At 45.8% G+C, this 69,831-nt stretch overlaps 7 protein-coding genes across 8 annotated transcripts; 4 read left to right on the top strand and 3 right to left on the bottom strand.

Annotated features, from left to right (window-relative positions):
* The first annotated feature begins 15,992 nt into the window (after positions 1-15,992).
* On the top strand, positions 15,993-19,901 carry LOC125552389 (protein NRT1/ PTR FAMILY 8.3). Its single transcript, XM_087518703.1, has 5 exons — positions 15,993-16,113; positions 16,604-16,706; positions 17,252-17,469; positions 17,734-18,290; positions 18,783-19,901. Exons 1-5 carry the CDS (start codon positions 16,066-16,068, stop codon positions 19,600-19,602), a joined length of 1,746 nt encoding a protein of 581 aa, XP_087374829.1. The 5' UTR covers positions 15,993-16,065; the 3' UTR covers positions 19,603-19,901.
* Positions 19,902-20,483: 582 nt separating this feature from the next.
* LOC125552391 (protein NRT1/ PTR FAMILY 8.3) lies at positions 20,484-23,990 on the top strand. Of its 2 annotated transcripts, none has more exons than XM_048715925.2 (5): positions 20,484-20,686; positions 20,998-21,100; positions 21,587-21,804; positions 22,035-22,591; positions 23,032-23,990. In XM_048715925.2, the coding sequence occupies exons 1-5, from the start codon at positions 20,612-20,614 to the stop codon at positions 23,846-23,848; spliced, it is 1,770 nt and encodes a 589-aa protein (XP_048571882.1). In that variant the 5' UTR covers positions 20,484-20,611; the 3' UTR covers positions 23,849-23,990. The 2 variants fall into 2 exon arrangements, with proteins under 2 accessions (XP_048571882.1, XP_048571884.1); XM_048715927.2 differs by having other exon boundaries at positions 21,001-21,100.
* A 154-nt stretch (positions 23,991-24,144) lies between these two features.
* On the bottom strand, positions 24,145-27,054 carry LOC125552382 (Pentatricopeptide repeat (PPR) superfamily protein). The gene has a single exon (XM_048715912.2). The coding sequence runs from the start codon at positions 26,562-26,564 to the stop codon at positions 24,678-24,680; it is 1,887 nt and encodes a 628-aa protein (XP_048571869.2). The 5' UTR covers positions 26,565-27,054; the 3' UTR covers positions 24,145-24,677.
* A 136-nt stretch (positions 27,055-27,190) lies between these two features.
* Positions 27,191-34,235, bottom strand: LOC125552393 (protein GID8 homolog). Its single transcript, XM_048715930.2, has 5 exons — positions 33,797-34,235; positions 33,600-33,706; positions 29,720-29,851; positions 29,417-29,573; positions 27,191-27,583 (listed from the first exon to the last, which is right to left on the bottom strand). Exons 1-5 carry the CDS (start codon positions 34,014-34,016, stop codon positions 27,462-27,464), a joined length of 738 nt encoding a protein of 245 aa, XP_048571887.1. The 5' UTR covers positions 34,017-34,235; the 3' UTR covers positions 27,191-27,461.
* A 3,172-nt stretch (positions 34,236-37,407) lies between these two features.
* LOC125552392 (putative F-box protein At3g49980) lies at positions 37,408-39,184 on the bottom strand. The gene is made up of 2 exons (XM_048715929.2): positions 39,028-39,184; positions 37,408-38,917 (listed from the first exon to the last, which is right to left on the bottom strand). The coding sequence occupies exon 2, from the start codon at positions 38,873-38,875 to the stop codon at positions 37,658-37,660; it is 1,218 nt and encodes a 405-aa protein (XP_048571886.2). The 5' UTR covers positions 38,876-38,917; positions 39,028-39,184; the 3' UTR covers positions 37,408-37,657.
* Positions 39,185-50,381: 11,197 nt separating this feature from the next.
* Positions 50,382-52,261, top strand: LOC125554041 (peroxidase N-like). The gene is made up of 4 exons (XM_048717666.2): positions 50,382-50,705; positions 50,806-50,988; positions 51,172-51,337; positions 51,437-52,261. The coding sequence occupies exons 1-4, from the start codon at positions 50,481-50,483 to the stop codon at positions 51,850-51,852; spliced, it is 990 nt and encodes a 329-aa protein (XP_048573623.2). The 5' UTR covers positions 50,382-50,480; the 3' UTR covers positions 51,853-52,261.
* Positions 52,262-54,192: 1,931 nt separating this feature from the next.
* On the top strand, positions 54,193-56,212 carry LOC125554037 (peroxidase A2-like). Its single transcript, XM_048717661.2, has 4 exons — positions 54,193-54,555; positions 54,669-54,860; positions 55,393-55,558; positions 55,645-56,212. The coding sequence occupies exons 1-4, from the start codon at positions 54,325-54,327 to the stop codon at positions 56,064-56,066; spliced, it is 1,011 nt and encodes a 336-aa protein (XP_048573618.2). The 5' UTR covers positions 54,193-54,324; the 3' UTR covers positions 56,067-56,212.
* Positions 56,213-69,831: the final 13,619 nt, after the last annotated feature.

Genomic DNA, 69,831 nt, shown 5'->3' on the forward strand with positions numbered 1-69,831 from the left:
ATTGGGCTATTAAAGAGCTCAACTATGATTTTAAACTTGCCGGTGAGAAGAGGTTATTTGATATTGGCTCACTCGATGAATGGAGAACCCAAGCATATGAAAATGCCAAGTTGTTTAAAGAAAAAGTTAAAAGATGGCATGACAAAAGGATACAAAAGCGTGAGTTTAATGTAGGTGATTATGTATTGCTATACAACTCTCATTTAAGATTTTTTGCAAGGAAACTTCTCTCTAAATAGGAAGGCCCTTATGTTATCGAAGAGGTCTATCGTTCCGGTGCCATAAAAATCAACAACTTCGAGGGCACAAATCCGAAGGTGGTAAATGGTCAAAGAATTAAACATTATATCTCAGGTAATCCCATAAATGTTGAAACCAATATTATTGAAACCGTAACCCCGGAGGAATACATAAAGGACACTTTCCGGAACGTTTCAGACTCCGAAAAGGAATAGGTATGTGGTACGGTATGTAAACCGACTCCAAAACAATTTTTAAGGCAATATTTCTCCATTTTGGAATATTTAGAAAAATAAAAAAATAAGTAGCAGTCCAGGAAGGACACGAGGGCCCCACGAGGGTGGTGGGCGCGCCCTACCCCCTGGGCGCGCCCCCTACCTCGTGAGCACCTCGTGTGCCTTCCGGACTCCGTTTTCTTACACGATACGTATTTTGGTCGGTAAAAATTCATTATATATTCTCCCGAAGGTTTTGACTCCCGTATCACACAAGTCTCCTCTGTTTTTGTTTTCGAGCTATTGCTGCTACAGATTAGAGCAAGATGTCTTCTCAAGAATCAATCGGGGAGAGCCGAGTATCTAATCCGGCACCGGAACCAAGGGCAAACAGCGACGCTGACCACTTTGGGCCAGCAACGGAGGAAGAGATGGAGGCTGACTTGATGAGAGTAGATGCCATGGAGGATCAAAAAGTCACATCTCGCCTCCGAGCTGGGTTCACGATGGGGGAACTATAGAGCTCAGCTATTCCAAACTCGGTTATCCCTTCTAATGTTAGATTTCTTTCTTATGAAAATATGAAGAGGAGTGTCACTTGTTCTCCCGCAGCTATGCAACACCCTTGGGTGCAAGGAGCTTTAGCTGTCACAGGAAAGCTTCGTAAGGAAATAATGGACCTCAAACAGCAAATCGATAAGCTCGAGGAGGAGAACCGCATCCTGAGGGGAATCATCGCCAAGAATATTACACCGACAACAAAGAAGGAGATATAATCACATGGGTATGGGCACTCCCCTTGGCAACTGCCAAGCTTGGGGGAGGTGCCCCGGTATCGTATCACAATCACAACTCCTATCTTTACCGTTTTTCTTAGTTCGATCCTATTAGTAGTATCTTGATCTAGTAGAATAAAGTTTATGGCATGATCTAGTTTTGAGTTTAGCTTTATGATCTCTCTTTGTACTCAAGTCCGTGAGCTATATATAATAAAGATTAGTGTTGAGTCAAGGGCTTGATTATTTTGCCATGATCTTGGATGAATAAAAGAAAGAAGAAAAGAATAAAAAGAAACAAAAAGTTCATATTGATCTTATTGAGAGTAATGACTTCACATAGGAAGAGTATGATGATTAAAAGTTGTTGGGAGTTGGCAGACATAGCTTTGGTCATTGTTGCAATTAATAGGAAGTAATAAGGGAAGAGAGGTTTTCACATATAGATATATTATCATTGACATCTTTTATGATTGGGAGCACTCATTAAAATATGACATGCCAAAGAGTTGATGTTGGACAAGGAAGACAACGTAATGAGTTATGTCTTTCTTATATCTGAGATAAAGTATGTTGTCATGGATCCTCTAACTTGTTGAGCTTGCCTTTCCCCCTCATGCTAGCCAAATTCTCAGCACCAAGTAGAAATACTACTTGTGCTTCCAAATACCCTTAAACCAGTTTTGCCATGAGAGTCCACCATATCTACCTATGGATTGAGTAAGATCCTTCAAGTAAGTTGTCATCGGTGCAAAGCAATAAAAATGCTCTAAATATGTATGATTGATTGGTGTGGGAGAAATAAGCTTTATACGATCTTGTGATGTGGAAGTAATAAAAGTGACGGACTGCATAATAAACGTTCATATCACAAGGGGCAATATAAAGTGACGTTCTTTCGCATTGAGATTTTATGCATCCAACCATAAAAGCGCATGGCAACCTCTGCTTCCCTCTGCGAAGGGCCTATCCTTTATTATTATCTTCTACCTTATGCAAGAGTCATGGTGATCTTCACCTTTTCTTTTTCATTTTATCCTTTGGCAAGCTCAGCATGTTGGAAAGAACATGATATATATATATATAATTGGATGTAGGGGAGCATGAACCATTATTGTTGACATTACCCTTGAGGTAAAAGGTTGTGGGGCAAAACTATAAGCCCCTATCTTTCTCTATGTCTGATTAAAACTCTGTAACCACAAGTATTGCGTGTGTGTTAGCAATTATGGAGGACTAAATGATAGTTGAGTATGTGGACTTGCTTTTTAGCTCTGACATAGACTCTTTCGGATGTTATGATAAATTGCAATTGCTTCAATGACTGAGATTATAGTTTGTTGGAGCCCAATAAGGTTTATGATTTATACTTTTGCATTGTGAATAGATCATCACTTGAACATAAGTAATCATATGACAAAATCTATATATGTTGCTGTTATGAGAATAATCATGATGCCTTCATGTCCGTATTTTATTTTTATCGACGCCTCTACCTCTAAACATGAGGACATATTTATTGTTATCGGCTTTTCGCTTGAGGACAAGCGAGGTCTAAGCTTGGGGGAGTTGATACGTCCATTTTGCATCATGCTTTTATATCGATATTTATTGCATTATGGACTATTATTTCACTTTATGTCACAATACTTATGGCTATTCTCTCTTATTTTACAAGGTTTACATAAGGAGGGAGAATGCCGGCAGCTGGAATTCTGGGCTGGAAAAGGAGCAAATATTAGAGACCTATTCTGTGCAACTCCAAAAGTCCTGAAACTCCATGGAACATCTTAAAATAAATAAAGAAAAATCCTCGCCAAAGATGAAGGCCAGGGGGCCCACACCCTGCTCACGAGGGTGGGGGCGCCCCCCCTAGGTCGCGCCCCCCTACCTCGTGGGCTGTAACACCCCGGATGTAACTTTCCCAATTTGTACTCCAACTCTTGCCGTTTCTGGCGTTAAGTTATTTTATTTTCTCGGGTTCGGGTTTTTGTCTCCGTGTGTTGTTGTCATTGTCATGCATCTCATATCATGTCATCATGTGCATTGCATTTGCATACGTGTTCATCTCATGCATTCGAGCATTTTCCCTGTTGTCCGTTTTGCATTCCGGTGCTTCGTTCTCCTCCGGTGGTCTTTTCTACCTTTCTTTCGTGTGTGGGGATTAAACATTTCCGGATTGGACCGAGACTTGCCAAGCGGCCTTGGTTTACTACCGGTAGACCGCCTGTCAAGTTTCGTACCATTTGGACTTCGTTTGATACTCCAACGGTTAACCGAGGGACCGAAAAGGCCTCATGTGTGTCGCAGCCCAACACCCCTCCAATTTGGCCCAAAACCCACCTAACTCTGCTCCATCACCTAGAGCGTTGGATCACGATCGCGTGGCCGAAAACCGCACCTCATTTGGACTCTTCTAGCTCTCTCTACCTATAAATATGTGCAACCCTCCGAAATCCCGCAGTCCAAACCCTAAAATTCCTCCCCGCGTGCCGCCGGACGCGTCCACGCCGCGCCGGACGTGTCCATCTCGCCGGCCACCTCACTCCCCCCAATAGGAGCCCGCCACCTCAGCTCCACCGCTCCGCTCGACCAACCGTGGCTCGCCACCTCAGCGCCATCCTCCCTCTCTCTCCTCCGCACCCCGCCGCCGGCCCACGGGGCCCGCAGCCGGCCCGCGCGGCCCGCGCGTCGCCCGCCGCCGCCCGCGTGCTCGGCCGCCACCGGACGCCGCCTCCCCGCCTCTTCTCCGCCCCGCCGCCTCGAGCCGCCTCCACGCCGGTGCCGCCACCTCGCCGGCGACCGAAGCCGGCCACCGCATGCCTCCCCGCCGCCTCGCGCCTAGCTGGCCGGAGCCGAGCTCCGCCGAGGCCGGCCAGCTCCTCCGCCTCCTCCCGGCCTCGCCTCTCGTACGGATCCGGCCACCCCCGGCCGTCTTCTCCCTCTCCGACGAGCTTCGGCGAAGTTTCTGGCGTTCCTCGATTTCCGTGCCCCGATCCAGATCTGGCGTGAACAGTAAACCCTAATCCGGAGGTTGCATTTTTCACTAAGTCCCGAAGATTTTTCAGTTCAAGTGCTCATGTTCGCAGCTCCGTAACTTTGCATCCGTAGCTCCAATTCATGCATATAGCATATCAAAAGGTTCATCTGAGAGAGTTCATCATTTCGTTCCATTGCATCATTTTCATTTGAGCTCATCTTGATGCCCGAAATGCTGTTAGAAGAGGGCTACTTGAGTTAATTGTCAGATCTGCTACTCCGTTTAGCTTTTTGTCATTTTTGCCATGATTAATGTGTGCATGATATGCCCTGATGCTCTACATGTGTTTTGTTAAGGGTTTTGTCATCTCTCCAGAGGTGCAACCCATGTATTTTTAGGATGTGTGTGGTGACTAGTGCAAGCTTGCAAAGTGGTGCACTTGCTAATTCTGTTTTCAGGGACTTAGTAATTTCACGAAGTCATGGAGCTGTTTATCTCATGATGCCATATGTTCATGTTGTTTCCTAGTGATCCGTGCCTCTTTTGAGGATGATCAGTAAGGGAGTTTTGTTAATATTGTAGTGCTCTATCCATCCATGTATTTGTTTGCATTTATGGAGCACCCTAGCTTGAGTTAATCAATCTCTACTTTTGCTACTTTGTGAATCTGGGCAGATTGTCAACTTGTTTGCAATTTTGCCGGTGATGTTGTAGTTGATCCGTGCATGCTATGCTATTGTTCTTGCCATGTCTAGCTTGCATTTTGTGCCTTATTGATGGGTGTATGCTTGTCTTGCCATGACTTGCACCGTAGTGAGTGCATCGAGCTCGTAAACATGCCTACTTGAGTTATATTTCAGCATGTGTCAGTTTTCACTAAGTCTGAAAACTGATTATGTTTTTGCTATGTTCACATGATTGCAATTGTATTTCCCGATCCCTTTTGGCTCAAGGTCACTAAGGGACTTTTGTTAAGCTCTTTGAGTAGCTCCATGCCATGCTTTACTTTGCCTTGTTCAGATCCTGTAGCATGTAGTTTTGTTGCTCCGAAGAGGGCTACCTGATCTGAAATTCCACACAAGTGTTGATTTCACTAAGTCTGAGATCTATTTGTCATATGCATTTTTGCCATGCTTGTTTGAATCTGTTAATGGATGAATTGGCCATAGCCCAGTGCTAGACTTTTGTTAAGCATCTTGTGAGCATCCCTGCCATGTAATTTTTTGTCTTGTTTGGGTGCTGTAGCATGTTCATCTCATTGCATTTAGATGCCTACTTGCTGTAAATCGCAGACCGGTGTCATTTTTGAATCGCTTGCCATTTCCAAACCGTAACTCCGATTCCGGCGTTCTTTATATCGTTTTCAAGCGAATTCATCTCATCTTTCTAGTGGAACACTTGGATAAGATGTATGTTGTCTAGCCTCTAGTGGTGTTATGTGAACGTCGACTACATAACACTTCACTATTATTTGGGCCTAGAGGAAGGCATTGGGAAGTAATAAGTAGATGATGGGTTGCTAGAGTGACAGAAGCTTAAACCCTAGTTTATGCGTTGCTTTGTAAGGGGCTGATTTGGATCCATATGTTTCATGCTATGGTTAGGTTTACCTTAATACTTTTGTTGTAGTTGCGGATGCTTGCAATAGAGGTTAATCATAAGTGAGATGCTTGTTCAAGTAAGAACAGCACCCAAGCACCGGTCCACCCACATATCAAATTATTAAAGTATCGAACGCGAATCATATGAACGTGATGGAAACTAGCTTAACGATATTCCCATGTGTCCTTGGGAGCACTTTTCCTATTATAAGAGTTTGTTCCGGCTTGTCCTTTGCTACAAAAAGGATTGGGCCACCTTGCTGCACCTTATTTACTTTTGTTACTTGTTGCTCGTTACAATTTATCCCATCACAAAACTATCTGTTACCACTTATTTCAGTACTTGCAGAGAATACCTTGTTGAAAACCGCTTATCATTTCCTTCTGCTCCTCGTTGGGTTCGACACTCTTACTTATCGAAAGGACTACGATAGATCCCCTATACTTGTGGGTCATCAGCACCTCCCGAGTAGTAGTAGTCGTCATCGACAGTGGCGTCTGGCTCCTAGGCTCTAATGTTTGGTCGCAGCAATCGGGTATAGAAAGGGGGAAAAGAGGGAGCAAAGCAACCGTGAGTACTCATCCAAAGTACTCACAAGCAAGGAGCTACACTACATATGTATGCATTGGTATCAAATGGAATAAGGGTATCATATGTGGACTGAACTGCAGAATGCCGGAATAAGGGGGATAGCTAATCCTTTCGATGACTACGCTTCTGGTAACCTCCATCTTGCAGCAGGAGAAAAGAGTAAATGGTAAGTTCACCAAGTAACATCGTGTAGCATAATCCTAACTGATGATCCTCCCCTCGTTGCCCTGTGAGAGAGCGATCACCGGTTGTATCTGGCACTTGTAAGGGTGTATTTTATTAAGTATCTGGTTCTAGTTGTCATAAGGTCAAGGTACAACTCCAAGTCGTCTTGTTATCGAAAATCACGGCTATTCGAATAGATTAACTTCCCTGCAGGGGTGCACCACATAACCCAACACGCTCGATCCCATTTGGCCGGACACACTTTTCTGGATCATGCCCGGCCTCGGAAGATCAACACGTCGCAGCCCTACCTAGGCACAACAGAGAGGTCAGCACGCCGGTCTAAATCCTATGGCACAGGGGTCTGGGCCCATCGCCCTTTGCACACCTGCATGTTGCGAACGCGGCCGGAAGTAGACCTAGCCTAGCAGGCGTTCCAGTCCAATCTGGCGCGCGCCGCTCAGTTGCTGAGGTCACGAAGGCTTCGGCTGATACCACAACGTCGAGTGCCCATAACTGTCCCCGCGTAGATGGTTAGTGCATATAGGCCAATGGCCAGACTCAGATCAAATACCAAGATCTCGTTAAATGTGTTATCTTGAAATAACCGCGAACGCCGACCAGGGCCAGGCCCACCTCTCTCCTAGGTGGTATCAACCTGCCCTGTCGCTTCGCCACAAAGATCCACATAGAGGGCTATCGGGAAAGTATGTCCTTCCAGCCCCCAATTCGTGAATCAACCACGGGTACTCCTCGAGCCAACCCGGCTTTAGTCATCACAGTGTCATAATGAACGGAACGGTGGAAAGTTGCATGGAAATATATCTCGGAATGGCTATGGAAATGCCATGATAGGTAGGTATGGTGGCTGTTTTTAGGAAGGTATTTGGTGGGTGTATAATACCGACGAAAAGTGTGCGGTATTAGAGAGGCTAGCAATGGTGGAAGGAAGGAAAGTGTGTATAATCCATGGACTCAACATTAGTCATAAAGAACTCATATACTTATTGCAAAAATCTAGAAGTTATCAAAGCAAAGTATTACGCGCATGCTCCTAGGGGGATAGATTGATAGGAAAAGACCATCGCTCATCCCCGACCGCCACTCATAAGGAAGACAATCAATAAATAAATCATGCTCCGACTTCATCACATAACGGTTCACCATACATGCATGCTACGGGAATCACAAACTTTAACACAAGCATTTCTCAAATTCACAACTACTCAACTAGCATGACTCTAATATCACCATCCTCATATCTCAAAACAATTATCAAGCATCAATTTCTTCTTAGTATTCAACACACTCATACGAAAATTTTATTATTAATCTGGCATACCAAGCATATTAGGATTTTAAGCAAATTACCATGTTATTAAGACTCTCAAAATAATATAAGTGAAGCATGAGAGATCAATAGTTTCTATAAAACAAATCCACCACCATGCTCTAAAAGATATAAGTGAAGCACTAGAGCAAAACTATAAAGCTGAAAAGATATAAGTGAAGTACATAGAGTATTCTATCAAATTCCAAATCATGTATGGCTCTCTCAAAAGGTGTGTACAGCAAGGATTATTGTGGTAAACTAATAAGCAAAGACTCAAATCATAAAAGACGCTCCAAGCAAAACACATATCATGTGGTGAATAAAAATATAGCTCCAAGTAAAGTTACCGATAGAAGTAGACAAAAGAGGGGATGCCTTCCGGGGCATCCCCAAGCTTTGGCTTTTAGGTGTCCTTAGATTATCTTGGGGGTGCCATGGTCATCCCCAATCTTAGGCTCTTGCCACTCCTTGTTCCATAATCCATCAAATCTTTACCCAAAACTTGAAAACTTCACAACACAAAACTTAAGGTAGAAAACTCATGAGCTCTGTTAGCGAAAGAAAACAAAAGACCACTTCAAGGTACTATAATGTACTCATTCTTTATTTATATGGGTGTTAAACCTACTGTATTCCAACTTCTCTATGGATTATAAACTATTTTACTAGCCATAGATTCATCAAAATAAGCAAACAACACACGAAAAAACAGAATCTGTCAAAAACAGAACAGTCTGTAGTAATCTGTAGCTAGAGCAAGATCTGGAACCCTTAAAATTCTAAAATAATTTGCTGGACGTGAGGAATTTATATGTTAATCATATGAAAAATGAATTAAATAAATAGCACTTTCCAAATAAAAATGACAGCAGTTCTCATGAGCGCTAAAGTTTCTATTTTTTACAGCAAGTTCAACAAGACTTTCCCCAAGTCTTCCCAACGGTTCTACTTGGCACAAACACTAATTAAACACAAAAAACACAACCAAAACAGAGGCTAGATAATTTATTTATTACTAAACAGGAGCAAAAAGCAAGGAATAAAAATAAAATTGGGTTGCCTCCCAACAAGCGCTATCGTTTAACGCCCCTAGCTAGGCATAACAAGCAAGAATAGATCTAGGTATTGCCATCTTTGGTAGGCAATCCATAAGTGGCTCTCATGATAGATTCATATGGTAATTTTATTTTCTTTCTAGGGAAGTTTTCCATGACCTTTTTTAATGGAAATTGAAATCTAATATTCCCTTCCTTCATATCAATAATTGCACCAACCGTTCTAAGGAAAGGTCTACCAAGAATAATAGGGCAAGAAGGATTGCAATCTATATCAAGAACGATAAAATCTACGGGCACATAATTCCTATTTGCAACAATAAGAACATCATTAATTATTCCAATAGGTTTCTTAATAGTTGAATCCGCAAGATGCAAGTTTAGAGAGCAATCATCAAAATTACGAAAATCTAGTAAATCACACAAAGTTTTGGGAATAGTAGAGACACTAGCACCCAAATCACACAAAGCATAAAACTTATAATTTTTAATTTTAATTTTAATAGTTGGTTCCCACTCACCAAGAAGTTTTCTAGGGATAGAAACTTCCAATTCAAGTTTTTCTTCATAAGATTGCATCAAGGCATCAACGATATGTTTAGTAAACGTTTTATTTTGACTATAAGCGTGAGGAGATTTTAGCACGGATTGCAACAAGGAAATATAATCAATCAAAGAGCAATTTTCATAGTTAAATTCCTTGAAATCCATAATAGTGGGTTTAGCAACATCTAGGGTTTTAATTTCTTCAATCCCACTTTTATCAAATTTAGCATCAAGATCAATAAATTCCGAATTCTTAGAACGCCTTCTAGGTAAAGGTGGATCATATTCAGTCCCATCATTATCAAGATTCATATTGCAAAACAAAGATTTAATAGGGGACACATTAATAACTTTTAGATCTTCACCATTATTTTCATAGGAACTAGAAGAACACGCTTTTATAAAGGCATCTTTCTTAGCACGCATCCTAGCGGTTCTTTCTTTGCACTCAATGGAAATTTTCATGGCTTTGAGAGACTCATTGATATCATGGTTAGGTGGAATAGATCTAAGTTTCAAAGAATCAACATCAAGAGCAATTCTATCAACGTTCCTAGCCAAATCATCAATCTTAAGTATTTTTTCTTCAATCATAGTATTAAAATTCTTTTGCGAAGAAATAAATTCTTTAATATTAGATTCAAAATCAGAGGGCATCTTATTATAATTTCCATAAGAATTGTTGTAGGAATTACCATAATTATTAGAGGGGTTACTAGGGTAAGGCCTAGGATTGAAATTTCCTCTATACGCGTTGTTACCAAAATTGTTCCTACCAACAAAATTCACATCCATAGATTCATTATTATTATCAATCAAAGTAGACAAGGGCACATCATTAGGATCAGAAGAAACACTCTTATTAGCAAATAATTTCATAAGTTCATCCATCTTTCCACTCAAAACATTAATTTCTTCTATCGCATGCACCTTTTTAGTAGATCTTTCAGTATGCCATTGAGAATAATTAACCATAATATTATCTAGAAGTTTAGTAGATTCTCCTAAAGTGATTTCCATAAAAGCGCCTCCCGCGGCCGAATCTAAAAGATTTCTAGAAGCAAAATTCAATCCGGCATAAAAAATTTGTATAATCATCCACAAATTCAAACCATGAGTAGGGAAATTACGTATCATTAATTTCATTCTCTCCCAAACATGTGCAACATGTTCATGATCAAGTTGTTTAAAATTCATAATATCGTTTCTAAGAGAGATGATCTTAGCGGGAGGAAAATACTTAGGGATTGTGATGGGTACTTGCGCCAGAAATTCTTCTTGCTACCTCTTGAGCACTGCGTTGGATTTCCCCGAAGAGGAAGGGGTGATGCAGCAAAGTAGAGTAAGTATTTCCCTCAGTTTTTGAGAACCAAGGTATCAATCCAGTAGGATGCTACGCTCGAGTCCCTCGTACCTACAGAAAAACAATAGCTCAACGCAACCAACGCTCTTAGGGGTTGTCAATCCCCTCACGGTCACTTATGGAAGTGAGATCTGATAGAGATGATAAATATATTTTTTTGGTATTTTTGGTATAGAGATGCAAAGTAAATAAAGTAAAAGCAAAGTAAAAGCAAAGCAATATTAAAGTGATGGAGATTGATATGATGCGAAAGAGACCCAGGGGCCATAGGTTTCACTAGTGGCTTCTCTCAAGAGCATAAGTATTCTACGGTGGGTGAACAAATTACTGTTGAGCAATTGACAAAATTAAGCATAGTTATGAGAATATCTAGGTATGATCATGTATATAGGCATCACGTCCGAGGCAAGTAGACCGAAACGATTCTGCATCTACTACTATTACTCCTCTCATCGACCGCTATCCAGCATGCATCTAGAGTATTAAGTTAAAAACAGAGTAACGCCTTAAGCAAGATGACATGATGTAGAGGGATAGTTTCATGCAATATGATAAAAAAAAACCATCTTGTTATCCTCGATGGCAACAATACAATATGTGCCTTGCTGCCCCTTCTGTCACTGGGAAAGGACACCGCAAGATTGAACCCAAAGCTAAGCACTTCTCCCATGGCAAGAACAACCAATCTAGTAGGCCAAACCAAATTGATAATTCGAAGAGACTTGCAAAGATAACCAATCATACATAAAAGAATTCAGAGAAGATTCAAATATTATTCATAGATAGACTTGATCATAAACCAACAATTCATCGGTCTCAACAAACACACCGCAAAAAAAAGATTACATCGAATAGATCTCTACGAGAGAGGGGGAGAACATTGTATTGAGATCCAAAAAGAGAGAAGAAGCCATCTAGCTACTAGCTATGGACCCGTAGATCTGAAGTAAACTACTCACACTTCATCGGAGGGGCTTGGATGATGATGTAGAAGCCCTCCGTGATCGATGCCTCCTCCGGCGGAGCTCCGGAACAGGCCCCAAGATGGGATCTCGTGGATACAGAAAGTTGCGGCGGTGGAATTAGGTTTTTGGCTCCGTCCCCGATCGTTTGGGGGTACGTGGATATATATAGGAGGAAGAAGTACGTCGGTGGAGCTTCGAGGGGCCCACGAGGCAGGGGGCGCGCCCTAGGGGGGCGCGCCCCTACCCTCATGAGCGCCTCGTGGCTTTCTTGACGGGGGGTCCAAGTCTCCTGGATCTTATCTGATGAGAAAATCACGTTTCCGAAGGTTTCGTTCCCTTTGGACTCTGTTTGATATTCCTTTTCTTCGAAACCCTAAAACAGACAAAAAACAGCAATTCTGGGCTAGGCCTCCGGTTAATAGGTTAGTCCCAAAAATAATATAAAAGTGGAAAATAAAGCCCAGTAATGTCTAAAACAATAGATAATATAGCATGGAGCAATAAAAAATTATAGATACGTTGGAGACGTATCAACCGCTATCCAGCATGCATCTAGTGTATTATGTTCATGGGTAAATGTAGTAATGCAATAAGAACGATGACATGATGTAGACAAGATCTATTCATGTAGGAATATACCCAACTTTTTATCCTTATTAGCAACGATACATACGTGACTCGCTATCCCTTCTGTCACTGGGTGAGGACATCGCAAGATCGAACCAATCACAGAGCACCTCTTCTCATTGCAAGAAAAATCGATCTAGTAGTCCTAACTAAACCAAAGATTCAGAGAAGAAATACAAGGCTATAAATAACCATGCATATAAGAGACTAAAGAAAACTCAAATAACATTCATGGATATATATCTGATCATAAACTCAATCTTCATCAGATCCCAACAAACACACCGCAAAAAATCACTACATCAAATAGATCTCTAATAACAACAAGGAGAACATTGTATTGAGAATCAAAAAGAGAGAAGAAGCCATCTAGCTACTGCCTACGGACCCGGAGGTCTATGATGAACTACTCACGCATCATCGGAGGAGCAACTATGAGGATGATGAACCCCTCCATAATCGTGTTCCCCTTCGGCAGAGTGCCGGGATAGGGCTCTAGATTGGATCTTGTGGTTCTAGAACTAGCGGCGGCTGGAATTGTGCTTCGTCGACTCCCCTAGGGTTTCTAGAATATTTGGATATTTATAGAGCTGAGAGGCAGTGGAGGAGACCCCCGTGGGCCCCACAACCCATTAGGGCGTGCCAGGGGCCTCTGCCTCGCCCTGGTGTGTTGTGGGCCCTATGGGCTTCCCCTCTGATGCTCCCTTGGCTTCCAAGTTGTCTTCTGGTCTTAAAAAATCTCCTTGGAGCAGGCAACATCCGGCAAATGAAGGACCGCATCATCGACTCGGTCGAGGGCCTGCACAAGGAGGCGCGGGGTTGGTTCATGTCTCGCCCGAAGGCAGAGGCGTCGAGGAGGGCGTTGGCGTGGTACCGCGTGACCTATCACCCTGACCACCGGCGGTGGGAGAAGAAGCGGTTCTGGAGCTTCCCGTGGATCATCTGCGACGAGCTGCTGAACATCAAGGAGTCGAATGATGGCGATGGACTGAAGCACCGCCTGACTCGTCTGGCGGCCAAGTAAGTGGGCCTTGGCAAGAAGGCAGGCAGGCAGGCAGGCAAAGTGTTGGACGATTGCACTGCCGCTATGTACTATGAATTGTACAACTAATCTCCCCTCGCATCGCCCTCTCGAGGGCGACTCGGGGGCGACCAACCCCCCGTCCGCCTCCTCCCCTTCTCGATTCCTGTCCTCGCCACCGCCGAAGACGGGCGCCGGGTCCCCCGCGCGGACGCCGATGAGGGTGGCGGCGAGGCCCTCGGCCGCGACGCCGCTTGGGCTCGGGCCTAGGGTTTGAGGCGGCGGCCTCTGCTGGTGAGGGCGGCGTCGCCCTGGCGGCGGGCGGCGCTCGCCGGAGTTGAGGGTCGCATCTACTCGGCCGCGCGGGCGGCGAGTTGGTGGTGGACGCGGGCGCCGCGTGGAGGGATCCCCTGCTGCTCTCCTTCGCCAGATCTGAAGACGGCGCCCCCGTGCTGCTGCTTCCTCCTCATCGGTCCGGCCGGATCCGGTGGCGGACTGCGGGATGTGGGGTTGGGAGCTCTGGATCTGAGTAATTTCTTGGCCGGCTGCGGCGGCCACGACGCCGGCGGCGCTCCAGGCGTTGTTTCCTTCTTGAAGACGGCTTCGAGATCTAGCTCCCTCTCCCTTGTCCTCCCCCTGCACTCGGGTGAAAACCCACAACTTTGGTTGGGCGGCGGCGGTGCCCGGCTCCGTCATCTTCTTGAAGGCGCCGCTTTGGGTCCGCGGGAAGGTGGGACGGCTGCAACGCGTTCTTGGCGTTCCTGATGGCGGCAGTTCCCTTTAGTGGTGTCGCTTCGCCATGGCAGTCGGCTGGTCCGGCTCTCGTGGTGACTTTGGTGCTCAACTCTTCGCCGTGTCTTCCTGGGGTGCTCCCTTCCCGTTCAGAGAGGCTGGAGGTGGAGCGGCTTCATCTTGCACGGAGCTTCGGTGGAGATGTCAAGTCATGCCTGACCGACAGGTGCTACGCCTTGTCATGCCTGGTCGGCAGGTGCTACGCACGACAGATCTTCAAAGACTTCAAGCTGTGTCGGCTGGTGGTATTTGGCAGCATGGTGCTGAGGTGTATCAGTGGCGACCGCGACGTGCTCAGTTGTTTGCGCGCAGGGAGGAGGTGCCGTTGGGCGCCGTGGTGGCGTCGACGATAGCTGGACCAAGCAAGGTTGATGCATAAGTACAGTTCTGAAGATGGAGCGATGGCAGTTGGCGGCGGCGGCCTCTGAGTGCACGCCAGACCGGTGAGACCCATGCCCAGCAGGCATCCTGGATGGGACCTCAGGTCTTAGATGTTAGGTTTGGCTGCGATGTTTGTTTGGTATTAGGCCCAGGCTTTCTGCGCCCCTTCATAAATTGGATAGAGTTGCTTAGACGGCGGCTTTAGGCTTACTGTTGTATTACTTTGTAAGATTTTGTGAGAATAATTAATAAAGTGGTCGTATGCATCGTCCAGATGCAGAAGCCGAGGGTCATCCTTCTTTTCTAAAAAGAATGAATTGTACAACTATCACAATGCTGCCACTGCTTTGCATTAGTGGTAGACCTGTGCTTACTGGACAAATTGTAGATATGAGCAAATGATGCATTGGAAGACATTGACATGCCTCAGTTAGCAGGCACAAAGTAAAGAACCCGGTTTCATCAATCGATCAAATCAAATAGATTAAAGCATATAATAACAGTAGGCTTTCAGCATTCATGCATCAGATATACTCCCTCCCTTTCTAAATATAAATCTTTGTAGAGATTTCACTATAGATCACATACGAATGTATCTAGATGCATTTTATAGTATAGATTCACTCATTTTACTTCGTATATGGTTCATAATGAAATCTCTTCAGAGCCTTATATTTAGCAACAGAAGGAGTACTACTAATACAAAGTTTGAGAGTGTACAAATGTATCTATCACAATGCTACTGCTTTGCATTGGACAAACCTCGGTTATTTCTTTCAGTTAACACCTCAAAGTTTGAGACGGTAAATTTGACAAATTTGACCTATAGACGAAATCAAATCACAGAATGAACTGTCCGTCAAACTATTTCACGCAGCTGACCCGTGACGCCTAGCTCTCAGGCGCTGCACTAGTGCAACGCCCGGGAGCTAGGCGCTGCACTGTATAGTGTGGCGCCTAGCTCTCAGGCGCTGCACACTGCTTTAGTAATTTTCGGGTATGACGCTGGCCGTGTAGCGTCTATTTGTGAGGCGTTGCACAGTGTAGTGTGGCGCCGTCGTGGCGGGTGCTACACAAAAGGGTCAGGCGTGTGAAATAGTTTCACGGGCAGTTCATTCCGTGATTTGATTTCGTCTATAGGTCAGATTTGTCAAATTTGCCGTTTGAGATACTCCCTTACAGAACAGGACAGAGATGGAGCAGCGGAAGGGGATGGCGTGCTGTAGCTGTACTACCTGACAGAGACATTCCAGTGTTCTACGCCCACTACGGTGATACATAAATAAATAAATAAATACAAGGGCCTGACAGCGAAAGACCACAATAAGCACTCACTTCTCCACCTCCGGTCAACCCAGCACAATACTTGTTGAATAGCTGATTCGGTCTCCGCGACGGAGCCCCTCCATCTCCATGGACGCAGCACAAGAGACGAGATTGCTGCTCCAAGAGGATGGGGATCAGGAAAAGTTTACTGCTTTTTTCTTCTTCTTTTCTGAAATTCCACTGCACAAACTGCATACAACAGTTCATCCTAAGGCAGTTGTAGGCTTGTAGCCTGTAGAATTCAACTTTTCTTCTATGTATGTATCTGGTCGCCCCTTCTTTTTGCTTGAGAGACTAAGAGTGAGCTGATCAATCCTTCCTCCTCTTGGGTTGGGTCCAAACTGAAACTGGAGACAGCAAGATGGGATTGGATGCTATCTCCTGACCTCTGCTTCATTGATGCTGAAAATTTGACTGATGCACAGTACTTTTTCGTATGCATAGTAGTAATATTTTACTCCTTAGTTGGAGTTAATGTTTCTCACAGGAATTTAGTACGAAATTGCTATATAATCCCTTCTATTTGTCCATGTTAGGTAAATCAAGGGATGCAGCTTGGTGCCCCCTTTTCAGTATGTCCTTAGGTGGTTAAGACTGAGTCTGAGTGCTGCTATTTCTTAATTAGCAGGATGCAAGTCTTTACACAGGTGATGGGTCCGTTGACATCAAAGGCCGTCCCGCAACAAGGTGCGACACAGGCAATTGGCGAGCATGCGTCTTCATCCTAGGTAATATATATACAGGGGTGTTCATACACGGTTTGGACTGTTTGATCCATTTCAGCTAGCACTGACCATAGTTGCAGTTTTACAAAAGTTTTGAAGAATAATCAAATTGAGTGCCAAATTGCTTCCTTATGTCGGCCTTTTACATGGTTTGCTAAAATCCATGTTGAATGACATCTCACACAAATTTTGGCAAAGTAGTTGTTCACTGACGAAACTCCTTACTTTTTCATAACAAATAATTACTGCACCAGCGGGCTATTTTCCTTAGTATGCACATCCCCAATACATGTTCTTTTCTGGACGATTAAACATTTGAAGTATTTGGTGCTGCCTGTAAGTTAGTATAATAGTATGCCGGCTTCTAAAAATTTGAATTTTATCGGAATTAGAAGATCCTTTATTTAGAGATATATGGTACGAATCTGTTTTAGCTTGCCTAGCACACTATTAGCCATGTGGTACAAAGCATTTGGGGACTCTTGTGCATATTTTGTATATACAGCAATGAGCTTTGGCAAGTTCCAATGATACTAGTCTGGTGACAGGAAATGAGTGTTGTGAGCGTCTGGCCTACTATGGAATTGCAAAAAACCTAGTCACTTATCTCAAAGTAAAGCTTCATCAAGGCAATCTTGAAGCTGCAAGAAATGTTACCACTTGGCAAGGGACATGCTATCTCTCTCCCCTCATTGGGGCCATCCTAGCAGATTCTTATTGGGGAAAGTACTGGACTATTGCTGTTTTCTCATCAATTTATTTCATCGTAAGTACAAGATAAAGTTAACCAAACTTTTGTCTACCTCCTTTATTCCATAAGGCTCCATCCTGGCATAGAACAATGTTGCACATTCAACTTGGTAATTTCTGAGTAGTTTAACATTTGAAGCCAAAATATTTTTACTTTTAAGTAAATATAATGAACATGTCGGCCTTGTTATATACAGTTTGATTTTAGTGAACCATCGATCCGTGTATCTCAATGTCTTCGATCACCCATATTAATCATGTATTCCTTTTTTCCCTGAAGGGCCTGGCTGTTTTAATGCTTTCAGCATCACTTCCAGCACTTCAACCACCTTCATGTTTAGGAACTGTTTGTCCAGAAGCAAGCTTACTTCAGAATGGCACATTTTTCCTAGGTCTCTATATGATTGCCCTAGGGACTGGAGGTATTAAACCATGTGTGTCATCCTTTGGGGCTGATCAATTTGATGACAGTGATCCAACAGAGAGAGTAAAGCAGGGTTCCTTCTTCAACTGGTTCTATTTCTGCATAAATATCGGTGCACTCGTATCAGGCACTGTTATTGTTTGGATACAAGATAACTCGGGTTGGGGAATAGGATTTGCCATTCCTACTGTATTTATGGCATTGGCTATTGCAAGCTTCTTTTCAGCTTCAGATATGTATAGATTTCAGAAACCTGGTGGGAGTCCACTCACAAGAGTGTGTCAGGTCGTTGTCTCAGCATTCCGTAAGTGGCATGTTGAATTGCCACATGACACTGCTCTTTTATATGAAGTTGATGGTCAAAATTCAGCAATAGAGGGAAGCAGAAAGCTGGAGCACACAAGTGAACTTGAGTAATTATCTTCCTTATGCTGCATCATTGCCTTACTTTTATGTCAATGTATTAATACAACAACAAAAGGTACTTGCGGTATGAAGGCACTGAATTGCGACACAGCCTTCAGTAAGACTTATTTTCGAAAAGGTCCTTCAGTAAGGTTTCAATTTGATGCTTGTGCAAACTAAATATATGCAATAAAAATGGTATGAGTAGAGCCAAGCAATCATACTATATGCATCACAGTAGTTCCCGCGTGGGTACTAGGTACATAATACAATAGAAGCAGAGTTATTACTGCTGGTATCAATAATGTGTGCAACACATGTTCATAAGTCCTTCCCGGATATTTTATTTACAAGTATAAAAATGTTAACGTTATATAACTAAGATTTCAGGATAGGGCTGGACTGTCACTTTTTTTTATCCAGTGTATTATTTCTGTAGGCAACTCTTATCTTTGTTGTATAATGACTGTTATAACATTTCATCAATCTGTCTTGTATAGATTCCTTGACAAGGCTGCCATCATCTCATCTACTGATGCCAAGAGTGACCTCTTTACAAACCCATGGAGGCTATGCACAGTCACCCAAGTGGAAGAACTGAAGATCCTAGTAAGAATGTTCCCGGTCTGGGCAACTACTATCATATTCAATGCGGTGTACGCTCAGAACTCCTCCATGTTCCTAGAGCAGGGAATGGTTCTCGACAAGCGGGTCGGGTCTTTTAATGTTCCTCCTGCGTCCCTCTCGAGCTTTGACGTGATCAGTGTCATGATCTGGGTTCCACTTTATGACCGTGTTCTCATACCTATAGCCAGAAAGTTCACTGGAAGAGAAAAGGGTTTCTCGGAACTACAACGGATTGGCATTGGATTGGTGCTGTCCATTATTGCAATGGTGTCTGCAGCTTTTGTTGAGTTGAAGCGCTTGGAGATTGCCGCGTCTGAAGGTCTTATCCATGAGAAGGCTGTGGTTCCGATGAGCATTCTTTGGCAAATACCGCAGTATTTCTTTGTTGGTGCTGCCGAGGTTTTCACTAATATAGGTCAGCTTGAGTTCTTCTATGATCAGGCCCCAGATGCCATGAGGAGTTTATGTGCTGCATTTGCGCTCGTCACGGTCTCAGCGGGGAGCTATTTAAGCTCGTTCATACTGACCATGGTGTCGTATGTTACAACTCGAGGTGGACATCCTGGATGGATCCCGGATAACCTGAATGAAGGCCATCTTGACCGGTTCTTCTGGTTGATTGCAGGGATCAGCTTTGTGAATTTGCTGGTTTACATCAGTTGTGCGATGAAATACAAATATAAGAATGTGTGATGGTTTCTCCAAAAAAATGTGTGATGGGCATACCTACTGTGGAATAAGTTCTTGTGATTTCAGATTCCATATTCATGGGAGCAGTTCATTGTATAGACCAAGACATCACATGAGCTGCCCTTCTCAGAAAGTCCTCAAGAAAAGGACTTCAATTCTTCTAGTGATGTATATTTTAGACAAATTATTACTTTGGTGAGTGTGTTTTGTATGAAGTTTGTAACACCAGAGTTATACAAAGACAATTTTGTACATGCACATTTAATACTTTCCTGTTCAAAAGCATCCTGTTATTCCTTAAAGCGACCCGTAAAGATTTGTTTTCTGAAATTTATGCGTTGCACATGCATGTAAGTGCTAACACTGCAACTGAGAAATCGAGAAGCTCTAGAACCAAAATCAAAGATATACTAGTACAGTATAAATTCTCTATTGCTGTTGCTTTACCATTTCTTGCAAACTCTCTGTAATATGGTAATACTAGAAAAGACACGTGCACACAATTTAATCTTTCAAAAGAGCAGATACATTGTGCAAAGGTAATAATAGCAGCTAGTACAAATTTGGAGGGCATTTCCCTAATAACAGCACGAGAAGGACAATCTCTCTGGGTTATCTTTTTATGCAAGGGCAATCTTTTCGGGTGAGCTACTGGCTTGGTTCATGACAAACACCAACGTACCAGGTTCAGGGCCAGGCCAGGCACCTCACTAAAAAAAGTCTAAAAAAACTAAAAAACAAAATATGTCTCAAAAAATTAAAAAAAAACTAAATGATTCTAAAAAATAGTCTAAAAAAACTAAAAAACATCTAAACAAAAACTACTAGTAGCTCTAAGCTCCCTCACAGAAGAAAAAAAGTAGTAGCTCTAACCTCAAGCACTCGAGGAGTCAGGCAGGACTCGGAGGTCAAACCCAGCCCAAATAGGCAAATACAATACTGCCCTCCCTCTACCCAGTTTCCTGATTTGCTCCTGCCGATTCGATCTCCGCGACGGCGACCCGCCGTCTCCATGGACGCGGCAGAGGAGAGGAGACTGCTGGTCCAAGGGGACGGGGATCACGAGCCGCTCCTCCTTCCTTCCCAGGTAGTATAAAATCCACTGCTTTTTTCCTCTTCTTCTCTGAATTTTCGTTACGCAGAGCCACAGGAAGACCACAGCTTCATCCTAGCCAGTTCTATCCTGCTGGTCACCCACCCTCTTCTTTTCTCTGGAATGAGAGGAGAGCAAGTTGACAAATCCTCCACCCTCCTGGGTTCAAACTGAAACCGGAGACAGGCTGACGCGCGGCACTGCCCAGCAGTGATACTACTATCTGTACATGTTGGAGAAATTATGGGATGCAACCCGGTATGTCCTTGGGTGGTCTGGTCTGAGTGCTGCCATTTCTTGATTAGCAGGATGCAAGTGTTTACACAGGGGATGGATCCGTCGACATCAAAGGCCGTCCTGCGACGAGGCGCGCCACGGGCAACTGGCGAGCCTGCTTCTTCATCCTAGGTACGTAATTGGGTGACACAATATAGGAGCCTCTGTACACGGTTTGTGCTGGTTCATCCAATTCGGCTGGCACTGGCTGGCCATAGCTGCATTCTTGCAAAAAGTTTTGCAGAAAAAAATCAAATTGAGTGCCAAATTATGCTTCTCTGTGCCAAATTGAGTGCCATATCGCGCCAAATTTTGCTCAAGAGCTCCTTGCAGTCTCATAGCAGATCATTACTGTAGTGGTGAGCTATTTTGCTTAGTTAGCACATCCCTCAATCCATTTTTAATGAATGGTTAAACATTTGACCTATTGGGTACTGCTTGTTAGTAATAATAGTATGCCAGTTTATATCTTGCAGCTTCAAGAAGCCTTTATTTAGAGCTAAATGGTACCAGACAATTTTAACTAGCCTAAAAACTATTGATCATATGGCATAAAACATTTTTGAGGCTTTTGTGCATGATGTTTGGCAATTTCCAATGATGCTAGTCTGGTGACAGGAACTGAGTGTTGTGAGCGTCTGGCCTACTATGGAATTGCAACAAACCTAGTTACTTATCTGAAAATAAAGCTTCATCAAGGCAATCTTGAAGCTGCAAGAAATGTTATCACTTGGCAAGGGACATGCTATCTGACTACCCTCGTTGGAGCCATCCTAGCAGATTCTTATTGGGGAAAGTACTGGACTATTGCTGTTTTCTCATCGATTTATTTCATTGTAAGTATAAGATAAAGCAACCCAAACTTTTCTCTTCTTCCTTTGTTCCATAATGCTCCATCCTGGTATATGAATCCATGTACTTGAATCAAAAGATCTTTTACTTTTGAACAACTATAATGAGCATGTGGGTTTTGTTATATTCAGGTTTATTCTAATGATCCATCTATCCGTCCATCTCAATATCTTCAATCATCCATTTTAATCATGTGTCGCCCTTTTTGCTGAAGGGTCTGGCTGGTTTAACGATTTCAGCATCACTTCCAGCACTTCAACCACCTTCATGTTTAGGATCTGTCTGTCCAGAACCAAGCCTACTTCAGAATGGCACATTTTTCCTGGGTCTCTATATGATTGCCCTAGGAACTGGAGGCATTAAACCTTGTGTGTCATCCTTTGGAGCGGATCAATTTGATGACAGTGATCCGACAGAGAGAGTAAAGCAGGGTTCCTTCTTCAACTGGTTCTATTTCTGCATAAATGTCGGTGCACTCTTATCAGGCACTGTTATTGTTTGGATACAAGATAACTCAGGTTGGGGAATAGGATTTGCCATTCCTACTGTATTTATGGCATTGGCTATTGCAAGCTTCTTTTCAGCCTCAAATATGTACAGATTTCAGAAACCCGGTGGGAGTCCAATTACAAGAGTGTGCCAGGTTGTTGTCGCAGCATTCCGTAAGTGGCATATCGAGTTGCCACTCGATGCATCTCTTCTGTATGAGGTTGATAGTCAAAATTCAGCAATAGAGGGAAGCCGGAAGCTGGAGCACACAAGTGAACTTGAGTAATGATCCTTATCCTGCATCTTTGCTTTACTTTTAGTGTCATCTGTCGATGTATTTATGAAACAACACAGGTTACTTACACTACCAATGTAGACACTGAAGTATGACACAACCTTTAGTAAGGTTTCAATTTGAGGTTTGCAGAAAATGAATACCTAAATGCAACAAAAGGAATATGGATAGGGGGCGTCCATGCCAAAATGTATGGCCTTAGTTCATGGTGGGTACTGGGTACATAATACAATAGGAGTATAATGAGTGCTACTGGTGTGGTAGGGCTCAATCTGATATAACTTCAGGATAAGGATGGACTATTGCTTTTCAATGTGATACTTGTCTTTCTCCCGGTGTATTACTTTTGTAGGTAGATTTCGTGTTAGTGCAAAACTACTTTGCTGTATGACTGTTAAAAAATTCCATCGATTTCCCTTTTGTACAGATTCCTTGACAAGGCTGCCATCATCTCATCTACTGATGCCAAGAGTGACTTTTCTGCAAACCCATGGAGGCTATGCACTGTCACCCAAGTGGAAGAACTGAAGATCCTTGTAAGAATGTTCCCGGTTTGGGCTACTACTATCATATTCAGCGCGGTATTTGCTCAGAGCTCCGTATTCGTGGAGCAGGGAATGGTTCTTGACAAACGGGTTGGATCTTTCGATATTCCTCCGGCATCCCTATTTACTTTCAATGGAATCAGTGTCATGATCTGGATTGCAATTTATGACCGCGTCCTCATACCCATAGCTAGAAAGTTCACTGGAAGGGAAAAGGGTTTCTCTGAGCTACAGCGAATGGGCATTGGATTAGCCCTGTCCATTGCGACAATGGTATCTGCAGCTCTTGTTGAGTTGAAGCGCTTAGAGATTGCCAGGACTGAGGGTCTCATCCATGAGAATGTTGCTGTTCCAATGAGCATTCTTTGGCAAATACCACAGTATTGCTTTGCTGGTGCTGCCGAGATTTTCACCGCTATAGGTCAAGTCGAGTTCTTCTACAGTCAGGCCCCAGATGCCATGAGGAGCTTATGTGCTGCATTAGCACTTGTTACGGTCACGGTGGGAAGCTATTTAAGCTCAATCATATTGACCTTGGTGTCATACCTTACAACTCAAGGAGGAGATGCAGGATGGATCCCGGATAATTTGAACGAAGGCCATCTTGACCGGTTCTTTTGGTTGATGGCAGGGATCAGCTTTGTAAATTTGCTGGTTTACATTGGTTGCGCAATGAGATACAAATATAAGAATTCGTGATGGTTATAGTTACTGTAAAAATCAGCTTTCTGCACTTTCAGATTCCATATTCATGGAGGCAATGCATTGTATAGACTAAACTGAGAGCTACCCTCCTCAGCAAGTTTTCAAGAAAAGACTTACAATTGGGTTTCTCTTGCAATTCTTCTAGTGATTTTTTTATACTTTGGTGGTTCGGTTTTGTATGAAATGAGTACCATGAGAGTTATACCTTTCAAAGCATCACGTTATTCACAGATGTACTGATAATTGTGGGTAGCGTGCTCATGTAAGAGGGAAACTTTGCATATCGGAAATTTAGAGCATCCACAATTCTGAAATTAAACCCAACTTTATGAAGTATAATTTCCTTCTGATTTGCCAAACAAAGACAGGGTTATTGTTGGTTGATCATTTCTAGCAAACCAGTTGTACAAAATGCTCATCTTTACAAGATATGTTATAATACAAGAAAGCAAACATGTACGTATATAACTTAGCCTTTGAACAGAGCAGAAAAATTGTCCAAGGTATCGGAGCTACAAACTTTGGAGGCCATTTTCCTAATAGCAGCTTCATAAGGAGTCTTGGAGCCTGGATTGCAATAACCTCATGTGACACCAGAAGTCTCATGAGCCTAGGAGGTAAACCTGCCTCCTAGGAGGATGTAAATTCCCTCTCTTTCCAATGCAATGAAACGTAAAGGCCATTTGGGTTTTCTCGAAAAAATAACCTCATGTGACACCAGCTGCTAAATCAATAGATGATGCACATCGACTTTAGCCATGAAAAAATGGATAATAGTTGCCCATATATCAGAAGTCAAACCTACCCACATATGCAGCATAGATTACCAATAGTCTCTGCAAGAACAAACCCCGTTCTTGAAGTGATGAAATATATTCGAGTCCCTTACGATGATCTCTCTCTGAGCAATCTGCGATATGAGCTTAATAGCAGTGTGACAGTCCCCACATATCCGCAGATTCTTGAAAACCTTGATAGGGGAACCCTCAGGAGTGGCAATGATCCCAAATGCAACAGCAAGTCGTTCGCTGTGGTAGCCAATGTCATGCTCCTTCTGCTCATCTTCAACATCATGGAGAACAAATCCGGTGTCCGCTACATACCCTTCTTCCCTCATTTTCCCATAAAGCTTTTTCAGAAGGGCATAGATTTCTTCAGTTCGAGGATGTGACTTATCACCGACCAGAAATACGTGCACCCTTCTTCCAACTTCAATCCAACTTGACGCCGGCATTTTCGTTATGCCCTTTGCATCCATGATCTTTCTTACACCCTCAACTTCATCAAACAGACCGACCGATGCATAAGTATTAGCTAGAGTAACATAGGTCGCAGGATTTTCAGGTTCTATTTCGAACAATGCTTCCGCTGCCCGCCTAGCTAAGCGGACATTCTTGTGAATCCTGCAGCCACCAAGCAAGGATGCCCACAGGAACTTGTTAGGCTTGACAGCCATCTTGTTGATCATCTCCTCTGCCCGTTCAAACTGACCTGATCGGCTGAGTAGATCGATCACGCAAGCATAATGATCAGCGGTGTGTGCAATGCCATACGTATCCTTTATAAAATGGAAGACCTCCAGACCTTTGTCGACCAGACCAGCATGAGCACAAGCAGAGAGAACACCAACGAACGTGACATGATCAGGCCTAATTCCTGACCTCAAGAACATGTCGAAGTAGCGAAACGCCTCCTCTGGCTGACCATTCTGCGCATAGCCAGAGATCATTGCCGTCCACGACACCAGGTCTGCCTTTGGCATCCCCTCGAATACAAGCACCACACTGGCCATGTCCCCGCACTTGGAGTACATGTGCAGGAGCGCGCTCTCTGCAAAGCACGAGTCGCCGATGCTGCTCTTTGACATTCGGCCATGCACCTGCCTCCCGAGGCTCTCGACGGCGAGCTCAGCGCAAGCACGCAGAACCCCCGCGTACGTGAACTCATTCGGTCGAACACCTCTGGCTCTCAGCATCTGGAGGAACAGCCTGAATCCTTCCCCGGCGCGCCCGGCGTCAAAGTACCTCTCCACCATCGCCGTCCAGGAGACGACGTCCCGGACCAGCATCCCATCGAACACCCTCCTGGCATCGTCCAACCGGCCGCACTTGGCGTACATGTCCACCAGCGCGCTCCACATGACGGCATCGCCCGCGCCGATCCCTCTCCTGGCCACGTGGCAGTGCAGCTCCCTGCCCGCGCGGGCGCACCGGGCGGCGGTGGCGGCAGCGAGCGCGCTGGACGCGGTGAACTGGTTGTCGGCGTCGGCGCTCCCGGGCTCCCCCTGCATCCGGCGGTAGAGCGCGAGCGCGTCGAGGGGCCGGCCGTGGCGGGAGTAGGCGGAGACGATGGCGGACCAGGAGAAGTGGTCCCTGTGGGGCATTCGGTCGAACAGCGCGCGCGCGGAGGCGAGGTGGCGCGGCGAGCGGCAGAGCGCGGCGACGAGGGTGTTGTAGGAGCAGCGGTCGGGGCTCGGGGCGGAGGAGAGGAGGGCGAGGGCGTCGGGGAGGGAGGCGGCGTTGGAGGAGAGGAGGTGGAGGAGGCGGTTGGAGAGCAGCGTGGAGGGCGGGAGCGAGGCGGCGGCCGCGGCGAGCGCGCGCGCGGCCGGGGCGTGGGCGGCATCGGCGCGGAGCAGCGGGAGGAGGCGGTCGATGGCGTCGTGGAGCTGCGACGCGGTGGTGACCGAGAAGGTCGGGGGCTTGGTCCTCATGGATGAGTAGTGGCAATGGCGTCGGCATGCATGGTGGCGGCAGCGAGACTGCACTGCAGTTGCGTCTAGCTCTCCGTAGAGGACGGCAGTGAGGATCGCAGCGCCCTACCAACTGTCCAAAACTTGTTTCAAATATACCCAAATGATAAATGATAAGAGTCACAAGTGTGGCACAGCGCCCTACGAACTATCCAAAACTTGTTTCAAATATACCCAAATGATAAGGATCACAAGTGTGGCACGAGTGACGTTTTTAGAATTAAAATTGTCATAAAAAAATCAAAAAAAACTAAAACTTGCATTCAAAACCAAAAGTTGTCGTGCTTCACAACTAAAGTTGTCATCCTCAGGTAACTAAACTTGTCATAAAAAAACATCAGGTCAAAATTTCTTCATGCCACACGTGTTACACTTATCAGGGTCCTTCAAATAAGATACTCCCTCGGTTTGAAAATGTGCGACGTCTGACTTTCAACGGTTTTTGGTACAGATTCGAATATTAGTATGATTTTTCACTTATGGTATTCCTATGAAACCAGTAAAATTAATAACACTAGCATTCTTCTGTACAGTAGGCAAGCTGAACTTGATGCCTTGCTTTGGATCATTCCAGCAGAACACATGAATGGTGTGCAACACATTATCGCCAATAATTCAACAACACATAGTTTGTAAACAACAATCAAATGCAACATTTATCTCTGTTTTCAAAAAAAATGACAAGAACAACCTATACAACAGGAGAGAGCAGGATCATCTATCTGGTGTTTTTTTTTGCATTAAGCTAGAACATTGATGAAACGAACAACAGACCTACGACAGATAGTGTACATGCAGACATGGCTGCTGCTGGTGCCTAAGCTCCATAGTCAACACTCCAACACTTTGGACAGCAGCTCATATTGCTGGATCTTCCAGTGCGGCGGTGGATAAGTTGTTGATTCGAGGATATGCCGCCTTTTCGTTCAGCTGGTTTTGAGTCCAAATCAACATCTTCAACAGACTGGGGAGCTTTGGATCTGTTATATGCAACAAACATAAGGATCAAGGACTTTCGATTGAAGCAAGTTTGAAAGAGCAGACACAAAAGGCAAAACTTTCATTCTGTTAACCTTGAAATTCATGTTTTTTTCAATGGCACATTCTCAAAATGATTATCAAGCAGCAGCCCTATGCAATAATTTGACTCATGCTTATCAGTATTTCTTACTTATATCACCAATCACATATGATCAGCTTAAGCGTTACCAGTATTGAGCATGGCCATGTCTGCTTATATTTATATGTAGTTATGTGACATTCTGGCAAAATTCAGTATTAGCTTTGCTTTGAGGTACAAAATGAGAATAAATGCATCATGTTTCTATCCATTGTTCTAGATAGGGTATACACTTGTGTCATGTGGGGGCGTACGTATAGGAGACGTACAACCAGAGAGAGGAGGCCAGCGGACAGGGGGTGTCCAAATTAGTATCAATTAGTATCAGGTTTGGAAACGGAAGGGTTTTTTGTCCCAAAGAAGGTTTTCCCTACTGTTCCTAAAACAAGTAGGAGTCTGTTTCTATTTCTACTAGGAGTCGTCATGTAACTTGACTATTTATATTGCCTCCCTGTGGAGGAACGAATCAAGCAAGAAAAAACACAACTTGGTTACCCTGCGCCTTGTGCGCCTCTCCTCTTCCCTGCCACGGGGCGACGAGGCTTCAAGCCTCGTCCTCCCGTAGAGCACAGCTACAACCTACGATCAACTCCCAACGCTCCTAATTCCCAAGCATCTGACAATTTGGCATCTGACGGCTGTGCAACATTACAAGCATTACTATGATGGCAAGCATCGGGAACTTTCGTTTGAGGTCGGCGAATGGGCTTGGTTGCGTTTGCAGCGCCGTCCAGCAGCGTTCCTTGGATCTGCTGCCAAGGGAAAGCTCGCACCTAAGTACTTTGGTCCCTACAAAGTCCTCGCCAAAATTGATTCCGTTGCCTACCGTTTGGAGCTTCCACCCCGCGCCCGCATCCATGATGTTTTCCATGTGGGTGTTCTGAAGAAATACCAAGGCCCTCCTCCAGATGCTCCACCGGTGCTGCCAGCCATCTTCCAAGGCCGTGTTCAGCCAACACCTACCAAGGCGCTGCGTGCACGACTGTTCAGGGGTATGCAACAGGTTCTCATCCATTGGGAGGGCCAACCGGCGTCTGATGCTTCATGGGAGGATGTTCCAGCCTTCAAAGAACGCTATCCAAGCTTCCAGCTCGAGGACGAGCTGTTTCAGAATGGAGGGGGAGATGTCATGTGGGGGCGTACGTATAGGAGACGTACAACCAGAGAGAGGAGGCCAGCGGACAGGGGGTGTCCAAATTAGTATCAATCAGTATCAGGTTTGGAAACGGAAGGGTTTTTTGTCCCAAAGAAGGTTTTCCCTACTGTTCCTAGAACAAGTAGGAGTCTGTTTCTATTTCTACTAGGAGTCGTCATGTAACTTGACTATTTATATTGCCTCCCTGTGGAGGAACGAATCAAGCAAGAAAAAACACAACTTGGTTACCCTGCGCCTTGTGCGCCTCTCCTCTTCCCTGCCACGGGGCGACGAGGCTTCAAGCCTCGTCCTCCCGTAGAGCACAGCTACAACCTACGATCAACTCCCAACGCTCCTAATTCCCAAGCATCTGACAATTTGTTAGTTTCAGATTCTTTTACCAAAAGGCAGCATATTCTAAAATAAGATATTTGATATCAGTTGTTCATATGTCACATGGATGCAGGTACACCTCAGTCTCACTAAATCATGAAATAGACAAACGGATAAATATTAGGCATCACAAGTACACAACATTCACATCCTCATGCTACTGACCTTTCTCGTGACTTTGGCTTGTGAGAATGGCAGCGTTAACTTCACTTGCCGTCTTTAAGCGTTGAGAAACGTCCAACAGTTCACCATATGGGCAATTTTTTACATCTTCAAAAACCAACAGTGCTACAGTTTTCTCTATTTCCTCCAGAAAGGTTTGCTGCAACATTTCAATAACGAAAAATAATGTCACGACATGGTCTTAATATCAGTGGTATTGCCAAGAAATATTAGTGCGTAGTGATTAATATAGATTGGTTTGAACTCTTGAGTCCTAACTAAAGTAATAGAGACACTACAACTCACATTTTCTTCGCCTCTTGGTGCAAGTTCTTCTTGAGCAAACTCCAAAGCTTCATTTATCTTCCCCGCACGAATCAACTCTATTAATTTTTGCTGCTGGAGATGGAAGTATAATTCGGGATTTGTATCCAGAATCTGCATATCAAAATTGAAACCAGGACAAGAAGTCAAAATCTAATTAAGGCAAGCTTTATAGAGTAATCACTTCAAAATATACACATGGGTGCGGCCACACCCAATTGTGAAAAATGCACAATAAAAACCCTACACCGCCAGCGCTCCGCAAGGCGCTGAAATCCATGGCGCTTTTGGTGCCGTGGATGATCTGGAAGCATAGGAACGCGTGCGTTTTTGACCATGTGAGCCCATCGCTCAATGAGCTTGTCGACAGGATCAAGGACGAGGCCCGATGTTGGGCAAAGGCCGGGGCTCAAGGGCTCAGGGTCGTTTTGCCATCATCCTGGGATGTCCACTGATCATCTGACAACTGTGTAAACCTGCCTCCTAGGAGGATGTAAATTCCCTTTCTTTCCAATGCAATGAAACGCAAAGGCCATTTGGGTTTTCTCAAAAAAAAACCTACACCGGTTTTATATTACCACAGAACTTCCCTCAGAAGTATACACAAGATAGCATCCTATTGGATAAAAAAAAACAGAGCAGGAGTGGTCTTCTAGCTACCAACCAAAGATTTAATTTCTGGTACAAAAGAGCTAACTTCTAATGAGAAAAACAAACACGGTTCAAAGAGAAACCTCATAACTCACACCTCACACATTATTGGGTTAACACTCTGCTCCACTGTACTACAGGGTATTTATGAGAAGATGAGAAATCAGCTGCCACCTCATCAATCACCAGAATTGGGTTAAACAATGGTGAACCCAAAGTTTACAACTAATCAATGCCATGCCATATGCTAGTCTGATTGCAATTGTTCTGCTTAAAGTACCAGGTTCTAAGCTTCGCTCTAGCCTACGACATGATTGTAGCTAACACCCTCTTTAGAAAGAGAGAATCACATCTAGTGACTTTTAGTAGTGGCCAACACTCTAGCCAGATTGATTTCATCCTCTCAAGAAGGAGAAGATGCCTTAAGCTTTGCTCTAGCCTACGACATGATTGTAGCTAACACCCCCTTTAGAAAGAGAGAATCACATCTGGTGACTTTTAGTAGTGGCCAACACTCTAGCCAGATTGATTTCATCCTCTCGAGAAGAGAAAATAGGCGTGTGTGCCTAGACTGTAAGGTGATACCTGGAGAGAGTGTTGTACCCCAGCATAAGTTGGTGGTTGCTGACTTCCGCTTTCGGATTCGTGTCCAGCGGGATAAGCGTGCCAAAGTCGCTAGAACGAAGTGGTGGAAGCTCAAGGGGGGGGGGGGGGGGGGTAGCTCAGGCGTTCAAGGAGAGGGTCATTAAGGAGGGCCCTTGGGAGGAAGGAGGGGATGCGGACAATGTGTGGATGAAGATGGCGACTTGCATTCGTAAGGTGGCCTCGGAGGAGTTTGGAGTGTCCAGGGGAAGGAGAAGCGAAGATAAGGATACTTGGTGGTGGAATGATGATGTCCACAAGGCGATTAAAGAGAAGAAAGATTGCTTCAGACGCCTATACTTGGATAGGAGTGCAGACAACATAGAGAAGTACAAGATGGCAAAGAAGGCCGCAAAGCGAGCTGTTAGTGAAGCAAGGGGTCGGGCATATGAGGACCTCTACAACGGTTAGGCACGAAGGAAGGCGAAAGGGACATCTATAAGATGGCCAAGATCCGAGAGAGGAAGACGAGGGATATTGGCCAAGTCAAATGCATCAAGGACGAAGCAGGCCAACTCTTGGTGAAGGACGAGGAGATTAAGCATAGATGGCGGGAGTACTTTGACAAGTTGTTCAATGGGGAGAATGAGAGTTCTACCATTGAACTGGACGACTCCTTTGATGAGACCAGCATGTGTTTTGTGCGGCGAATCCAGGAGTCTGAGGTCAAGGAGGCTTTAAAAAGGATGACAGGAGGCAAGGCGATGGGCCCTGATTGTATCCCCATTGAGGTGTGGAAAGGTCTTGGGGACATAGCGATACTATGGCTAACCAAGCTTTTCAACCTCATTTTTCGGGCAAACAAGATGCCAGAAGAATGGAGACGGAGTATATTAGTACCAATCTTCAAGAACAAGGAGGATGTTCAGAGTTGTACTAATTACCATGGAATTAAGCTGATGAGCCATACAATGAAGCTATGGGAGAGAGTCATTGAGCACCGCTTAAGAAGAATGACAACCGTGACCAAAAATCAATTTGGTTTCATGCCTGGGAGGTCGACCATGGAAGCCATTTTCTTGGTACGACAACTTATGGAGAGATATAGGGAGCAAAAGAAGGACTTGCATATGGTGTTCATTGACTTGGAGAAGGCCTATGATAAGATACCGCGGAATGTCATGTGGTGGGCCTTGGAGAAACACAAAGTCCTAGCAAAGTACATTACTCTCATAAGGACATGTACGATAATGTTGTGACAAGTGTTCGAACAAATGATGTCGACACTGATGACTTCCCGATTAAGATAGGACTGCATCAGGGGTCGGCTTTGAGCCCTTATCTTTTTGCATTGGTGATGGATGAGGTCACAAGGGATATACAAGGAGATATCCCATGGTGTATGCTCTTTGCGGATGATATGGTGCTAGTTGACGATAGTCGGACGGGGGTAAATAGGAAGTTAGAGTTATGGAGACAAACCTTGGAATTGAAAGGGTTTAGGCTTAGTAGAACTAAAACCAAGTACATGATGTGCGGTTTCAGTACTAGTAGGTGTGAGGAGGAGGAGGTTAGCCTTAATGGCCAGATGGTACCTCGGAAGGACACCTTTTGATATTTGGGGTCAATGCTGCAGGAGGATGGGGGTATTGATGAAGATGTCAACTATCGAATCAAAGCCGGATGGATGAAGTGGCGCCAAGCTTCTGGCATTCTCTGTGGCAAGAGAGTGCCACAAAAGCTAAAAGGCAACTTCTACAGGACAGCGGTTCGACCCGCAATGTTGGCGCTGAGTGTTAGCCGACTAAAAGGCAACATGTTTAACAGTTAGGTGTGGCGGAGATGTGTATGTTGAGATGGATGTGTGGCCACACGAGGAAGGATCGAGTCCGGAATGATGATATACGAGATAGAGTTGGGGTAGCACCAATTGAAGAGAAGCTTGTCCAACATCGTCTGAGATGGTTTGGGCATATTCAGCGCAGGCCTCCAGAAGCTCCAATGCATAGCGGACGGCTAAAACGTGCGGAAAGTGTCAAGAGGGGGCGGGGTAGACCGAATTTGACATGGGAGGAGTCCGTTAAGAGAGACCTAAAGGATTGGAGTATCACCAAAGAGCTAGCTATGGACAGGGGTGCGTGGAAGCTTGATATCCATGTGCTGGAGCCATGAGTTGGTTGCGAGATCTTGTGGGTTTCACCTCTAGCCTACCCCGACTTGTTTGGGACTAAAGGCTTTGTTGTTGTTGTTGTTGTTGTTGTTGTTGTTAAAGTACCAGGTTCTAAGTTCCAACCATGAAACTGACATACAGTTTTAGGGTTATATGAGAAAATTGTGCAATCCGTTCAGTTGGAAGCTCCCTTCTCTTCTTTGTACAATTAGTTGTATCCAAAAATCCAAACAAAGACTGGTAATCTGAAGAGCAATAAGTTTCTAGTTCAAAATATATTAGTTAATTCAAATTGCCTGGCATATTTCCATATTGTTCGCATTGTCAGCTACCACAAGGTCCTCATATATACAGCGAAATATCAGGACAGCAGGACCATTATCGTCCTCATCCATCCTAACTTTCCTGACAGTCCAATTTCCAAATCCAAACTAAAATTGCGAGGCGACAGAACCGAACCGTGGGGTTAAGATCGTTGATCTTCTCGATTGCCTCCTGGACATTCCCTGACTGAACCGCCTTTTTCACCTCCATCCGATCCGTGATGGTGGCCAGGTCGATGTCCGCTGCAAACAAAACCGCAGAAACGCCGATTCAGTGTCCACATACCCCGAGCATCACGAGAGATGAATGATTCTCGACTCGTGGGACGGTACGTTGGGTGCCGGACTCGACGCGGAACTTGTCGGCGGCGTCGACGAAGCCCTCGGTGACGAGGAAGTTCATGACGAGGCGGTTCATGTCCTCCTTGCGGATCTTGACGTCGCGGAGCTTGCGCTCCCACTCGTCGCGCGTCACCACCTTCTTGGAGGTCGCCATGGAGGCGGGGGAGTCGATGGAGTCCAGGTCGCGCAGGACGATGCGGGAGAGGAACATCAGATGCGGGGCTGAGGGCGGGAACGGGGTGCTGTCCGCGCCGGTCACGCCTTCGCCATCCGCCAGCGGCCTCGACGGGGGGTGGCTCAGGGGGGCTAGGGTTTCGCGGCGGAGAGGCTGGTGGATTGGAAGACCTGGGGAAGCAGAAGAGTGTGGTCGAGGTCGAGGTCGGGGCCGGTGGAACGAGGGATGGGAGCTGTGGGGAGAGTAGTTCTTTGTTTTCTTAAGCAACCTAGCGAATTTCCTAAAAAAGACAATTCTCCAGGGTAGCAACCAAACACAAGCCAGGCACTTTTCAGGCACGCTCCAGGCCAGGCATTTTTCAACGAGGACACAATCCAAACACACAATAACCGTCAATATATAAAGGGAAAGGGGAAATGTACTCCTCCTTCGGATTATTTAGGCGTATAAGCTTTTGGCATGGAAATTAAGTCATGCTAAATCACCAAGCCAGCCCACCGAAGCACCGTCGAAGCACGGATGAAGGACGTCAGCTTATTAAGCATGGCAAATCAAACATTTTTTATGGCAAATTGAGTGTAATCCGCCTAAAAAACGTTTGAGTTTCCATGCTTAAAAATGCTCGCGACACATAATTTATCATAAAAAACATATTGTTTGCCATGCTCAAAAGTCTAACGTCAGTTTTTTAGCATTTTCAAATATATATATGGTCACTGTTTTATTAGAACTAAACATATCCTTGTTGGTTTCATCTATTTCAACACACATGTTCACGAATTAGAAAAAATAATCCTACCACTATTTCGGTTAAGAAATCCCTTGGTTAGGAAAAACCCTTAACCTCACAGGAAGGAGAATGTACCACTGTTTCGGTTCTCAATAGACATCGTGTACTTTAGCATAGGCCATCGACAGATTTCAGCCGCAAGATCTTCATACATGTACCTTAACATCGGCCATCCATTTGATCTTTCTAACAAATGGACCCTCACAACCGTTTATATCATTACATATTGCAAAAGAATATTCATTTCTTAAGTGAAAGCACCATTCTCATGAAGTACAAAGTTTTTGCAAGGGAAAAAAGCATAGTAAGAAAGTTTAAATCCATTGTAGAAATATATTTTTATTGATCAACTGATCCATCATGGAAAACATGAAGACCAAAAAAATAATCAAGAGTTAAAAACACTAGCAGCACAGACAAGCTACGGCATGTGATCAAATCATCAAATCAAACTCACATTACAGACAAAAATCCTCTGAAAAGAACAAAAATTCAACCATGCTTTCCTTCACAGCCATGAGATCAAAATCCAAAGCTCGACATCGTCCAGGCACTGTGCTGGCAGAGTTGGCCTCTAGCTTCCCTCATGCCAAATTCGTATTTTGACTCAAACGACTCTGAAACACACGCAATATACTAATAGTCTCCATCAACATATCCGAAAATGTGTTCAGATTTGAGTCCAAGGAGTTACAATTTAAGATAACAACTCGATATTCCAGTGCATGAATACTAGTCATGGTAAGTAACACTGCCACAATTTCACTCCACTGTAACTAGTAACTACGGAGTACATCAATGGTGTGAAGATGCATGGCATTATGGAAGCAACAAGTTAAGTTCAACAGTTAGGGCATCACTTCCAAATGCATAGCGGCATTTCTCCAAATCCAGCACTAAGCTACTGATCATTGAACACAATATAATACTCCCTTTGTATCAAAATATAAAACGTTTTTTGATACTCTCTTTGTATCAAAAAACGTCTTATATTTTGATACAGAGGGAGTACTATGTTCTCAGCTGTAAGTAGATACTACCATTACTATTGTTCTTTTGCAAACTGCAGTCAACATACCTGAAATCTTTTCATACAAGACAACTTTCATGCATGCCAGTGTTCAGTTTTCAACAATGCCTATGATGCCAACAATGCATGAATGAATCTGGTGCAAACATCAGCAAGATAACTCGGCATACAAAAAAAAATCAAAACTATAGAAGATGAATCACCAACATGTGGTCAAGAAGGAGCGTATATGCCTTTCTCTGCATATAACACTAACGGTACACAAAATTAGGAGCAGCTTATAGGACAATCACCTCAACAATGAGACAAAAACAACATAGTAGCATCAGCTCCAGATCACAATCTAAAACTGCACGACTGTTTTTTTTTTCTTCAGAGCATAATGATGATACCCTAAATTCCGGCAACGAAAACAGTACATAGCAATAATGATTATATAATACTTACTATGTTCTCAGCTGTAAGTAAATACTACCATAACTAATGTTCTTTTGGATATTGCAGTCAACATGCCTAAAATCTTTTCATACCAGAAACAAGTTCAATAAAAGCCATCATGGCCTGCAACCATCCAATATGATGCACAAGCCTTTCGAAACCATGTCCAGACCACATGCAATTCGTTCACAATTCATGCAATGGAAATTTTGTAATTTCCAACATATAGTGTACTGAAGCATAATAGAACTCACCATCATCATTTCCCAAAAATGTGTTAAGATTTGAGTCCAAGGAGTTATAGTTTAAGATAACAACCCCATATTCCAGTTCATGAATACTAGTCATGGACTCATGGTATGTAACACTGCCACAGTTCCACTCCACTGTAACTAGTAACTACATCAATGGTGCGAAGATGCACGGCATTATGTAAGCAACAGTTTAAGTTCAACAGTTGGGCATCACTTCCAAATGTATAGCGATCTTTCTCCAAATCCAGCACTAAGCTACTGATCATTGAACACAATATAATACTCCTATGTTCTCAGCTGTAAGTAAATACTACTCCCTCCGTCCGAAAATACTTGTCATCAAAATGTATAAATAGGGATGTATCTAGAACTAAAATATGTCTAGATACATCTCCGTTTATCCATTTTGATGACAAGTATTTCCGGACGGAGGGAGTACCATAACTAATGTTCTTTTGTCTATTGCAGTCAACATGCCTAAAATCTTTTCATACAACACAATTTTCATGCATGACAGTGTTCAGTTTTCAACAATGCCTACGATGCCAACAAAGCATGAATGAATCTGGTGCAAACATCAGCAAGATAACTCACCAGACAAAAATTCAAAAATATAGAAGATGAATAACCACCATTTAATCAACAAGGTGCATATATGCTTTTCTCCGAATGTAACACTAACGGTAGACACAATTAGGAGCAGCTTATAGAACAATCACCTCAACAATAGTACAAAAACAACATAGTAGCATCGGCTCCAGATCAAAATCTACAACTGCAACCACTAAAAAAATACTTCAGAGCATAATTATGATACCCTAAATTCCAGCAGTGAAAACAGTACATAGCAACGGTATCCGTATCACAAACAAGTTCGATAACAACAATCATGACATGCAGGTATATCATCCGATATGATGCCCAAGCCATTCGAAATCATGTTCAGAACACATCCAATTCGTTCAAAATCCATGTTATGGAAAACATGCAATATCCAACATACATTGTACTGAGACATAACACGATATAATTGCACAGACTACAAGAAACCCCTGCTGTCGTATTAAAAGAGAAAGAAGGAATCAATATCTGTGAACCTCTGTAACCGCTGCGCGAATCATGAATGGGGCAAACTGTTCAAATAGGTCAAACTGATCAGAAGAAGCTAATCAGTTTGGGTTTCATCACCAGCGATTGCAGTATCCGAGCCATCAGCGAACTCGACCTCGGAGAACCATTCACAGGCACCATCATTCCGCTGCGTCTGAAGGAAGTCATGGAGGACAAGGCTTTCTTTGAGCATATGTGGAGTAACTCTGGTGCCCCCAGCAGAGCAGTCAACAGGCCCCAGCGATTTACCCGTCTTATCACAATGCAACACCTTGTCAGAGACTTCCTCCGGCACCAGCATATCCCCCTCCTGGTACAGGACAATCGGACAAGGTGGCAACGGTATAGGTTGATAAGCAAGCTTGAAGGACAGCTTAACCCAGTACTTCCAGACCCAGCGCATCTCCTTGTAGTCATCCATGAACCAAACCGCCAAGTTCTTTGCGAATTGGGGCGAGCAGAACATGGCAAGCTTGCCCTCCATCTCAAACAGCTGCGTGTGGTCGTCCTTGGTCAGCATCGCCTGCGCGGGAGGAGAGATCCGCCTGAATGACTCAGCAGCCTGGTCGAACACCAGTATGTGGCCCCCTTGGCTCAGTTGCGGCGACCAGTGCAGGCTGCCATGGAGAAGGACGGGCGGCGATGTGCAAGAGCGCTCCAGCCCTCCCATCAGCCCGGCGCCCACTTCAGCCGACGACGTGCGAAGGTCGATGCTCCTGGCCTGCGGGGATCCCACCGTGAGGACGTAGTAGGTGTGCGACATCTGGAGGCCCAGGCCCCCAGCCTCGTGGTACAGCACCCGGTACTCCCCGGAAGCGGCGTGCTGGTAGAACCCCAGGACATCTCGGCCATCCTGAAGCAGCAGCGGCAGGCGGGCGCCTTGGCGCGTGGCAGGGTTGCAGACGAAGAAGGACCTGTGGAAGCTGAGGAGGAGCAGGCCGTCGCACGAGCCGTGGACCATGAGTGCGCCGTCGGCGAAGGGGCGGGGCGGGGGCACCCTCTGGATGACCCGCAGGACCGTCCGGCGCTTGTTGGTGGCGAGGTCGACGGCCTGGAGGCAGCCGCCGACGCCGTAGGTGAAGACGAGGGCCTGCCGTGGCTGGAAGGAGTGGTGCCTGCGGATGAAGGCGGGGTCGGTGGCGAGGTCGCGCCAGGCCTTGCAGGCGGCGCGGGAGCGGAGGAGGTGCTTGGGCGGCAGGCGGGCGAGGATCTCCGGGATCATGTCCTCGGGGAGGCCGTCGGAGGAGCCTCGCTCGGTCTCCCCCGTCGCCATGGGACGGGACGGGAGGGGGCGAGGTCGGAGGGGTTCGCGAACCTGCAAAAATTCCCCAGATCCGGATGAGCAAGCGAGGGATAGTTGGAACTTGGAACCCCAGTACGTGAAGCCGCAATCGAGTCGGGAATGGCGGGTGCGAGCGGACTCACCTGTTCTTTGATTTCCGTTGGTCTCTCTGGCCGCGGACTCGACCCGCTCGGCTCAAGAACTTGCGAAACGACCCTTTCGGCCGTTGGAAGAAGAAGAAAGGGGGGATGGAAACGCTGCCGTGCGGGAATTGCCGGATTGGGGATTCTAGAGGGTTCCTGCTCTTCTGGGTTTTTTCTCTTTTTCTCTGGGCCTTTTCATCTGGGCCTGGCCACGACCACTTTGCAAATTGGATCGAGAGCATGTCAAAGCTACTACAACCAACGGTCAGATTCCACCCAATGAGAGCATCCATTGGGTACTCTTAAAAAAACAATGAGAGTATCCATGTCACAAAAAAAAAAAAACACCGATGAGAGTATCCTAAAACAATTTTTTTTCCCTCAGCACTTCCGGTTAATCATATCTTTGTTTGTGGATGATAGCTTTACTTATGTTCAAAGCAGATGAGGAAGCTGCTACAATCATTAGACACAGTGCAAAAGTGTTGTGATGCTTATGACTAGAAAATTAACCCGTCAAAGTTCTGTAATTTTTTTTATAAGGGCGGCTCGGAATCGTGAAGGAATTCTATCAAATCTGTTCTTACTGTCCCCAGTAAATCCTTGAATAAACGATACATTGGCTTGCCGTCAAATATGAAGAAGAGTAAATAACGGATATTTGGATAGGCTTTGGCCAAAAGTTCAGTGTTGGATTGAAAGATGTATCGCCTCTTCTTGGAAGGAGAGTCTATTGCACCGGCAATCTTGACTTATTGTATGTCATGTTGTTTGCTACCTCGTGGGCTATGCAATCAACTAAATACCATGGTTTGGAAGAAAAAATTTGGGGGCTGTAAAGATGGAAAGAGAAAGACGACGTGGGTGTCTTGGAATGATCTGACCATGCCTAAGTACACATGAGGGTTTGTGGTTCCGGGATACGGATATTTTGAACCTTGTCATGTTCGAAAAGCAAGGTTGGAGGATCCTTCATGAGTCGAGATCGTTGAGTGCGTGGATTCTCAAAGCAAAGTACTTCCCATCTTCTGACTTGCTGGAATCGGAGCTTGGATCCCAACCATCTCAAGTGTGGTGAGTTGTTCATGCAGGCCTAGAAGTTTTGAAACGGGGACGGTTCATGCAGGCCCTCTAGATGGGGAACCAACACACGTTTGGAATCAAAACAAGGAATTCGGACAACTCCCCTTTTCTTGTCACGAAATAGATCGACAATACATCTAAACAGTGGAGCCAGGCTGCCGTTTATCAGCATATGAATCCCATTGATGTGGACGTTGTTATGAATATTTCGCTCAGTACCATGACATCTAGCGATTGGGGTGGGCATGGTACTATGAGCGGTCAGGCATTTTTTCGTTTAGGTCATCCTACCGTCGTTTGGTTGATACGAAACGGAAGAGGAATGCCTGTTGGAGCATTGTGGAAGCATGTCAGACACAACAGCGGTTCAGAAACAATGGCAAAATTTATGAAACAAAGGTCAAAAACTTTGCATGAAGGCTAGCAAAAAACTCTATTCCGACTGGTGAAACTTTAATGCAGCGTCACATATCATAATTGAATACATGCTTTCATATGTGTTACTACAGGACAATAGAAGATCTCTAGAGGGATTTATCAAGAAAACATTTTCAATCGTGTTGTCACAACTAAAGATATATCCTCGATATTTTATTAGAACGAAACACATCCTTGTTGGCTAGTCTATTCCAACACACATGTTCACGAATTAGATAAGAAATTCCAACCACATGGCATATGTGGCAAAGGGGATGTAAACAAGAGAATAAAATTCCTTGGTCAAAATAAACCCTTAACCTCACATGAAGGAGAATATACCACTGTTTCGACTTACGTCATCGTGTAAGCTAGATCTCCTTGTACCTTAGCATCTGCCATCAACAAATTTCAGCCGCTAGTTCTTCATACATATACCTTAACATTGGCATCCATTTGATCCTTTTAACAGATGGGTCCTGAGAACCATTTATCAATACATATCATCAAAAGAATATTCATTTCTTAAGTGAAAGCACCATTCTCATGAAGTAAAAGGTTTTTTGTGAGGGAAAAGCACAGTAAAAAGGTTCAACTCCATTGAACAAATATTTATTATTGATCAACTGATTCATGAGGGGGAACATGAAGGCAAAAGAAATAATCAGGAGTTAAAAACACTAGCAGCACAGACGTGCGACCGCATGTGATCAAATCATCAAATCGAACTCACATTGAAGACACAAATCCCCTGAAAAGAATATAAATTCAACCGTGCTTTCCTTCACAGCCATGAGATCAAAATCCCAAGCTCGACATCATCCAGGCACTGTGCTGGCAGAGTTGGCCTCTAGCTTCCCTCATGCCAAATCCGTATTTCGACTCAACGACTCTAAATCATGCCAAATCCATATTTCGACTCAACGACTCTAAATCATGCCAAATCCGTATTTCGACTCAACGACTCTAAAACACGCACACTATACTAAAAGTCTCCATCATCATTTTCCAAAACATGTTCAGATTTGAGTGCAAGGAGTTATAGTTTTAGATAACAACTCCATATTCCAGTCCATGAATACTAGTCATGGACTCATGGTACTACTCCCTCCGTTCCAAAATAGATGACCCAACTTTATACTGTACTAACTATGTAACACTGCCACAGTTCCACTCCACTGTAACTAGTAACTACATCAATGGTGCGAAGATGCATGGCATTATGTAAGCAACAGTTTAAGTTCAACGGTTGGGCATCACTTCCAAATGTATAGCGATCTTTCTCGAAATCCAGCACTAAGTTGCTGATCACTGAACACAATATAATACTCCTATGTTCTCAGCTGTAAGTAAATACTACCATAACTAATGTTCTTTTGTCTATTGCAGTCAACATGCCTAAAATCTTTTCATACAACACAATTTTCATGCATGACAGTGTTCAGTTTTCAACAACGCCTACGATGCCAACAAAGCATGAATGAATCTGGTGCAAACATCAGCAAGATAACTCACCAGACAAAAATTCAGAAATATAGAAGATGAATCACCAGCATGTAATCACGAAGATGCATATCTGCTTTTCTCTGAATGTAACTCTAACAGTAGACAAAATTAGGAGCAGCTTATAGAACAATCACCTCAACAATGGTACAAAAACAACATAGTAGCATCGGCTCCAGATCAAAATCTACAACTGCAACCACTAAAAAAATACTTCAGAGCATAATTATGATACCCTAAATTCCAGCAGTGAAAACAGTACATAGCAATGGTATCCGTATCACAAACAAGTTCAATAACAACCATCATGACCTGCAGGTATCACAAACAAGCGCAATATACTAAAAGTCATCATCATCATTTCCCAAAAATGTGTTCAGATTTGAGTCCAAGGAGTTATAGTTTAAGATAACAACTTCATATTTCTGGTGTATGAATACTAGTCATGGTAAGTAACACTGCCACAGTTTCACTCCACTGTAACTAGTAACTACATAAATGGTCTGAAGATGCATGGCATTATGTAAGCAAATTTAAGTTCAACAGTCGGGCATCACTTCCAAATGTATAGACGTATAGCGACCTTTCTCCAAATCCAGCACTAAGCTACTGATCATTGAACATAATATAATACTATGTTCTCAGCTGTAAGTAAATACTACTACTAATGTTTTTTACCTATTGCAGACAACATGCCTAAAATCTTTCATCGAGGGAAAAGCACATTAAAAAGGTTCAAATCCACTTGAGAAATATTTTTTCATCGATCGACTGATCCATGAGGGGGAATTTAAAGACAAAAATAATAATCAACAGTTAACAACACTACAGCACAGAATACTAGTCCATATTCCAGCGCATGAATACTAGTCATGGTAAGTAACACTGCCATAGTTTCACTCCACAGTAACTAGTAACTTCATCAATGGTGTGAAGATGCATGGTATTTGTAAGCGACAATTTAAGTTCAATAGTTGGGCATCTCTTCCAAATGTATAGCGCCCTTTCTCCAAATCTAGCACTAAGCTACTGTCATTGAACATGCTATAAAACTATGTTCTCACTTCTCAGCTGTAAGTAAATATTACCATAATTATGTTCATTTACATATTGTAGGAAACAAGCCTAAAATCTTTTGATACAAGACAATTTTCATGCAAGCATCAGCAAGATAACCCAGCAGACATAAATTCAGAAATATAGAAGATGGATCACCAAACATGTAATCAAGAATATGCATTTCTGCTTTTCTCTGAATGTAACAGTAACAGTAAACAAAAATTAGGAGCAGCTTATAGAACAATCACCTCGACAATGGGACAAAAACAACATAGTAGCATCAGCTCCAGATCAAAATCTACAACCAAACTGCAACCACTAAAAAAATACTTCAGAGCATAATGATGATACCCTAAATTCCAACAATGAAAACAGTACATAGCAGTGGTATCCGTATCACAAACAAGTTCAATAACAACCATCATGACCTGCAGGCATATCGTCCGATATGATGCCCAAACCATTCGAAATCATGTTCCGAACACATGCATTTCGTTCACAATTCATGTAATGGAAATTTCCAACATACAGTGTACTTACTAAAACATAACAGGGGATAAGTGCACAGACTAAAAGGAACACCTGCTGTCGTATTCAAAGAGAAAGAAGGAATCAATATCTGTGAACCTCTGTCGCCGCTGAGCAAATCATGAAAAGGCTAACCAGTTTGAGTTTCATCAGCAGAGATTGTAGTATCCGAACTGGAACCATCAGGGAAACTCAAGATCGGGGAACCATTGGCAGGTACCGTAATTCTGCTGCCTCCGAAGGAACTCAGGGAGGATGAGACTCTCTTTGAGCACATGTGGAGTAATTCTGAGGCCCCGAGCAAAACAGTTGATAGATCCCTGAAGTTTATCCATCTTATCATAATGCGACAGCTTGCCGGGGATCAGTTGGAGTTCGTGTTCATTTTGTTGTTCCGTTTCCAGTTGATCAGTAGTGGAGCCCAGTTGGGACGATCGGGGATCTGTGTAGCATTTGGGGTAGTCTTCTTTTATTTTGGTTCCGTACTCGGACCTTGAGTGTATCTAGGTGATGTAATGCTTTATTCATGTATTTGTGTGAAGTGGCGATTGTAAGCTAACTATGATCTCTTCCCTTATATATTACATGGGTTATGTGAAGATTACCTCACTTGCGACATTGCTTTCAATGCGGTTATGCCTCTAAGTCGTGCTTCGACACGTGGGAGATATAGCCACATCGAGGGCGTTACAATGGCCTTTTTTTTATATTCCTCACTTGGGACAATGCTCTAAAAAATGATGATCATCACACTTCTATTTTATTTACAACTCAATGATTACAACTAGATACTAGAACAAAAGATGACTCTATATGAATGCCTCCAGCGGTGTACCGGGATATGCAATGGACCAAGAGTGACATGTATGAGAGAATTATGAACGGTGGCTTTGCCACAAATACTATGTCAACTACATGATCATGCTAAGCAATATGACAATGATGAATGTGTCATGATAAACGGAATGGTGGAAAGTTGCATGGCAATATATCTCAGAATGGCTATGGAAATGCCATAATAGGTAGGTATGGTGGCTGTTTTAAGGAAGATATAAGGAGGTTTATGTGTGAAAGAGCGTATTATATCACGGGATTTGGATGCACCAGCGAAGTTTGCGTCAACTCTCGATGTGAGAAAGGGCAATGCACGGTACCGAAGAGGCTAGCAAGGATGGAAGGGTGATAGTGCGTATAATCCATGTACTCAACATTAGTCATAAAGAACTCACATACTTATTGCAAAAATCTACAAGTCATCAAAAACCTCGGCACTACGCGCATGCTCATAGGGGGATAGATTGGTAGGAAAAGACCATCGCTCATCCTCGACCGCCACTCATAAGGAAGACAATCAAATAACACCTTATGTTTCAAATTTGTTACATAACGTTTACCATACGTGCATGCTACGGGACTTGCAAACTTCAACACAAGTATTTCTCAATTTCACAACTACTCAACTAGCACAACTTTGATATTATTACTTCCATATCTCAAAACAATCATCAAGCATCAAACTTCTTTTAGTATTCAAAACACTCATGAGAAAATTTTATTATTAATCTTGTATACCAAGCATATTAGGATTTTAAGTCAATTACCATTCTACTTAAGACTCTCAAAATAATCTAAGTGAAGCATGAGAGATCAATAGTTTCTATAAAACAAATCAACCACCGTGCTTTAAAAGATATAAGTGGAGTACTAGAGCAAAACTATATAACTCAAAAGATATAAGCGAAGCACATAGAGTATTCTAACAAATTCCAAATCATGTATGGCTCTCTCAAAAGGTGTGTACAGCAAGGATGATTGTGGTAAACTAAAAATGAAAGACTCAAATCATACAAGACGCTCCAAGCAAAACATATATCATGTGGCGAATAAAAATATAGCTCCAAGTAAAGTTACCGATAGAAGTAGACGAAAGAGGGGATGCCTTCCGGCGCATCCTCAAGCTTTGGCTTTTAGGTGTCCTTAGATTATCTTGGGGGTTCCATGGGCATCCCCAATCTTAGGCTCTTGCCACTCCTTGTTCCATAATCCATCAAATCTTTACCCAAAACTTGAAAACTTCACAACACAAAACTTAAAGTAGAAAATCTCGTGAGCTCCGTTAGCGAAAGAAAATAAAAGACCACTTCAAGGTACTGTAATGAACTCATTATTTATTTATATTGGTGTTATACCTACTGTATTCCAACTTTTCTATGGTTTATAAACTATTTTACTAGCCATAGATTCATCAAAATAAGCAAACAACACACGAATAACAAAAACTGTCAAAAATAGAACAGTCTGTAGTAATCTGTAGCTAGCGCAAGATCTGGAACCCCAAAAATTCTAAAATAAATTGCTGGACGTGAGGAATTTATCTATTAGTCATCTTCAAAAAGAATTAACTAAATATCACTTTCCAAATAAAAATGACAGCAGTTCTCGTGAGCTCTAAAGTTTCTATTTTTTACAGCAAGTGTAACAAGACTTTCCCCAAGTCTTCCCAACGGTTCTACTTGGCACAAACACTAATTAAACACAAAAAACACAACCAAAACATAGGATAGATAAATTATTTATTACTAAACAGGATCAAAAAGCAAGGAATAAAAATAAAATTGGGTTGCCTCCCAAAAAACGCTATCGTTTAACGCCCCTAGCTAGGCATAACAAGCAAGGATAGATCTAGGTATTGCCATCTTTGGTAGGCAATCCTTCAATGAGGCATCTACCATCTTTAGGAATTTCTTCCTTTTTATTGATTATCAAATTTTTAGACACAAGATCAAAAAAATCATTTGTAATAAATGGTTCCTTAATGATAGCAAAAAGATTGGGATGAACACTTATAGATTTGAGATCCGCAGTTTCCTTACTAGAGGATTCACCCTTATTCTTAGGAACATACATAAGCTTGGCAATTTTAGCGGGAGGACTTGGAGTGTTCTTTACGGAAGAAAAAGCGGTTCCCAAGTTGGTAATAATGTCCTCAAGTTTATCAATTCTAGTGGAATCGTGATTTATTTTCTCATTAACTATGGGTTCCTTCTCTTTAATTTTTTTCAAAGTGACTCCTACTTTAGATCCATATTGAGAGATTCGGATGTGAATCTTTTTATCCAAATTTTCAATTAACTCTACGGTGGCAACCTTATTTTCAATAATTTCAAGCCTTTGCATTACATGCTCCAAAGTTAATACAGTTTCATTAACCAAAAGAGGGGGTGAGCCAAACAAATCTATCATAGCATTATAAGAATCAAAAGTATGGCTACCCAAGAAGTTCCCTCCGGTAATAGTATCAAGGATATATTTGTGCCAGGGAGTTATGCCTACATAAAAATTGCGAAGAAGAACATAAGTAGATTGCTTCCTGGTAGATCTATTTTGAGCATTGCAAATTCTATACCAAGCATCTTTTAGATTTTCTCCCTCCCTTTGCTTAAAATTTAGAATTTCACTCTCGGGAGATAACGGAGAACCTATAAGGGACTAGCCATAACGACAAGCAAACGAACTAACACACAAGCAAACAAAAAGCAAGCGGGCAAAAAGAGGCAAATAGAGAAAGAGAAGGAGGATAGAGAGAGACAGAGGGCGAATAAAACGACAAGGGTGAAGTAGGGGAGAGGAAAACGAGAGGCAAATGGCAAATAATGTAATGCAGGAGATAAGGGTATGTGATGGGTACTTGGTATGTTGACTTTTGCGTAGACCTCCCCGGCAACGGCGCCACAAATCCTTCTTGCTACCTCTTGAGCACTGTGTTGGTTTTCCCCAAAGAGGAAGGGATGATGCAGCAAAGTAGCATAAGTATTTCCCTCAGTTTTTGAGAACCAAGGTATCAATCCAGTAGGAGGCTACGCGCGAGTCCCTCGTATATGCACAAAACAAATAAATCCTCTTAACCAACGCGAATAGGGGTTGTCAATCCCTACACGGCCACTTGCGAGAGTGAGATCTGATAGATATGATAAGATAATATTTTTGGTATTTTTGTGATAAAGATGCAAAGTAAAAATAAAGGCAAAGTAAAAAAGCAAAGAAAATAACTAAGTAGTAGGAGATTAATATGATAAAGGTAGACCCGGGGCCATAGGTTTCACTAATGGCTTCTCTCGAGAGCATAAGTATTCTACGGTGGGTGAACAAATTACTGTTGAGCAATTGACAGAATTGAGCATAGCTATGAGAATATCTAGGTATGATCATGTATATAGGCATCACGTCCGAGACAAGTAGACCGACTCATACCTGCATCTACTACTATTACTCCACTCATCGACCGCTATCCAGCATGTATATAGAGTATTAAGTTAAAAACAGAGTAACGCCTTAAGCAAGATGACATGATGTAGAGGGATAGACTCATGCAATATGATGAAAACCCCATCTTGTTATCCTCGATGGCAACAATACAATACGTGCCTTGCTGCCCCTACTGTCATTGAGAAAGGACACCGCAAGATTGAACCCAAAGCTAAGCACTTCTCCCATTGCAAGAAAGATCAATCTAGTAGGCCAAACCAAACTGATATTTCGAAGAGACTTGCAAAGATAACCAATCATACATAAAAGAATTCAGAGAAGATTCAAATATTGTTCATAGATAGACTTGATTATAAACCCACAATTCATCGGTCTCAACAAACACACCGCAAAAAGAAGATTACATCGAATAGTTCTCCACAAAAGAGGGGAAGAACATTGTATTGAGATCCAAAAAGAGAGAAGAAGCCATCTAGCTAATAACTATGGACCCGTAGGTCTGAGGTAAACTACTCACACTTCATCGGAGGGGCTATGGTGTTGATGTAGAAGCCCTCCGTGATCGATGCCCCCTCCGTCGGAGCTCCGGAACAGGCTCCAAGATGGGATCTCGTGGATACAAAAAGTTGCGGCGGTGGAATGAGGTTTTTGGCTCCGTATCTGATCGTTTGGGGGTACGTAGGTATATATAGGAGGAAGGAGTACGTCGGTGGAGCAACAGGGGCCCCACGAGGGTGGAGAGCGCGCCTGGGGGGGGGGGGGGAGGGTAGGCGCGCCCCCTACCTCGTGGCCTCCTCTTTTGTGTCTTGACGTAGGGTCCAAGTCTCCTGGGTCTTGTTCATTGAGAAAATCACGTTCCCGAAGGTTTCATTCCGTTTGGACTCCGTTTGATATTCCTTTTCTTCGAAACCCTAAAACAAGCAAAAAAACAACAATTCTGAGCTGGGCCTCCGGTTAATAGGTTAGTCCCAAAAATAATATAAAAGTGGATAATAAAGCACAATAATGTCCAAAACAGCAGATAATATAGCATGGAGCAATCAAAAATTATAGATACGTTGGAGACATATCAAACACCCACACCAGATCCAATCCCTTGGAAGCCAAAGACGAGAACGACACGACAACCCAAGACCAAGGGTCAAATTTCAGCAAAACCTAACCCCAATCCTGCGCATCGGTCGGAATCAAATTCAAGCAATCAACATGATATTATGAATCGAGCGTAAATCAGAGCACAACGTGACAAATTACCTCATCCATGACAATCAACCGGGTGAGGAACCGAGAGGCATCGTCCACAACAGAAATCCAACCCTAGTTGTTAGTTGAAGCTGCAAACAACACCACTGCATCAGAAGACAGGCACACACGTCTTAACCAAGAGATGACAGGCGGAGACGTGGACCAGACCTGAGGATCGACGGCGGGAGAGGCATCGAGATGACGGCGCCCGAATGCAAGAGAGGAAGGGGATAATTGCGAAACGAAGAGGAAGGCTAGGGTTCTTGCTCAGTCAACCGGGCTCCTCGCTTTTACCCCCAAAAGCCAGCCATAGGCGAGCGCCTTGCAAGGGCAAGCACGTGAAATACCAAAAGTGCCCTCGTCGGCCACCGAAAATCACAGGCGGTGGCACGCCCATCGTGCACACAAGAACCAGCACTGTGCGCAGCTTACCCCCGCGGTCGCTGACGACCTCGCCCCACCTCGCCTGGGCCCCGCCTATCAATGTGTATGAGGGTGGTGGACCGGGGGGGGGGGGGGGGTGGCAGACACTATTCGTTGGTTTTCACATCACTGAAGATCCGACGGCTAGGATCATTCCATCTTAAGATCTGACGACTAGGATACGTCTGGACAGCCAATCCAACGACCCAAAATCATGACGCCCTGAGAAGGCTTCATGTTGCTTCAGACTCTAACAATGGGATGGTCAGGCCCCAACTCTCATCTCAAACGTAATCCGATCCCATTCATGTCAATCTTGCTGAGGCCCCATAATTGACTCACTTACTAGTGCACCTCTCTGCCTAACACACCAACACCAGTGCTCGCGTGCACGCCGCATCTCTGTCACGCTCCACCGTACGGCTGCCGCACCTAGCTAGCAAGATGCATGCACCGCACGTTAATCGTAGACTTGCATCGCCGAAACGTGCAACGTATACAGCGGCCGCGCCTAATTAATTTGGTTGGTGCTCCATTATGCACGCACCACTTGGGTTTCAGAACAGAAAATTAGCAGCGGCAAGTGCGGCCAGTGCACGTTTAGTCAGCCAGTTGAGCCATGCGTGCAGTAAAAAACGCACAATCGCAGTAATCCATCGGTAAACTAATACTCCCACTGTATGGGCGACGCACTATGCATGCTGACGACACATTGGCACGTTGCCATTTGCTCGACGAACAGTCAAACGATATGAATATTTACACGAGTCCAACTTGTTGCTAGCTAGTATCACTCACCACTTTAAGCTGTCTATATAACCTTGCGGTAAGCACGGAGAGATCGATCAAACGGGCACGTACGTAGTACAGAGTGCGGACATTGATCCGGCGGCAGTGCTGGGATATTTTGTACCATCAACGTATCAGAAATGGAGCCTCTCAGAGATCATGGCGCGAGCTGCTTGCCGATGATGATCATGGTGCTGCTGAGCCTGGGCGGCGCGGCTTGTGGCCAGCTGAGCGACGACTTCTACGACGACAGCTGCCCGAAGCTGGAGAGCATCGTCCAGGCGCGCGTGGCCGCCGCGATGAAGGCCGAGCTACGGATGGGCGCCTCCCTGCTCCGGCTCCACTTCCACGACTGCTTCGTCAACGTACGTCCGTCTCCGTAACACGCATCGTTATTACCGCATGCTTTCTTAGGCTCTGAAGTGAACGTCGTCGTGGACGTACTTGTGGCATGCATGCATGCAGGGGTGTGACGGGTCGATCCTGCTGGACGGGGCGGAGAGCGAGAAGCTGGCGGCGCCGAACCTCAACTCGGTGAGGGGGTACGAGGTCATCGACGCCATCAAGGCCGACCTCGAGAAGGCCTGCCCGGGGCTCGTCTCCTGCGCCGACGTCGTCGCGCTCGCCGCCAAATACGGCGTACTCCTCGTACGTTCCTTCCTTCCTTCCTTCCCTCGATCGAATTCACAACCACTCCAACATAGCTAACCAACTACAGTACCTACCAAATAATTCAGTTGAACGTGCACCCGAAAGAACTGTTTGAGAACCGTACTACCAGTACTGCTTTACCGAGTGTAGTACGCGTACTGATTTTGTTGGCATGTTCAGAGCGGAGGGCCTGACTACGATGTTCTTCTGGGAAGAAGGGACGGGCTGGTGGCGAACCAGACCTTGGCCAACAACAACCTGCCAAGCCCGTTCGACAACATCACCGTGATCATACAGAGGTTCAAGGACGTCGGCCTTAACACAACAGACGTGGTCATCTTATCAGGTACTGTACTCTACTAGACTGAGCACTACTGTCTATAGTACACGTTGTATTGTACGCAACGAAAGCCAGCAAATCCAACCATGCATGAACCGCATGCAGGAGCCCACACGATCGGGCGGTCGCGGTGCGTGCTCTTCAGCGGCCGGCTGGCCAACTTCTCGGCGGCCAACTCGGTGGACCCGACCATGGACCCGGCGCTGGCGTCCAGCCTGCAGCAGCTGTGCCGGGGCGGCGACGGCAACCAGACGGCCGCGCTGGACGCCGGCTCCGCCGACGCCTTCGACAACCACTACTTCAAGAACCTGCTGGCCAAGAAGGGCCTCCTCTCCTCTGACCAGGGCCTCGTCTCCAGCCCCGACGGCGCCGCCGCCACCAGGGCCCTCGTGCAGGCCTACAGCTACAACAGCCAGCGCTTCCTCTGCGACTTCGGCGACGCCATGGTCCGGATGGGCAACATCGCCCCCCTCACCGGCTCCGCCGGCCAGATCCGCAAGAAATGCAGCGCCGTCAACTGAGCCGGCACGCACCACCGCATCCAGCTAGCCGGTGAAGAGTCATGTCGTGCTTTGCACGTGTACCATGGTCAGGATGTGTACGTGTGCGTTCGTGTGAAAGTTGTCCTCTCGTCTTGTCTACCGTTTCTTTCTTCGGGTTCAAGCTAGCTAGGATTCTCCAGCTAGGAGTAATAAGCTGGCTCGTCCTCTGAACCCTGCAGCTGCATCGCAGTGGGACAGCCAGTGTGTCGGTTGACGGGTGAGTGGTAGTACCTATCAGGGCTGCGTGATAGTAGCGCGCAAAATGAATAATGGAATCTGTAGCTAGCCGCACGAAGTCTGCATCGTGCCCTACCTCCCTGAATGATGTGCACTTGAAGTCTTGAGCAAGCAAATTCAGTTAAATGCCCAACGGCTCCTTAAGTTTCAAGGACTTTCAGGTCTTGCGTCAACTGTAACGAACTTTCCGGTTACGCGTGGCTCATGATGCGGCAATTAGCGTTGCCGTACTGTGCCGAACGCGATCTGGCGCTCTGATTGGGGAGCAAAAGACCGTACATGCGGCGGTTAACATCTTGCTGCTGAATTTGACGGGCAGATGCCAAGGTGGAGTACTTCCGAGTTCAGGTTGTCCGGTGTTCATTCAAGGGCGTGGCTACATGCCAGTCGTCTAAAAAAATTGGGGTTAGTTGATTTTCTCAACCGCACGATGCGAAATCGACGACCCCGCTTTCTTCTTCGACCTCCCGCTTCCTTCTCCCTTCTCCACGTTGAACCACCCCGCTGCCGCCGGCCTAACTGCCTGCGACCACCACCCACGGCTGCTGGTGCTCCCACACAGCCTCGCCGCTCCGTCCTCTCTGGAACCGCCCCCCAACGCCGGTCTTGCCGCTGCCCCCGGCCATCCCTCTAGCCCCGGTGCCGGCCAAGATTTTCTGTGGCGAAGTTGCACCACCGCGCCACCACTGTCCCCACCACCGCCGTTCTTCTGCCCCCATCCCCCATCCTAAGATAGATAATAGGGTAGCCCTCTGATGAGCTCCTTCTTTCTCCTTCGTTCGTTCCGGACTCCCACAGGTGAACTCTCAAAATCGACGGACCCAAAGCGAAGTCAGTCGACTGGCATTTAGCTAATGTGTTTATTGAAAAGCGGTATCTTCATCACTTTGGTGGTTACCGACCAGTGGAGAGAGTAGTACTAAACTTGTAGGAGTAACTGACAAGAACGCCGTACGAGATGATGAGTAGGCGTTGAATTATTTGTTTGCGTACTGTCTTTGCTGTGCTAGCGACGACCCGTGAAGTGTAGCATTTCTCCAGGATTTTCCCTATTTGTCCGCACATGCACTGTAGATTCACCTACCACAAACTATATCCAGGGCCCGGTTTGTTGGCACCGTATTATTCAAAAGTGCAAAGGCCGGCAAGTTTGTTGGCTAGTTTTGCTGGACGTAAGTCGCCTGAATTTACAATTTGGATCAGTCGATTCGGTTGAAAAGGAAGCAGCAATTGTAGAGCACCAAAGCCGGACGCTGGCAGCAGGATTGATCTGGTCTATCTTACGGCACAAGGGAACAAGAAGGCTCCTTGTCTGTCTTACAAAAATGCTAGACTTATGGAAACCAGCCTACGGATGGTAGTTACGGGATGGGGTGTCGTAATCTCATTGATGCTCAACCCGTGAATTAAGCTGTGGGACCCAAATCGTGGTAAATCCTAAGTCTCCACCTCATCTCCGTAACAACTTTCCGTGAAAACTGCCAGTAGCTGTAGCAAAGTTGGTCTATCTTAGGATGCATGGGGTGTAGGTTCGCCGGAGAAATTGGGTAGTTTGTCGGCTTTAGAGGGATGGCCCCGGGCGACGGCAAGCCTGGTTGAGGGAGCTCGTGGGGAGGACGGGGCGGCGAGACGATCGTGGGACCGCCGCCGGCCGCAGGCGGAGGAGGCAGGCGGTTCGGCCTGGGGTGGAGGGCGGCCAAAGGAGGAATATGTTCATATCATGGGGAGGAAGATGATGAACAGTTTTCTTCGGGAGGGAAGTAGAAGAAGGAGATCTCACCGTTACACTTTTTCATCCAACGGATGGGATCAATTTGACTGACCCAAAAACCAAATTCAGTAGCCATTCCCTTTGCTGGCACCGTATCATTGGCCGGTTAAAATTCAGGCGCGTCGATAGTAAACCGGGCTTGCTGCATGCATGCATGCATGCAAAGTGCTTTTGTTGGCCTCTGAAAACGACGCCCTGACGGACTCCCATGAACAGCAAATGATTGAGTTGAGCCATCCTTCGGATCCAAGCAAAGGGCCTCTCCGTGTCCGCGAGCACCAGGCCTGGCTATAAAGCCCGTGCTCTTCAGCTCGTGGGACTCCTCAGACCGGCCGTGAACCACCTAGTCGGCACTTGCACACAAAGTGAGCCCCTGCACTGCACCTGCAAAGAGCAAACACGTACGACGTGCTCGCAGACAGAGTCTACCAAGGCAGGCAAAGATGGTCCGTGGCGTCCATTACGGCGGCGCGTGCGCCGTCCTCCTGGCCGCCGCCGTCGCGCTCGGCCTCGGCGCCCGCGGCGGCGCGGCGCAGCTGGACGACAAGTTCTACGACCGGTCGTGCCCCGGCGTGCACAAGATCGTGCGGCGGGTCCTGAGGGAGGCGCACAAGGCCGACGTCCGCATCTACGCCAGCCTCACGCGCCTTCACTTTCACGACTGCTTCGTCCAGGTACGCCACCAGCTGCATGCTCCATGCAAACCTTTCGGCGTTCGTCTGGGTCGTGCCCCGTCCAAGGTTTTGAGTTTTGACACGTACGTCTTGCCGCGCGCGCGTGTTTTCAGGGGTGCGACGGGTCGATTCTGCTGGACAACAGCACGAGCATCGTGTCGGAGAAGTACGCCAAGCCGAACAACAACTCGGTGCGCGGGTTCACGGTGGTGGACGACGTCAAGGCGGCGCTCGAGAAGGCCTGCCCCGGCGTCGTCTCCTGCGCCGACATCCTCACCATCGCCGCCGAGGTCTCCGTCGAACTGGTACGTGAATACATGTGCTAATCTGCCGGCGATGTACGTGTGCATGCATGTGTTCTTTTCACTGCTCACATTCATCAGCTTCATCTTGAAAAAAGGCAACATCGTGGTTCACGGGCCAGGAGCTGCCAATGTGGCAATGTGAAGGTACTGGCTAAAAGGTGCATAGGTGTAGCCTAGCTCATATATGCCCGAGCCTGTGGCAATAATTCAGAAACCGTCGGTGCAAAATAATTGAGCTGCATGCAAACGATGGGTTACGTAGACTGGAGAGATCGACAGCATCATTGCCTGAAGTATGCTGCTAGTTGTAAAGCGGGCTGGCACGTGGTTCCATGTCAATCAAAACCCGTAAAAGACAGAGCCTAGCTAGTACGAGGTGGGGATACAGCAAAGTCCACGTCGCACCGGCTGTCGATCGATCACACCAGCCCTTCACTTCGTGCCTCTCTTTAATCCAACAAGCATGGTCACATGCACGACGAACGTTCCCCTCGTTGCTCACGAGCGTTTGTTCCCATGCGCATGCATGCAGTCCGGAGGCCCCCGGTGGCGCGTCCCGCTCGGCCGGCGCGACGGCACCACGGCCAACCTCACCGCCGCCAACAGCCTCCTCCCGAGCCCCCGCAACAACCTCACCATGCTCCAGCGCAAGTTCGCCGCCGTCGGCCTCGGCGACACCGACCTCGTCGCCCTCTCAGGTACGTAGTCAAACACCCAGACTCATCATCTGCTCTCCATGGCGCCGTGATTGATTCTGACGATCTTCTTGGGTCGTGGATTGCAGGCGCGCACACGTTCGGGCGCGCGCAGTGCCAGTTCGTGACGGACCGGCTCTACAACTTCAGCAAGACGGGCATGCCGGACCCGACGCTGGACGGGGGCTACCGGGCGCTGCTCGCCGGGAGCTGCCCGCGGCGGCACGGGAACAGGTCGGCGGTCAACGACCTCGACCCGACCACGCCCGACGCCTTCGACAAGAACTACTTCACCAACCTCCAGGGCAACCGCGGGTTCCTCCAGTCCGACCAGGAGCTGCTCGCGGCGCCCGGCGCGACAACGGCGGCGATCGTCGGCCAGTTCGCGAGCGACGAGAAGGCTTTCTTCAGGAGCTTTGCCGCGGCCATGATCAACATGGGGAATATCAAGCCGCTCACGGGTGGGCAGGGGGAGGTTCGGAGGAACTGCAGGAGAGTCAATGGAAGCTAGAGTGACCGAGTGAGGAAGCGTGGTTAGGCTTGTACCATGTGTACCATATCTGTGTCATGCATGCAAGCATGTACGTACGTACTACATTGTTGAACCTCTTTAATTTATTCGAAAAGTCTATTTTAAACAATACTTCAATTTATGAATTTGTATGTGATTTACGCCCGAGATACTAACATGAGTCATGTATTAACAAGTATTGCATATTTATAGCTAACTGCTATGCAAGCTAAGGGCATCTACGACGCCAACCCGTAAACCTCTCGCAACGGTCTAGACCGCGCTGTCTGTATCATGGAAGCCATCCAACACCGACCTGTATCGGTCGGCGCAGTGGTCCGGACGTGATTTTTCTCGCAAACCTGAGACAAAAGTGGGGAAAGTTTGCGGGAGTCCAGACCGATCCCAAGCCCGTTTCTGACCGTCCTAGCCCACCAAAAACACCTCCACCTCCCACGCGCGCATCCCGCCCAGTGCCAGGCTGCCAGCTGCCCGCATTCATGCTGCTATAGAGCGCGCCGCTCCGCATTGAAGGCAGCTCAGGGCGGACGCGACGTCTCACTGCCTCCGCCATCGAAGCGGCTCGCCGGTCAAGGGCGCCGCCTGCTGCATGTCTGGCTGAACAGGCCTCCTCGCCGGATTCATACACCTCCATTAACCCCGCGTGGAAGCCGAGAAACCTACTCTGTCCACATGTCCGTTCATAAGCGGGCCGACATTAAACGCAACATCGGCCGAGCTCCTCTCGCTCGCCCTCTATTTAAACGAGGCCAGACGTCGGGCAAAAACCACACCCCTTCGCCGCTCCCCCCATCTCCTCCTTCACCACTCTTCTAATGGATTCCGAAGAGTAGTTCTCCAGCATACAAGTCGGCTGGGTGGCCCGCCGAGCCGGCCGGATATGTGCGAGGCAGCTCGCTGCTCCACCTCCCATGCCTGACCCGCCGGAGCAAGTTGGCCCTCCAAGACGACGCGTGGTTCAGCAACTCGTCGCTCCAGACCCACACGATTAGTAGTGGCGAATTGCTCCATGCTGACATGGCGGGGAGGACGGCAGCGCAGGCGTCATCGCTGCCTTCGACAATGTCACGCCATACCGCCCCGCCCGCGCCTGTGACCGCGCCATGCAGGCAGAGACAGAAGTCGGGTGCGCGAAGAGCGACGAGTCGATGGTGGTGCCTCCGCGTCCGCCACCATCATCGAGGAGAAGTAGAACACGTGTCAGTGGGAACGACACCTATGGGATCACAAGAATCCCTACTACGGTTGCGGGGCGCAGGGTCGTGAGAAGAGCGGATCAAACAGATAGCACACGGTTCGTTTATCCAGGTTCGGGTCGCGAGGATGCGTAAAACCCTACTCCTGCTTTAGTGGATTGTATATCTGTGTTCTTGAGTTAGCTATGGGGCGTGAGGAGCTCCAAAAAGCCGAATCCCCCTCCTGGTCGCCTCGGGCCTCCTTTTATAGGAAAGGGGTTGCCACAGTGGCACACAAGAGGTGGAAAGGGTACAGTGATGTGAAGTTATCCCTCGCATTACATGACAAGGCGCATTTAATGCGTCTTGCCCAGGTGTCCTTGCTTTATCGGGGACGGGGGAGAGCCCTGTCTCGTCCGTCACCGCTTCCTCTCGTGTCGACACGTGCCCTGGCCAGCGGTGCCCGCGGTGCCATGTAGGCAGGCAGGCAGCTGAGGTGGCGCAGTGGTGGGTCTCCACGAATATCCGCATGCCGCCACGCAGGTGCCTGCCCAGCTGGTTGGGTCGGCAGCTGCATGCGAACGGCGGTGGAGGTTTGACTGGCATGGGCCTGATGGTGGCCCTACGGGTGTTCTTGGCAAGGGCCTTGCCGGGGCCCCGGCAAGGGTCTTGTCGTGGCGCCTGCTGTCATCCCCGGCAAGGCTCTTGCCGGGGGCCTTGTGGTCCTCCTTGGCTGGGATCCCGACAAGGATCATCATCTTCTAAAGGGTGTATCTGATCTTGAATGTCTACACAAAGATCTGCATGCCACCACAGGGATGTCTCCCGAATCCTTGCCCCATGGGGGCAGTGGACTCAAGGGTGACTCACTCCGTAGGTGTGGGGCAAGCTGCCACAGCAAGGGTCTTGCCGGGTTTGCTAAAATCGCCTCCCGGCAAGGATCTTGCCGGGGGGGGGGGGTCCGCTTCGTCCCCTTTGCTCTTTGTGGTCTTGGTCTTGGCGTCGTTCTGCTTCTCCTGAGCTTCGGCCTTACCTTGGCTCACCTCCCTTGCCTTGCTCAGTGTGGTGGTGCCTGTGGCTCAGACTGCCCGTGCACAGTTATAGGGGTACAAAAAGCGTACCCCTCTTTTTGTACACCGACAGGAACCCCCGGGCCTGGGCCACACGTAAGCACAATCACGTCATTGGGCTAGGCCCAAAAATGGTGCGCGGGCAGGCAGGGCGGTTTTTACCGCGGTAAGTCTCTTCGCGCGCTGCGCTTCCCATGCTTCCCGTGCGTGGCGCGGCGTGGGGAGGCGTGTGTGACGTGGGCGGCATGCGTGGGGTTGCTTCCCGTTGCTGCCCAGGCCCTCCTTCAACAGACATGGAGGACGTGGACACTGTTGTCGGGGATATTGCTGAGGAGGCCGCGCCGGAGGCCAGCAGGATTGCCGCTGACGCGGAGGCCAAAGACGCTGACGAGGCCGCCGCCGACGAAGCTGCCAAGGGTGCCGCCGGGGCCGCCGCTGCGGGGGCCGCCAAGGCGACCGGCGAGGCTTTTGCCGAGGGCGCCAGCGGTGGACCTGCCGTTGAGGCCGGCAAGGCCTCCGCTGAGGAAGAGGTGGTGGGTGACCAGCCTCCCTCCTCCTCAACCTTGGGCCCCGGCAGATATCTGAAGGTGGGCGACGATCTCTTCGTCCACCTCCCAGGGGCGTCAAGCCGGGCGCCCGCCGAAGGGGAAGTTTTTGACGGCGAGGTGCTTGCCGCCACCGGGCTCGAGGTGGTTGATGAGCCGGGCGTTGGTGGCGACGGTTCTCCAGAAGAGCAGCTTTTTCGTGCCATGGGGGCCAATTTCCGGAAGCTCCAAGTGCTCTACCATTCTCGCCTGGACAAGGTCAAGTCCATGATGGCAACGGTGGACAACGCTGAGGAGGACTTCAAGGCGCGCGTTGCCGAGACACAGACCTGGTTCCACCAGACTCGCGAGGAGCAGAGGGCCTTTCAGGAGAAATTGGCCGAGCGCGATGTGGAGCTCACCATGAAGATGGCCGACATCGAGAAGGCCCAGGAAAAGGCGGCGAACTTGGCTGCCGCGGCCGAGGCCGCCCGGAACCAGCATCAAGCCACCTTGCCAAGACGCAGAAACATGTTTGTTAAACCGGCCTGGCTTTGGACTATAAGTCGCCAGTATATATTTGGATTGCGCCATTGGAATTATGCGCTTATAAATCATTGGGTATATTATTCAAATAGCCAACATGGCTGGATTTTTATTATCGTTATCAATAACCAGTATTATGATTAAGGTTTTCAAAGTCGCTTTAGCGCAATGGCTATCATATTATCAATAGATATGATTTATTCTACAATTGAAGGAATAGTCCCGAGTTGCTGCAGGCTTACGACCCGGCACTTGGGGGCTACATTATTTCAGTTGAAATTACATCAAATACACAAGTCTCATGGCGCTGCAAGCATGCACCATGACACTTGGGGGCTAATGCAAAGTCATTTTTTACTAGTCTTATTGAAGACCGACTCATCATATTATAATGAGCCGGCCCTTGGGGGCTACCAATTGCTCCTGTCAACAATTCAAGGTACACAAGTTTTCGTCCATAATATTGAGGGATCCATTGCTCAGTTGGTAAAGCACAAAGCTCTTAACCTTGTGGACGTGGGTTCAAGCCCTGCGATGGAAGCTACATTATAATATGTTATTTTCATTGAAGTATATATCAAGTCCCGGTTCAGTATTATCTTACTAAGCCGACCCTTGGGGGCTACACGTTGCTATTCAAAGTTTACAAGATTATATTTACAAAGTCCCTGCTCATTATGGCATAATGACCCGACCCTTGGGGGCTACACTGATTGAAGTTTTTATGAGCATCAAGCAATTACAAGTCCCAGGTTGCTGCAAGCATGACAACCCGGCACTTGGGGGCTACATATGTGGAATACTCAATTCTGACTAGTGACTGGGATGAACAACATGGATTTCTTCAAAATTGGTAACATTTATATTGAAGCAAGTCTTAAGCCATCACTTTGTTCTGCTCAAGATTTGGGGGCTACAGCAATCATAACCCGGCGTCTATCAACGGTCATAATCCGGGATCATCAGTTTTTATAACCCGGCCATTTTGGTAATGTTAAACCGGCAAGTTTTACATCTTCAAACCGGCTGAATATCAGATAAGTATTTCAAGACCCATATTTTTTAAACCGGCGCTTTGGGAGCTGAGTCAAAAGAGTTATTTTTCACAATATTTCTCGGTGACAAACCAATGTCGGCAAAATTGATTATGAAGCTGGTCTGTTAACCCGGATTTCCCAGAAGTAGGAAATAACAAGGACTTAAGGATGATCAGGTACCGGTTTACAAAAATTCTTAACCCGGAGCATAACCTATCAAATTTGCTCTTGAGTTTATGTTGCAGATCAGTTTAACATGGATAAATCCAAATTAAACTGGGGGCTAATGTCGGGGATATACCCCGTGGCGTAAACCGGCCGGAAGTATAAACCGGCCGGACTGGATGACTCACTGGTAACCCGCCCGGAGCTTGGCGATTCACGGGCTACCCGTCCGGTCTTAGCGGTTCATTAGTAACCCGGCGGGCGGGTCAAATGGATGACAAGGTCCATGGCCCAGAAGGCCGGTTCATGTTTAATGGTGGGCCGGTTTATGAGGAAAGCACAAAGAATATTCCCTTACAAAGGAAGCAAGACTAGGACTCCACTTGTAATAGAGTAAACCTAATCCTAATAGGACTAGTCATGTAAACCGCCCCTTCAAGATATATAAGGAGGGGCAGGGCACCCCAAGAGGGACAAGCTACAAGCAAGAGAAACAATCTTAGGGCTAGATACAAAGAGGAGAGCCGGTTTACGGCGACTCCCTCGTGATGATAATGAGACCTAGCCTCAAACAGCATGTAGGGTTGTTACCGGATGATGTTTCCCGGGGCTCGAAGCTGTCTAAATCCCTGTCTTGTGTTGCGTCTCTCGATTCCGCTCAACCCCTCTCAAGCTACCACATAGATGCGTTGGCCTCACGACTAAGTCCTGACACTAAGGACATGTGCCGTGACAATTCCACGAGAGGTCCCATGAAGGCCACCGCCTAGGCAACGCTGGTGTACTACTACTACTTGTGAGTTGCGTTAGGTTTTTTCTCGAAGAGGAGAGGAGATGCAGTATAGTAGAGATAAGTATTCCCCTCAGTTAAGAACCAAAATTTTCAATTCAGTAGGAGAATCACGCAAAGCCTCGTGAACAACACATGCATACACAAAAGCAAATACTTGTACCCAACGCAAACAGGAGGGTTGTCAATCCCCTTGGCGGTTACTTGCAAGGATTAAATCTCGTAGTGGTAGATAGTAAAGTAAATTACAAAACAAAAGAAAGGAAATAAATTTTTGTGTTTTTATATGATAAAAGTAGACCACGGGCCATATTTTTCACTAGAGGCTTCTCCCGATGGGTGAACAAATTACTGTTGGACAATTGATAGAGAAGCGCATAGTTATGACGATATTCAAAGGCAATGATTATGTATATAGGCATCACATCTGTGACAAGTAGACCGACTTCTGCCTGCATCTACTACTATTACTCCACCCATCGACCCCTATCCAGCATGCATCTAGGGTATTAAGTATAAAACAGAGTAACGCCTTAAGCAAGATGACATGATGTAGACAAAGTAAACCCAATCAATATAAATAAACCCCGTCGTATTACCCTTAATGGCAAAAATACAAATATGTGTCTTGTACCTTTCTGTCGTTGGGATAGAGCACCACAAGATTGAACCATCACAAATCACCTCTCTCACTGAAGATAAATCAATCTAGTTGGCCAAATCAAACGGATAGATCAGAGAGAAATACAAAGCTATAACAATTATGCATAATAAAGTTCAGAAAAGACTTCGTTACTTCTCATAAATATTCAGACCACTGATACGTCTCGTCGTATCTACTTTTCCAAACGCTTTTGCCCTTGTTTTGGACTCTAACTTGTATGATTTGAATGGAACTAACCCGGACTGACGCTGTTTTCAGCAGAATTACCATGGTGTTGTTTTATGTGCAGAAAACAAATATTCTCAGAATGACCTGAAACTCCACGAAACATCTTAGAAAAAACAATAAAAAATCCTCGCCAAAGATGAAGACCAGGGGGCCCACACCCTTCTCACGAGGGTGGGGGAGCGCCCCCTACCTCGTGGGCCCCCTGTTGCGTCTCCGACTCCAACTCCAACTCTATATATTTGCTTTCGGAGAGAAAAAAATCAGAGAGAAGAAATCATCGCGTTTTACGATACGGAGCCGCCGCCAAGCCCTAAAACCTCTCGGGAGGGCTGATCTGGAGTCCGTTCGGGGCTCCGGAGAGGGGGATTCGTCGCCGTCGTCATTGTCAACCATCCTCCATCACCAATTTCATGATGCTCACCGACGTGCGTGAGTAATTCCATCATAGGCTTGTTGGACGGTGATGGGTTGGATGAGATTTATCATGTAATCGAGTTAGTTTTGTTAGGGTTTGATCCCTAGTATCCACTATGTTCTGAGATTGATGTTGCTATGACTTCGCTATGCTTAATGCTTGTCACTAGGGCCCGAGTGCCATGATTTCAGGTCTGAACCTATTATGTTTTCATGAATATATGTGAGTTCTTGATCCTATCTTGCAAGTCTATATTCACCTACTATGTGTTATGATCCGGCAACCCCGAAATGACAATAATCGGGACCACTCCCGGTGATGACCATAGTTTGAGGAGTTCATGTATTCACTATGTGCTAATGCTTTGTTCCAGTTCTCTATTAAAAGGAGGCCTTAATATCCCTTAGTTTCCAATAGGACCCCGCTGCCACGGGAGGGTAGGACAAAAGATGTCATGCAAGTTCTTTTCCATAAGCACGTATGACTATATACGGAATACATGCCTACATTACATTGATGAATTAGAGCTAGTTCTGTGTCACCCTATGTAATGACTGTTACATGATAACCGCATCCAGCATAATTATCCATCACTGATCCAGTGCCTACGAGTTTTCCATATTCTGGTTTACGCTTATTTACTTTCCCGCTGCTACTGTTACAATCACTACAAAATACCAAAAACATTACTTTTGCTATCTTTACTTTTGTTGCCACTACCGCTACTATCATATTACTTTGCTACTAAACACTTTGCTGCAGATACTAAGTTTCTAGGTGTGGTTGAATTGACAACTCAGCTGCTAATACTTGAGAATATTCTTTGGCTCGCCTTGTGTCGAATCAATAAATTTGGGTTGAATACTCTACCCTCGAAAGCTGTTGCGATCCCCTGTACTTGTGGGTTATCAAGACAAATTTCTGGCGCCGTTGCCGGGGAGCATAGCTCTATTCTTTGAGTCACTTGGGATTTATATCTGCTGGACACTATGAAGTGTTGGAAATATGCCCTAGAGGCAATAATAAAAGCATTATTATTATATTTCCTTGTTCATGATAATTGTCTTTATTCATGCTATAATTGTATTATCCGGAAATTGTAATACATGTGTGAATAATAGACACCAACATGTCCCTAGTAAGCCTCTAGTTGACTAGCTCGTTGATCAACAGATAGTCATGGTTTCCTGACTATGGACATTGGATGTCATTGATAATGAGATCACATCATTAGGAGAATGATGTGATGGACAAGACCCAATCCTAAACATAGCATAAGATCGTATAGTTCGTTTGCTAGAGTTTTTCCAATGTCAAGTGTCTTTTCCTTAGACCATGAGATCATGTAACTCCCGGATACCGTAGGAGTGCTTTGGGTGTGCCAAACATCACAACGTAACTGGGTGACTATAAAGGTAGACTACGGGTATCTCCGAAAGTATCTGTTGGGTTGACACGGATCGAGACTGGGATTTGTCACTCCGTATGACGGAGAGGTATCACCGGGCCCACTCGGTAATGCATCATCATAATGAGCTCAAAGTGACCAAGTGCCTGGTCACGGGATCATGCATTATGGTACGAGTAAAGTGACTTGCCGGTAACGAGATTGAACGAGGTATTGGGATACCGACGATCGAATCTCGGGCAAGTAACATATCGATTGACAAAGGGAATTGCATACGGGGTTGCTTGAATCCTCGACATCGTGGTTCATCCGATGAGATCATCGTGGAGTATGTGGGAGCCAACATGGGTATCCAGATCCCGCTGTTGGTTATTGACCGGAGAGTCGTCTCGGTCATGGCTGCTTGTCTCCCGAACCCGTAGGGTCTACACACTTAAGGTTCGGTGACGCTAGGGTTGTGAAGATATGTACATGCAGTAACCCGAATGTTGTTCGGAGTCCCGGATGAGATCCCGGACATCACGAGGAGTTCCGGAATGGTCCGGAGGTAAAAAATTATATATAGGAAGTGCTGTTTCGGCCATCGGGACAAGTTTCGGGGTTATCGGTATTGTACCGGGACCACCGGAAGGGTCCCGGGGGCCCACCGGGTGGGGCCACCTATCCCGGGGGGCCACATGGGCTGTAGGGGGTGCGCCTTGGCCTACATGGGCCAAGGGCACCAGCCCCAAAAGCCCATGCGCCTAGGGTTCCACAAAAGGGAAGAGTCCCAATGGTGGAAGGCACCTCTAGGTGCCTTGGGGGGGAGGGAAACCTCCCCTTGGCCGCCGCACCTAGGAGATTGGATCTCCTAGGCTGGCGCACCCCCCCTTGGCCCTCCTATATATAGTGGGGGAGAGGAGGGACTTCATACCTCAGCCTTGGCGCCTCCCTCTCTTCCCGTTACGTCTCTCTCTCGTAGTATAGGCGAAGCCCTGCTACTGTGACGCCCTGCATCCACCACCACGCCGTCGTGCTGCTGGATCTTCATCAACCTCTCCTTCCCCTTGCTGGATCAAGAAGGAGGAGACGTCTCCCGTCCCGTACGTGTGTTGAACGCGGAGGTGCCGTCCGTTCGGCGCTTGGTCATCGGTGATTTGGATCACGTCGTGTTCGACTACATCATCCCCGTTCTTTGAACGCTTCCGTTCGCGATCTACAAAGGTATGTAGATGCATCTGATGACTCGTTGCTAGATTAACTCCTAGATGGATCTTGGTGAAATGAGTAGGAATTTTTTTTTGTTTTCTGCAACGTTCTCCAACAGTGGCATCATGAGCCAGGTCTATGCGTAGTTCTTCTTGCGCGAGTAGAACACAATTTGTTGTGGGCGTAGATGTTGCCAACTTTCTTGCCGCTACTAGTCTTATCTTGCTTCAACGGTATTGTGGGATGAAGCGGCCCGGACCAACCTTACACGTATGCTTACGTGAGACCGGTTCCACCGACTAACATGCACTAGTTGCATAAGGTGGCTGGCGGGTGTCTGTCTCTCCTACTTTAGTTGGAGCGGGTTCGATGAAAAGGGTCCTTATGAAGGGTAAATAGAAGTTGACAAATCACATTGTGGCTTTCACGTAGGTAAGAAAACGTTCTTGCTAGAACCCTAATTCAGCCACGTAAAAACTTGCAACAACAATTAGAGGACGTCTAACTTGTTTTTGCAGCAAGTGCTTTGTGATATGATATGGCCAAAGTTGTGATGAATGATGAATGATCTATATATGATGTATGAGTTGTTCATGCTATTTTAATAGGAATCACGACTTGCATGTCGATGAGTATGACAACCGGCAGGAGCCATAGGAGTTGTCTTTATTTTTTGTATGACCTGCGTGTCATTAAGAAACGCCATGTAAATTACTTTACTTTATTGCTAAACGCGTTAGCCATAGTAGTAGAAGTAATAGTTGGCGAGCAACTTCATGGAGACACGATGATGGAGATCATGATGATGGAGATCATGGTGTCAAGCCGGTGACAAGATGATCATGGAGCCCCAAGATGGAGATCAAAGGAGCTATGTGATATTGGCCATATCATGTCACGTTTATTATTTGATTGCATGTGATGTTTATCATGTTTTGCATCTTGTTTACTTAGAACGACGGTAGTAAATAAGATGATCCCTCATAATAATTTCAAGAAGTGTTCCCCCTAACTGTGCATCGTTGCAATAGTTCGTTGCTTCAATGCACCACGTGATGATCGGGTGTTTGATTCAAACGTTCACATACAACGGGTGTAAGACAGATTTACACAAGCAAACACTTAGGTTGACTTGACGAGCCTAGCATGTGTATATACATGGCCTTGGAACACAGAAGACCGAAAGGTCGAGCATGAGTCGTATAGAAGATACGATCAACATGAAGATGTTCACCGACGTTGACTAGTCCGTCTCACGTGATGATCGGACACGGCCTAGCTAACTCGGATCATGTTATACTTAGATGACTAGAAGAGGGATGTCTATCTAAGTGGGAGTTCATTATAATTTGATTAGATGAACTTAATTATCATGAACTTAGTCTAAAATCTTTGCAATATGTCTTGTAGATCAAATGGCCAACGTAGTCCTCAACTTCAACGTGTTCCTAGAGAAAACCAAGCTGAAAGACGATGGCAGCAACTATACGGACTGGGTCCGGAACCTGAGGATCATCCTCATAGCTGCCAAGAAAGATTGTGTCCTACAAGCACCGCTAGGTGATCCACCCGTCCCACAGAACCAAGACGTTATGAATGCTTGGCAGACACGTGCTGATGACTACTCCCTCGTTCAGTGCGGCATGCTTTACAGTTTAGAGCCGGGGCTCCAAAAGCGTTTTGAGAGACATGGAGCATATGAGATGTTCGAAGAGCTAAAAATGGTTTTTCAAGCTCATGCTCGGGTCGAGAGATATGAAGTCTCCGACAAATTCTTTAGCTGTAAGATGGAGGAAAATAGTTCTGTCAGTGAGCACATACTCACTATGTTTGGGTTACATAACCGCTTGACTCAGCTGGGAGTTAATCTCCCGGATGATGCGGTCATTGACAGAATCCTCCAGTCGCTTCCACCAAGCTACAAGAGCTTTGTGATGAACTTCAATATGCAAGGGATGGAAAAGACCATTCCTGAGGTATTTGTAATGCTGAAATCAGCAGAGGTAGAAGTCAAGAAGGAACATCAAGTGTTGATGGTCAATAAAACCACTAAGTTCAAGAAGGGCAAGGGTAAAAAGAACTTCAAGAAGGACGGCAAAGGAGTTGCCACGCCCGGCAAGCAAGCTGCTGGGAAGAAGCCAAAGAATGGACCCAAGCCCGAGACTGAGTGCTTTTATTGCAAGGGAAGTGGTCACTGGAAGCGGAACTGCCCCAAATACTTAGCGGACAAGAAGGCCGGCAAAACAAAAGGTATATATGATATACATGTAATTGATGTGTACCTTACTAGTACCCGTAGTAGCTCCTGGGTATTTGATACCGGTGCAGTTGCTCACATTTGTAACTCAAAGCAGGGGCTGCGGAATAAGTGGAGACTGGCAAAGGACGAGGTGACGATGCGCGTCGGGAATGGTTCCAAGGTCAATGTGATCGCCGTCGGCACGCTACCTCTATATTTACCTTCGGGATTAGTTTTGAACCTTAATAATTGTTATTTAGTGCCAGCTTTGAGCATGAACATTGTATCGGGATCTCGTTTAATTCGAGATGGCTACTCATTTAAATCCGAGAATAATGGTTGTTCTATTTATATGAGGGATATGTTTTATGGTCATGCTCCTATGGTGAATGGTTTATTCTTAATGAATCTCGAGCGTAATGCTACACATATTCATAGTGTGAGTACCAAAAGATGTAAGGTTGATAATGATAGTCCCACATATTTGTGGCACTGCCGCCTTGGTCACATAGGTGTTAAACGCATGAAGAAGCTCCATGCAGATGGACTTTTAGAGTCTCTTGATTATGAATCATTTGACACGTGCGAACCATGCCTCATGGGTAAAATGACCAAGACTCCGTTCTCAGGAACAATGGAGCGAGCAACCAACTTATTGGAAATCATACATACTGATGTGTGCGGTCCAATGAGTGTTGAGGCTCGCGGTGGCTATCGTTATGTTCTCACCCTCACTGATGATTTGAGTAGATATGTGTATATCTACTTAATGAAACACAAGTCTGAAACCTTTGAAAAGTTCAAGGAATTTCAGAGTGAGGTTGAGAATCAACGTGACAGGAAAATCAAGTTTCTACGATCAGATCGTGGAGGAGAATACTTGAGTCACGAATTTGGCACACACTTAAGAAAATGTGGAATAGTTTCACAACTCACGCCGCCTGGAACACCTCAGCGTAATGGTGTGTCCGAACATCGTAATTGCACTCTATTAGATATGGTGCGATCTATGATGTCTCTTACCGATTTACTGCTATCTTTTTGGGGCTATGCTTTAGAGACTGCCGCATTCACTTTAAATAGGGCTCCGTCGAAATCCGTTGAGATGACACCGTTTGAATTATGGTTTGGGAAGAAACCTAAGCTGTCGTTTCTGAAAGTTTGGGGATGCGATGCTTATGTCAAGAAACTTCAACCTGAAAAGCTCGAACCCAAGTCGGAAAAATGCGTCTTCATAGGATACCCTAAAGAAACTGTTGGGTATACCTTCTACCTCAGATCCGAAGGCAAGATCTTTGTTGCCAAGAATGGATTCTTTCTAGAGAAAGAGTTTCTCTCGAAAGAAGTAAGTGGGAGGAAAGTAGAACTTGATGAAGTGTTACCTCTTGAACCGGAAAATGGCACAACTCAAGAAAATGTTCCTGAGGTGCCTGCACCAACTAGAGAGGAAGTTATTGATGATGATCAAGATACTTATGATCAAGCTCCTACTGAAATTCGAAGGTCCACAAGGACACGTTCCGCACCAGAGTGGTACGGCAACCCTGTCTTAGAAATCATGTTGTTAGACAACAGTGAACCTTCGAACTATGAAGAAGCGATGGCGGGCTAGGATTCCGACAAATGGCTAGAAGCCATGAAATCCGAGATAGGATCCATGTATGAAAACGAAGTATGGACTTTGACTGACTTGCCAGTTGAATGGCGAGCCATAGAAAATAAATGGATCTTTAAGAAGAAGACAGACGCGGATGGTGATGTGACCATCTATAAAGCTAGGCTTGTCGCTAAGGGTTATCGACAAGTTCAAGGGGTTGACTACGATGAGACTTTCTCACCGGTAGCGAAGCTGAAGTCCGTCCGAATCATGTTAGCAATTGCCGCATATTATGATTATGAAATTTGGCAAATGGACGTCAAAATGGCATTCCTTAATGGTTTCCTTAAGGAAGAATTGTATATGATGCAGCCGGAAGGTTTTGTCGATCCTAAGAATGCTGACAAGGTGTGCAAGCTCCAACGCTCGATTTATGGGCTGGTGCAAGCATCTCGGAGTTGGAACATTCGCTTTGATGAGATGATCAAAGCGTTTGGGTTTACGCAGACTTATGGAGAAGCCTGCGTTTACAAGAAAGTGAGTGGGAGCTCTGTAGCATTTCTCATACTATATGTAGATGACATACTTTTGATGGGAAATGATATAGAACTCTTGGACAGCATCAAGGCTTACTTGAATAAGAGTTTTTCAATGAAGGACCTTGGAGAAGCTGCTTATATATTAGGCATCAAGATCTA

This window comes from Triticum urartu, chromosome 4A (assembly GCF_056163025.1).
Source record: "Triticum urartu cultivar PI428250 chromosome 4A, HENAU_Tu73, whole genome shotgun sequence".
Taxonomy (NCBI): domain Eukaryota; kingdom Viridiplantae; phylum Streptophyta; class Magnoliopsida; order Poales; family Poaceae; genus Triticum; species Triticum urartu.

What these genes read in the sequence shown, in the direction of transcription:
- LOC125552389 (XM_087518703.1), top strand. Translation starts at nt 16,066, where the DNA reads ATGGACGCAGCACAAGAGACGAGATTGCTGCTCCAAGAGGATGGGGAT. An exon ending in TGCTCCAAGAGGATGGGGAT is followed by an intron (nt 16,114 to 16,603) that starts CAGGAAAAGTTT and finishes TTTCTTAATTAG; the next exon opens with CAGGATGCAAGTCTTTACAC. An exon ending in TCTCATCAATTTATTTCATC is followed by an intron (nt 17,470 to 17,733) that starts GTAAGTACAAGA and finishes TTTTCCCTGAAG; the next exon opens with GGCCTGGCTGTTTTAATGCT.
- LOC125552382 (XM_048715912.2), bottom strand. Translation starts at nt 26,564, where the DNA reads ATGAGGACCAAGCCCCCGACCTTCTCGGTCACCACCGCGTCGCAGCTC.
- LOC125552391 (XM_048715925.2), top strand. Translation starts at nt 20,612, where the DNA reads ATGGACGCGGCAGAGGAGAGGAGACTGCTGGTCCAAGGGGACGGGGAT. An exon ending in TCTCATCGATTTATTTCATT is followed by an intron (nt 21,805 to 22,034) that starts GTAAGTATAAGA and finishes TTTTTGCTGAAG; the next exon opens with GGTCTGGCTGGTTTAACGAT. An exon ending in GAGCACACAAGTGAACTTGA is followed by an intron (nt 22,592 to 23,031) that starts GTAATGATCCTT and finishes CCTTTTGTACAG; the next exon opens with ATTCCTTGACAAGGCTGCCA.
- LOC125554037 (XM_048717661.2), top strand. Translation starts at nt 54,325, where the DNA reads ATGGTCCGTGGCGTCCATTACGGCGGCGCGTGCGCCGTCCTCCTGGCC. An exon ending in CCGAGGTCTCCGTCGAACTG is followed by an intron (nt 54,861 to 55,392) that starts GTACGTGAATAC and finishes GCATGCATGCAG; the next exon opens with TCCGGAGGCCCCCGGTGGCG. An exon ending in CGACCTCGTCGCCCTCTCAG is followed by an intron (nt 55,559 to 55,644) that starts GTACGTAGTCAA and finishes CGTGGATTGCAG; the next exon opens with GCGCGCACACGTTCGGGCGC.
- LOC125552392 (XM_048715929.2), bottom strand. Translation starts at nt 38,875, where the DNA reads ATGGCGACGGGGGAGACCGAGCGAGGCTCCTCCGACGGCCTCCCCGAG.
- LOC125554041 (XM_048717666.2), top strand. Translation starts at nt 50,481, where the DNA reads ATGGAGCCTCTCAGAGATCATGGCGCGAGCTGCTTGCCGATGATGATC. An exon ending in TCCACGACTGCTTCGTCAAC is followed by an intron (nt 50,706 to 50,805) that starts GTACGTCCGTCT and finishes GCATGCATGCAG; the next exon opens with GGGTGTGACGGGTCGATCCT. An exon ending in CCAAATACGGCGTACTCCTC is followed by an intron (nt 50,989 to 51,171) that starts GTACGTTCCTTC and finishes TGGCATGTTCAG; the next exon opens with AGCGGAGGGCCTGACTACGA.
- LOC125552393 (XM_048715930.2), bottom strand. Translation starts at nt 34,016, where the DNA reads ATGTTCCTCTCCCGCATCGTCCTGCGCGACCTGGACTCCATCGACTCC. An exon ending in TCAACGATCTTAACCCCACG is followed by an intron (nt 29,852 to 33,599) that starts GTTCGGTTCTGT and finishes TTTGATATGCAG; the next exon opens with ATTCTGGATACAAATCCCGA. An exon ending in CACCAAGAGGCGAAGAAAAT is followed by an intron (nt 29,574 to 29,719) that starts GTGAGTTGTAGT and finishes GAAATGTTGCAG; the next exon opens with CAAACCTTTCTGGAGGAAAT.